This window comes from Hevea brasiliensis, chromosome 1, assembly GCF_030052815.1.
Source record: "Hevea brasiliensis isolate MT/VB/25A 57/8 chromosome 1, ASM3005281v1, whole genome shotgun sequence".
NCBI lineage: Eukaryota > Viridiplantae > Streptophyta > Magnoliopsida > Malpighiales > Euphorbiaceae > Hevea > Hevea brasiliensis.
The window spans coordinates 21,926,251-21,994,674 of NC_079493.1; the positions used below are offsets into that span (position 1 = coordinate 21,926,251).

The window sequence follows — 68,424 nt, forward strand, 5'->3', positions numbered from 1 at the left end:
AAAAATAAACCTAATTTCTTTGTTTCCCTCTCCTATCTCTCTATCTAGAATTCTTGACGTTAATGATGGGAAGTATAAGTTAGGGAGGAAATTGTATAGTTGCAACGTCAGCACATCTTGTTTGATGAATCCTCAATAAAGTTGCTTATTTGGATAAGGATAGATAAGAGATTATATATATCTATTGCTTAGCAAATTAGAGTACCCTTTCTGACTGTGGACCTGCTATTGATTTGATTAACAACTGCCAAGCTAAATTTTGCTTCCGTACTCCATCCTTCCGGCAAATTTTTTCGATAAGCAACTTCCAGGTATATTGACAAATAATTCACATTGTTTCCTTTGGGGTAAATAGCCAAACGCCTGCCAAACAACAAATAGAAACAATTTTTCACGAACACAAGTGAACACACCCAAAAATAAATAAACAAATAAATAAAAATATAGAATACCATTTACAACCACCAGCAGAGAAATCTTCTGAATACACTTTTTCTGTCTTTTTGGAAAACTCGTTAATTCTCCATGTGAATTTAAATGGAGCAGCATTGCACATCGCTTTGCCTTCTGCATAATGCAATTGATAATAATAATAATAATAATAATAATAATAATAATAATAATAATAATATCACACAATCAATAGTCTTAAGAAAAAAAAAATGAAAAAGTTCAAAGTTTTAAGTTTGAATTTTAAATGAACTGAAATTAATAAAAAAATATTATAATACCCTAGTAGAATCTAAAATTATGAAAAAAAGAAAAGCCCATATAAATAATCCAAATTGTTCTAATTGTATAAAATATTTCAGATAATATAAAATTTCTCTACTGTGTTTTCAGGATTAAAATAACAAATAAGGAAATTGTTTACGAAGCAATTTGATTTGATATGATCAAACTAAGAACAACATATATTCTGGAAAAAAAAAAAAAAAAAAGCTAAGAACAACATAAATACCTGCCATGACTTAATGACTATTGGCAAAATCCAAGTTCTTCAAAATAGTATGTTCATCAGCTTCGAAGCATATATACATATATACATATAGAAGCCTTAATTTCTTGATAATTTGTCTTCCATATTCTGACCCATTTCTTAATTTTCAATGTTCATGATTCCTTTCTTTTCCTTTGCATTGATATGAAGGAATTTCTTTTCCAATATTCCTTTCTTCCTTTTTGCTTCATTCGGTTCTTTTCTTTGTTATTGCCTAATAGAATTAAATTAAATTGAATATATGGGAATTTTTATAAAATAAAATCATATTTTTCATAATTTCCATTTCTTTTAAAATAATTTATTTTTTAACTCATAAAATTTGAATTATAGCAATAATTAATGTGCTCTTCAAAAAATGAAAACTAGCTAGCTAAATGGAACTCTATTAAAGTTTTTTTTTTTTTTTTTTTTTTTTTGCATTTTTTAGATTTTATTTGTAAATATATTTCCATATTAAGTATTTCATATATTAATTTTCAATAATATCCACATTTATTTCGTGATATTTTAATGGAAGTTAAATTATATATTAGCCTTATAAAAAAAATGAAAGGTTAAGAATTCTATACATATTATAGTTTTATGAAATATTTTGGAAACTTTTCTCTCTTTTTTATCAAATTTCTTTAAAATTTTATTAAAAAAACAAAAGGCAATTATAAAGAAGAAAGAGAATTAATATAAAGAAGAAGGGATAGTCAAGAGATAGTAAACAGTGAAGAATTAGTTATTGAAGACTTTGAAAAAGTAATAGATAATTGGGAACTTCCTAAAGTCCAGAAAGATCAGATCTATAAACAAAGCAAGTTTAACTTTCTTGCCAAAACTGATTATACCATCAAAACTGAGGAAAGAGATATTCCAATCACAAAACCTTTTGAGATCATCAAGCTTTTAACTTTAACAAACACAAAGCCAAAGGTCACAACTATGTCCATATAGGATTAGTTCATATAGGAATCAAGCACTTAACAAAAGAAGGTCTAAACACTTCCATCTTAGCTGTTCTTAGAGACTCTCACTTCTATGACTTCCAAGATTCTTTGCTTAGTTCTGTTGAGTCTAGTCTTTGTGTCACACCTTACCCCTCTGTAAGGCATAACATGATCCCGTAGAATACCTAATGAACTACCGAACTTCACCTACCGATAACTCATTAAGTACCCTACAAGGGATTTTAAAACAATTTTCTTACTTTTATAAGTGGTGAGCATTTTCTAATAGGTGTTAAAACATTTAATTAGAGTTTGAAAACTAGTTAAGATTTTTGTCCCATTTTATTTTTTCGTAAATTTTATAGAAATTTTGGCAGAGTGCTGTCTGTATTTTGATAAAACAGTTCTTCAAATACCTGTAAAAAGCACTTCCAAAGATTTATCTCAACAACTTCATCAATTCCACAACCATCCCAACCAATTTCAACATCATTTCTCAATTTCTAAAATTCAACAATCATCAAAATACTATTAATCAATTTCATTGAAATTAAAACAAAATACTTCCATTCATATTTCGTTAAAGATAAAACAATTTATATACTTCATTACAAAGATTTACATTAAGAAAAGCTTTATACAACTTTATGCAACTTTATACAACTGCTCACAACCAATTTTACATGTCCATACAGTTACAGACATTTACATATATCAAAATAGTTTTTACAATCTAGGTATAAAATATACCCGATAGAACTTCAGGGTAGGTTGCTCCACAATCCTCAGCAGCTCACTCTGCTGCTCCTCTAGTCTCTATATCTGCGACAGCAATAACAGCCATCACTGAGTACTAGGACTCAGTGATGCACAACATACTAAAATAATCTTTATGCAAAATTTAAATCATACTTATTCAAAAGTTAAACTGAATATGAGAAAAAAAATACAAAACATGATTTCTATGGATTTAATCCAAACAATTTCATTTCGAAAGTCTCAAAATACATTTCATAAAAATACACAGTTATATCATGCCATTCGAAACAAATATCATCTCAATAGTCATAGGCTAAGGAGAAATCACATCACAAGGCTAGCTAGCTCAAATATATGGGAACCCATTCTTTTTCTTCTTCTACTGGCACACACCTCAACACTTTAGCTAGAGAAGGAATCAAAATTCAAAACTGATTTCCCCCACTAGTCATGCTAGTGAGGTATTCAAATATATGGTCATGACACTGTAGTTTCAAAACTTATCTTAACAATTTACTAAACATTTGATGCCATTTCAAATATATACAATTAAACTTTCAACAATTTAAATTTAAAAGCATAATAAATATTTCAAGACAATGATATCACAATTCAATATTTCAATTCGTTCAAAACGATGTACAGAAGAAAATTTACAGAAATTCTATGTTGTGCACAAACCTTGTGCGAGTCGCCTCTTGGCCTTGACTCGATCCCTCGGGTTCTTTCCTGGTATTCTTTTCCACTGAAATACACAGTTTCACAGTGTTTCAATATCATAACTTAGCATAAATCCAAAAATAAATTCAAATTCACTTTTACCTAGGTTTAATATGCTAAACTTGACGTTCTTTAAAATTTGTATTTCGGGGTTACTATTTACGAAACTATTCAAGTCAATTTGTTGACTTTCTAAAGCTTAATAGGTATGAGAATTCCAACTTCACCCACATACCACATTTTGGTTCCCTAATTTGTTGGTTTTGGTTGTTTTCTCAAATTTTAAGTCTTTTAGGCAAAATTTCAAATTTTCAGTTTTGGTGTCCAATGTTGCACTGTTCCATTGGTCATGTTGCTATTAGAATTTGGCTAAGTTTTCTTCATAGAAATTGTTCCTTATTGTCTTAACATTATTATCCTTTTTGAATCACTCCATTTGGAGTTTTGTAGTTCAAGTTATAGCCATTTGAATCATGGCTGCCAGATTGGTCTAACCCAGATTTCTGGGCACCAAATTGGTTATGGCAGTTTTAGGTCACCAAATTTGGGTGGCTAAATGACTTAATTAAAGGCATAATTTGGATTTGTGTGCTTCATGAAAGTTTTAGGTCTATATCTCAGCTTTCTATTGGTAAAAGTTCAGGTTATTTGGACCTGCCTAGCCCAAGTTATGGCCAAATGAACACTGTTCATTTGGTCATTTTTGTACAGGGCAGAACACTCAATTCCGGATTTGGCCAATTTGTTCAATATGCTATGGTGACTTTTTGGGCATGATTCCTAAATGAAAAATGTGTCATTTTGTGTCTAGTTTCATTCCCAATTGGCCTCACACCAATTGGGCTTGTAAATTTTCAGTTTTGGTCCCTGAAAGGGACCTTGGTCCTGCTGCCTGTATACTGCCCACATCCAATCTGAATCTAAACCTAATTCTAACACTTCCAACATATCTCAATTGGTTACAAATGACCATTTCTCAACTCCAACAAGGTCAAACACATCATTTAGCAAATTCTCACATTTTTGTCTTCCAAACCCTAGGTGCCAAAACCCTAACTACACTAATTGTTACATTTAACTAATTCAAAGCATACCAACATCACTTCCACATTCATACAAACTTGCCTACACTTTTAATCCAATCAAATTCATGCATTACCATAGCACAGCTATAAATACTTTAATTAAACTAAAAATTTGAAGTGAACTTACTAACCTTGAATGCATAATTTTCTTCTTCCTTTCCTTCAAGTTTTCTTTTCTTTCTTTCCCTTGTACCTTCCTTTCTAGTTGCCCAAACAAGTTTTATCTATGGTAGGTTACTTTTCTATGGTGGAATTTTGTTATTTTCAAGCTCACAAAAAGAGCTTTAATAGAGGTTTATGGGTGAGGGAGAGAATGAGAGAGAGAGGGACGGCAAATGAAGAAGACTCTCCTTTTTTATTTTTCTTTTCTTTTCTTTTATGTTTTTTTATCATTATGGAAGACAACTAATTCTCCAAATTTTATCAAATTTTTTTTTTAATTAGTGTTTATTACATCATGCATGATGTCATGCATGATGTCACCAATTTTCACTTTTCCTTTTTCTTTTTTTTTTCTATTTATTTTCCATTAGTTCTTTAATTTAATTCCCGATTATGAAATTTTCTTTTCTCTGATTTTATTTGACAGTTAGGTCAGAAGTCAGCTCTCGGGGTCAATTGACCAAATTGCCCCTCACTGATTCGACCCGGTTTGTAAATAATTCAATATTTCTTCTGGATCACTGACCTAATTATTTGACCGGCTTAACAAATCTTTTTTGTGATTTTCTCTTTTCCACTGTGTTCACAATAGTCCTAAGGACCGCAGCGTCACATTTTATGATTCAAAATTTAAGTTTAAATCAACTTCGTAGTCCTTCCCGAGAAGGTCACCCATCGCTGTGACTCTCAACTCATTTAATTTCTTATGTTCTGTTTTTCTTATTTATACTTAACTAATTGATACTTACTAATTATTTATGTTTAGGGCTTATCTAGTTGTCTTAGATGTGGTTCTAATCCCCTTAATTGTCCGGACCGACACCGGTCACTAGAACAGTGAAATATACCAGGCTATACAAATAGGGGTATTACACTTTGCACTGGTCCAATTTCTTCTGAATGTTATCCAAACTTAATTGTTTCTTTAAATGATAGAAATTTGCTTGATAGTCTTATTTTGCAAATTGAAACTCATAATTATAAAATGCTTCCTGGATCTATTCTTGTTGCTTTGATTTTTAAAGTTCATTATAAAGCCATGATGACTGCCTTTGCTTCTAAAGTTCTAATTCACAGTCAGAAAGGAGAAACCCTCCTCCTTCAAACTGATCTTACCAGAGCCATTGCTGTTATTCCTAAAGCCATCAAACGTAATGAAGTCTCACTACCTGAAGACTGGATCCTAGAAGGAGCCACAAGACCACAACCACTGCCTCCACCTAGCCCAAATACCCAGCTTAAAGAAATCGCCCAATTCCCTGACGGAAAAGTTAAACTCTCTTTTGGTAGAAAACCCCCATCTTCCAGAAGATCTTTTGATGCTACCTCTTCCTCTGGAACTATAGACCTAGGAAGAATCTCACAACTACCTACTATCATTGATCTACCTCTAACCAGAACACCCTCTGTCATTAATTATCCAACAACTACAGAACACTTTACTCGAATCCCAGATCTACCTAGACACTCAACTTCTGACATACCAAGAACAACTTCAATGCAAACTGCTGATTTTTCAACTACCACACCACGACCTGTCTATTCCACTCCTGAAGAACAACCCAGACCTACATCTCCAACCTTCTCTTCTGTGACTGAGAATATAGAATCTGAACTGAATGTTCTTCAAAAAGATTTTCAGATTAACAAAGCTTATCTTCAAAAGGATTTTTATGCCCCTCATAATCATGAGAAAAAACTTTGGTTTTTCCAAAACTTCATGGATCAAAGGCAGGAAATCCAAGAGAAATTTTATGCATTCCTTCATGGGCATCAAACGCATATTTTCTTCTTTGATTGGTTTGAAAATTATGCTTCTGAAAATCATCTGGAATATCCTTTTGCTTCTAAAACCTTAAACCCACTTTCTGAAACAACTTCCTGGCAAACTTCAAAAGGTGAATGGATTCAATCTGTCCATCCACCTCTCCGAGAACTTCAAATCAAACACCTCAAAACCACCCTTACAGCTTCCCCTTTCAAACTTAAGAGTGAGAAAAACACTGAGAGAGATCTTGAAAATATCATCCAGCAGAGCAACTGGACCAATAGTCATCTTCATACTATTGGAAAACAGTTAAATGATCTCCAAAAGCAGATTCAGCACCCAACTACCATCATCTCCTCCACAGAAACAAAGATGAAAGCTCCAGCCTTTAAGCCTTTTGAAGTTTCAAAAAGCTCTCTGGCTAGCCTTCAACAAAAGAACAAAGAAGAATTTCTTCAAGCTATTCAGGATCGCCTGAACCAACTTCCATCAACTTCTACAAAGTCCAATGTCGTCATTCTAGACACTCCTGAAGCCTCTGTCAATGTAATGGAACAACCCTCTGACGAAGAGAATGCCTTCCAAGAAGAAGGTCTTCCAAGAATATATAAAGTTCATTGGCAGAATCCTCAATAGCTTTACTATCCACGAGCCACTGCTCCAGATATCAATATGGAAGATAAGCCGAGTGCCCTCTCCCAAAGCTGCTACAATGCTTATTCTATCTATGAATGGAACATAGATGGAATGTCAGAATACAATGTTCTCAACATTTTCCAACAAATGACGATGGCCGCAAATGCTTATCAAACCCAGACAGGCACCACTGATCAGGCTATTACAGAACTTCTCATAGTAGGATTCTCAGGTCAACTGAAAGGATGGTGAGATTATTATCTCACTGCCCAACAGAAACTTGAGATTCTAAAGTCTGTTGAACTCGATGAAGATCAAGATCCAATACTTGATAAAAATGGTAGACCAATTCAAAATTCTATTGCCACCCTCATCTTAGCTTTGACACTCCACTTTATCGGAGATGCTTCACATCTCAAAGACAAGAATGTCAAGCTTCTTTCAAATCTTCGGTGCAAAAAGCTTAGTGACTTCAAGTGGTATAAGGATACTTTCCTTACCAGGGTTATGCTTCGGGAAGACTCTAATATACCATTTTGGAAGGAGAAATTCCTTGCTGGCCTCCCTCCTCTCCTTGGTGAAAAGGTTCGAAATAAAATCAAGGAGCAGAACAATGAAAAAATTTCTTATGATCAGCTCACTTATGGAGAACTCATCAGCTTCACCCAGAAAGAAGGCTTGAAGATTTGCCAATATCTTAAGCTACAGAAACAACTCAAATGGGAGCTTCATAAAACCAAAAAAGCACTTGGAACCTTCTGCCAATAATTCGATATTTCCTACCAAAAGCCATCTTCCTCTTTAACTTTCAAACCATGCACAGACTGTCAAACCAGAAGACACCGCAAGCACAAAAAATACTTCTCCAAACATAAAACCACTTACTACCAAGACAGACCTTCCAAAGGAAAGTCTTACATTAGAAAGTACTAAAAACCTTCTCAAAAGCCCTATGATCCCAACTCTACTCCCAGAAAAGATGTTACTTGCTATAGATGTGGCAAGAAAGGCCAAATTGCAAAATATTTCAAGCTCAACAGGAGAATCCATGAGCTCCAACTTGAAGAAGAAACTTTGTATAAACTTGAAGCCCTTTTGCTTGAATCCTCTGATTCTGAAGAAACTGTTTCAATTTCTTCAGAAGATAATCAGGCCCTCCAGCTTGATGAAGTCCTCTCCGACTCTTTTACTTCTGATAAATCCGAAAAGCATCTGAATATGCTTACCAAAGATCAAAGGTTTATGCTTGATGTTATTCAACACATCCAAGACCCTCAACTTCAGAAAGAATATCTCACTAAGCTTCAACATTCTATTGAAGCATCATCTTCTGAAACCCCTTCTACCTCTGTGCCATCTAAAGCCAATAACCCATATGACCTCATAGCCATCTTACAAAAGGCCAAAACTTCCAAAGCAAAAACCCCTGCTTCCAAAATTCAAGAACTTCATACTGAAATCAAAACCATCAAGTCTGAACTCAAGCAACTCCAAACCAAATAGAAGGAAGACTTTGTTGTCATTCAACTTCTTCTTAAGAAATTTATTTTGAAGAAGAAGACGATCTTGAACCTGAAACTGAAACACCACAACTAGCCAATCTACAAGATGTTTTAGATAATTTTCTTTCAATTTTAAAACAAGTCACTTCCCAAAAATATTTGGTCAAAATAACTTTAAAAATTTCTGATGATTTTCGATTGGATACTATTGCTCTCTTTGATACAGGTGCTGACCTTAATTGTATCAAGGAAGAAATAATTCCAAAAGGATTTCGAGAAGCAACTACTGAAAAACTCAAGGCCGCCAACAACTCTTATCTCAAAATTGATTCAAAAACTAATGCATACGTTTTGAACAACGGTTTGCAAATCAAAACTTCATTTTTGCTTGTGCATAATATTCATCATACGGTCATACTTGGCACTCCATTCATAAATCTTATTACTCCTTATGCTGTTAATTATGATCATATTTCTGCTAAACTTAAAAGAAAAAAGATTGTTTTCCCTTTTATTGAAAAACCCCAAACTCGTAACTTGCATATTATTAAAGCCTGCTCTATTTATGAAAATCAACTTAACTTTCTGATTTTGTCAAAAGAAATAGAACTTCAAAACCTAAGAAAAACTGTTTCAATCCAAAGGATTCAAAATCAACTTCAACATCCTGTTTTAAAGAAAAGGATTTCTCTTCTTCTATAAGTTATAAAAGCATAAAAATATGGGCGGTAGAACCAGCCACAGATATAGATGTAAAGAACAAATAAAGATTGTAAGAAGATAGTTTTATTGAAGCTTTGATACCGAACACTTACAAGGAGATAGAATAGGGGAAAGGGAGAGGTATTCGAAAGAAAAACTTGAAAAATGAAGTGGAGAGCCTCTTCCTTTTATAGACGAAGGAAAGAGGTTTACAATAATTATAAGTTACTATTACACATGTGAAAGTTAAAAAGATATATAAGTGGAGTGGAAAATGCCGAAAGTTATTGCAAGTGGAGTTCCTATAGCCATGTGATGACCAAAGTTGTCTTGATAATAGCCAAAAAAAGTTAACTTTGAACTGTAGACATATGAAGAGTTATTGATGCTTTAAGGCAGATAATATTCCAAAGCAGTCATCCTCGTTATCATTACTGAGACTGACGACATCAGAAGATGAGCTAGCTTGGCTTGGAGTTTTCGAAGTGGAGGACCTGTTACTCAGCAATTATTGCATGATAGTAAAATATTCTTCTTCAGACTTAGCCTGAGCTAAGAGGGCTTGAGCATTTGATTTTTGGGCCAAAAAAGTCATAGGGTTTTGGGTAGAAGTTGAAGGAAGTTGTCTTTGTTCCTTAGGCTGTTTGAGTAGCCATTATTCCACAGCTTCTAAGGAGGCCTTTTGATGTTTTTGAAATTTGGACCACCATCTAATTTTGAACTTGCGAATTAGAACTGGCCCTTGGAGAAGTTGATCAGTTTTGTAACCATAGTCCCATGAAAGAACCCATGGCACAAAGAACTTTGAAGCAAATAGTATGAGGGGATGAAATATGTCTTCTTCAGTTGTAGGCTTATAGCGAGCTTTGAAAGTTGTATACCCTTGATTGATTTCAAAGGGCAATATTTTGGGGATGGCTCCCATCCAATTCCACCATTGGGCGAACCATTTGGGAAAGTGAAATTTGGAGACGGTCTGGAAGAAAAATAGCCAAGTGTGACAGTTGCTGGGGTTTTGGATCAGGAAAGCATTTATCCAAGCTTGGTGGTAATCCCAGTATGTGAAAGTTGTAGTAGAAGGGAGGCTTTGGCCAAATCTAGCTTGAAATTTCTTTGGGACAGATAGGTTTTGTCCCCAATTGGCAGGGTGGATAACTTTAAGTATAGTGCAGGTGGAATAGTTTGGGACAGGGGAGTTTTCTGGAAAGTATTTAATTTTGACCGACCTAGTTTCAATCAAGATACTTTGGTAATAAGCTGGATCTTTAGACTTATCCCACGGCTTGTAGTGCTAAGAACCTGTAACACCCCTATATTCGGTAGTGCGTTCTACTGTTTCGGTGACAGTGCCTGTCTGGACAGCTAGGATGCTTGGAATTATATGTAAATGTTAGTGAGGAGACATAAAATAATGAAATACAAGAAAGGAAAATACAAGAAAAATAAAGGAAAAATAATAGCAATGAAATGTAACCAAGTTAAACGAGCCAAAAACCGTAGCGATGGGTGACCGCACTGGGAAGTTGCGGCGTGGACCGTTGACTAGCCTTGGACCGCGGGGAACCCTAGAAAATATTTTTGGGACTTAAATAAACATCTATTGAAGTATAAATGACATTAGAAATGTCAAAGAAAAATTAATTAATTAGTATAAAGAAAAACAAAAAATCGAGAAACCGATAAAAATCGATGTTACCGAAAAATCGGGAATACAACCCTAACAGGAGCATTGCAGTCAGTTGACACTCCTAGTTGACTTTTGAGCTAAATGTCCATTAAAAATAAATGATATTAAAGTTTGAAAATGTCATGAAAATTAAAATTGTGGTGCATAATGTAAATGGTGAAAGAAATGGTGGTAAAACGTGAATTATAGAAACCTTGGATTATAATATAATTACCCTATGTTAGTGGAGCACTAAGTAAATTATTATATATCATATAATACCCTAAGTGGACAGAAATATCCACTAACATTCTGTAATTCATCTTCTTCACTTGAAAAATTCATTTGGAAGAATGAAAGCTCTCAAAACCTCTCCCATGGCCACCCACCTTTCAAGCCTAAATCTCCATGATCAAGCCATTATTTCCTACACTTGTCTTCAATAAAGTTTATCCCCACCTTGCAAGGAAGAAGTTGATCATAATTTTAAGAGTTTTTTATGAAGTTTGGGCAAGCTCACAAGAGGTAAATGTCAATTTCTTCTTCCTTTCTTTGTTAAAGTTTGTGTGGGTGTTGTGGTGAGTTGATTTTTGAAGAAACTTTGAGGTTTTAATGAGTTATTAAAGTGTACCATTTTGGGCAGCCATGGAAGTGAAAGGTAAGTGGTTTGTTCTTATATAAATTTGATGGGTAATGAAGTTAATTAGAGTGCTTATATGTATAGGAGTGATTTACCATGTATAAAGTGTGATTGTAAGTTGAAAAATGAAAATGAAAGTTTGATATGTATGTGTATTATTTTGGTAGCCTCATGATGAAGATTGAAGTGTTTAAATTCATGAAAAGGTTGTTGAATTATGGTACTAAAAGTGGCAGCTTATGTGTATGATTGTGTAGAGAAGAAATGTGTAATTTGATGATGGAAGTAATGTGTAATATTTAGGAGAGTTTATGCGTATATATTGTATGGTTTGGACCTTGTGAATTATGGTTGCATTTGGTGCATTGTGAAATTATTATATTCTGTCCAAGTTGACCTATAATGTAAAGAAATGAATGATTATGGTTAGTGCCAAATGCAGAATTGTTTGGAGAAGTGAGGATATAGTTGGTGAATGTGTATTTGGTTTGGTGTTTGAAAGGCATGTAGAGGGCAGTGTGCAAATGAGCCTATAACCCTAAGTGTGTGACTCCAATTGGTATGAGGCCAATTGGAGGTGAAACTATTCACAAAATGTGCCAACTTTCATAAAGAAAGCCTACCTAAATTCTGTCCAGAAAGTGACTTGAGAATTGACCAAATCCGGATTAGTGACTTGAAAACCTGAAAATTGACCATTTGGACAGTAGTTAGTGTTTTAGCTATAACTCACTCAAAACAGGTCCAATTGACCTGAAATTTTTACCATGAATAGTAGAGACATATATCTACAAGTCTTATGAAGACACCAAAGCCCAGAAATGACCATAAGCAAGTCAAATAGCTTGCACAAGTTCACGTCCAAAAACTAGCCGAACCTAAAATGACCTAAAGTGACTAATTTTGGTACATTCTGACCAGCAATAGTAAAATGACCATAACTTGGTCTAGTAAACTCAGAATGACCTGAAATTTTGCCCCACGTGCAATAAGACATAGATCTACAAGTTTGTAGTTTTGACCAAAACCCGAAAACCGGGAAAACTAGGTCATCCGGTTAGGTCAAATTAGTATACCAGAATCCAACAAATTGCAATAAAATGCAACATACATAAGAATGAATTGGGTAACATGTACCAACACTAAAAGGCTATCAAATGTGATATATTGGTAACATTAAGACCTAATTCACCTAGTCTGCATCGAGGGTCAACATCTTAGGTTGACTAAGGAAATAATAGTATTCAATAAATTAGTTATTAAGCATTATCGTTAGAGACAGTTTAAATGAGTACTGAAACACTTCAAATTGTGTTTCTCAGTTAGCAACGACTCAGGGAAAGGGAAGGAAACACTGAGTCAGAGCCAAGAGACAGTTATCAGAGGTTTGTGCACAATAGTTATTTCTTTTGAATTTTTCAATTGAAATAAATTATGATTATTTGTATGTTATTGTTTTAAATTATAATTCTGCACAATAATTTTGACATCTCATTTTTTACTTAAAAATTTAATTGAACATTATAGTTTTAAATTGTGTCTGTGCACAATACTTTTTATATTCACTGCTTTTACTAGAAAATTTATTTGGAGAAATTAGTTATGAATAATTTTTGATTGTTTTGGCTTTGAGAATCTTATTTGAAAATTATTATGTTGCCAACTTTGCAAATGGAAATTTTGAGATAAAATGTGATTTGTGGTTTGTATGAAATATTGTGATTTGAAATTATTTTGATTCACACTTGGCATGACACTGTTATTATATTCCTCCCTCTTTGACTTATTAGTCTGGGGTGAGTGTGATTATGTTCCTCCCTCTTTGACTTGCCAGTCTGAGGTGAGTGTGGATGAGTACTCATTATTCAGCTAGCTTCCTCCCTCATTGATTTCGATTATTGGGGTGAGTGTGTCTTGTCGTGGTGTACAACATGGCATGTGCGGAAAATTTGTGTCATGGCCTAAATTGTGTTATCAATTGGCAACATTGTGTTATTCAGTTATTTGATCAAATTGTGTTATTGATTGGCAAAACTGTATTATTCGATTATTTGATCAAATTGTGTTATTGATTGGCAACATTTGTATTATTCAGTTATTTGAAAAAATGGTTTATTGATTGGAAAAACTGTATTATTCAGTTATTTGATCAAATGGTGTTATTGATTGGCAAAACTGTATTATTCAGTTATTTGATCAAATGGTGTTATTGATTGGCAAAATTGTATTATTCAGTTATTTGATCAAATGGTGTTATATGAACTTTGTAAATTGTGAAATGGAATTGTGAATTATTTGATTTGTGAATTGTTAATAAAAGATTTATATATCGCATTTCAAATTGTTATTGTGCACCACTGAGTAAATTTTATTCAGCGATAGCTTTTCATTCTTTATCAGTAGACAGATGACAGGCAGAGAGAGTGCTAATGCTATATTGAGAGTTCATCGGGTATATTGAGTATACCATATTTTACATTTTATATTGTAATGTATGTTCACTGTATGTATATAGTATTCTTGGTTTTGAGCAGTTGTAAATTAAAATTGTACATTGAAGTTGTAAATTAAAATTGTACATTAAAGTTGTAAGATAATTTATGAATTATTTTGGCTTGTAAAATTTGTACTATATTTCTTTTATCTCAGCCTTTGGAAATATTGAAAAATTATTGTGGATTTGAGTTGAGAAACATATTGTGTTGATTAAATGTTAGAGTTTGAGATTAAGAAATATATTTGAAGTGCTTTTTAAAGGTTTTTGAAGAACTATTTTATTCAAAATACAGATGGCACTCATAAAATTTTCTGAAATTACTAATAATTCAAATGTATTAGCTGTTTCACTTCAGTTAAAAAAATTTTAACACCTGTAAATAGTGCTCACCACTGTAAAAAGAAGTAAGAAAAGTTTTAAAATCCCTTGTAGTGTATTTAATGGGTTATCAGTAGACGAAGTTGGTAATTCATTAAGTATACTACGGGATCATGTTATACCTTACAGAGGGGTAGGGTGTGACAGAACCAAAGAACTTAGCTGCACATAAATGAGGGTTAGAATCATAAAATCCATCCTCAATAGTTAAAATACTTTGATAAGAATCCTTTAAAATCCAGTTAAATGCTGAACCAGAGTTTTGAGAAAAGTTTTGTGAAACCACTAGTTCATTTGATTTTAAAGTCAAATCCGTTGAAGGAACAAGTTTAGGAGTTGAAACAGTTTGAGAAAGTTGTTTTTGAGAGAGAGTTTTTTTATTTTGAACAATAATCTCTCTCTCAGCTTCTTGAGAGCATACTTGAGTTAAAAGTTTTTTGGGTTGTCCTTCTGGGAGCGAATCTCTGAGGGACTGGCAAAGTTGCGGGTGATTAATGAGGCCTGCAAGCCAAACTTGCAAGTCATTTGGAGAAAGTTGTTCTGGAGGAGTTTGGGAAGTTGAAGGTTGGTCAAGTTGATCTATTTCTTTCTGGAATAAAGCATTCCATGAGACAATAGGGCTTTGGGAAGTCATCTTAGGTTGGCTTAGCGTAAGTTATTGAGAGGAAGCTTGGGGTTTGGGTGAAGTTTTCTTTGAGGTAGAAGCTGAAGCTTTTTCCTTTATTGATTCTTCAGTCTTCTTTCTTGGGATCATTGTGAGGAGTCTGCAAGAATTCACAAATTAGGAAGTCAGGGATAGAATTCATATCTCCTCTAATATATTCGATATCAAAGTCAAAAATACTTAAAATAGCTTGCCAATGAGCAAAGATTTGGTTGGAAGCAATGTTTTGAACATCTTTTTTCAAAACCTCTTTTGCAGATTTGCAATCAATTCGAAGCAAAATTTTTTTATTAAGCAAATCACTTTGAAATTTTTGAATGCAGATGACTATAGCAAAATTTCTTTTTTAATAGTGGAATAATTTTTTTGGGTTTCATCCCAATGTCCAGAAACATACTGAACTATTACTTCTTTGTTATTTTTAAGTTGTTTTAGAATTCCTCCATATCCAAGATCAGAGGCATCAGTTTCAATAATTTTAAAAGCAAATGGATCAGCAAGATGTAAGTAAGGAATCTACTTTATTTGGGTTTTGATTTTCTGAACAAGGGAAGTGTGTTCCTGTGTCTAGGGCTTAGGATTCTTTTTGAGTCTTTCATGAAGTGGTTAAAGCAATCTATTTAGGTTTGGAAATAAATTTAAGACATAGTTTAAACATCCTAGAAATCTTTGAAGTTGAGTTTTCTCAATAATTTTGTCAGGAAATTTATTAGTGAAAGCAAGTGACCTTTCTATTAGTGAGATTGTACCATTGGAGATGTAGTGTCCTAAGAACCTAATCCTAGTCTGGAAAAGACTAATTTTGGACTTAGAAACTACTAATCCATTTCTTTTGGCAATAAGGATAAAAGTTCTTAGATGCTTGAAATGTTGCTCAATAGAAGACGAAAAGATTAAGACATCATCAATGTAAACAATGCAAAATGCAGAGTATGGATTAAAAATGTCATTCATGATGCGTTGAAATTCAGATGGGGCATTTTTCAAACCAAATGGCATGACATTCCATTCATATTGGCTAAACAGGATGGTGAAAGCAGTTTTGTAACGATCTTTGGGAGCTATCTGTATTTGCCAAAAGCCAGATTTCATATCAAACTTTGAAAAGATTTTTGCAGCAAAAAGTTTTTGAAGAAGATCTCTTTTGCTTGGAATCAGGTAACGAATCCATTTCAAAGCTTTGTTAAGAGGCTTATAGTTAATAACAAGTCGAGGGACTCCTCTTTCAATTTCGGAAGATTTGTTAACATAAAAAGCAGCACAACTCCAGGGGGACCTGGAAGCAGAAATTAAATTTTTAGAAAGCAAATCTTTAATTTCGTTTCTACAGTGGTTCTCAAGTTCTTTATTCATTTGAATTGGTCGGGCTTTAGTAGGAATTTGAGATTCTTGAAAATCATTTTCATAGGGGAGATCAACAACATGTTGTTTTCTTTCCCAAAAAGCATTCGAAAGATCAGAACAAACAATATTTTCTATTTGTCGTTGAAGAAGAGAAATCCTTTTCTTTAAAACAGGATGTTGAAGTTGATTTTGAATCCTTTGGATTGAAACAGTTTTTCTTAGGTTTTGAAGTTCTATTTCTTTTGACAAAATCAGACAGTTGAGTTGATTTTCATAAACAAAGCAGGCTTTAATAATATGCAAGTTACGATTTTGGGATTTTTCAATAAAAGGGAAAACAATCTTTTTTTTTCCTTTAAGTTTAGCAGAAATATGACATAATTAATAGCATAAGGAGTAATAAGATTTATGAATGAAGTGCCAAGTATGACTGTATGATGAATATTATGCACAAGCAAAAATGAAATTTTGATTTGCAAACCGTTGTTAAAAATGTATACATTAGTTTTTGAATCAATTTTGAGATAAGAGTTGTTAGCGGCCTTGAGTTTTTCAGTAGTTGCTTCTCGAAATCCTTTTGGAATTATTTCTTCTTTGATACAATTAAGGTCAGCACCTGTATCAAAGAGAGCAATAGTATCCAATCAAAAATCATCAGAAATTTTTAAAGTTATCTTGACCAAATATTTTTGGGAAGTAATTTGTTTTAAAATTGAAAGAAAATTATCTAGAACATCTTGTAGATTGGCTAGTTGTGGTGTTTCAGTTTCAGGTTCTAGATCGTCTTCTTCTTCTTCAGAAAATTTCTTAAGAAGAAGTTGAATGACAACAGAGTCTTCATTCTGTTTGGTTTGGAGTTGCCTGAGTTTAGACTTGATGGTTTTGATTTTAGTCTGAAGCTCTTGAATGGTGGAAGCAGAGGTTTTTGTTTTAGAAGTTTTGGCCTTTTGTAAGATGGCTGTGAGGTCATATGGGTTATTGGCTTTAGATGGCATAGAGGTAGAAGGGGTTTCAGAAGATGATGCTTCAAAAGAGTGTTGAAGCTTAGTGAGATACTCTTTCTGAAGTTGAAGGTCTTAGATGTGTTAAATAACATCAAGCGTAAACCTTTGATCTTTGGTAAGCATATTCAGATGCTTTTCGGATTTATCAGAAGTAGAAGAGTCGGAGAGGACTTCATCAAGCTGGAGGGCCTAATTATCTTCTGAAGAAATTGAAACATTTTCTTCAGAATCAAAGGTTTCAAGCAAAAGGGCTTCAAGTTTATACAAAGTTTTTTCTTTAAGTTGGAGCTCATGGATTCTCCTGTTGAGCTTGCAATATTTTGCAATGTGACCTTTCTTGCCACATCTATAGCAAGTAACATCTTTTCTGGGAGTAGAGTTGGGATTATAGGGCTTTTGAGAAGGTTTTTGGTACTTTCTAATGTAAGACTTTCCTTTGGAAGGTCTATCTTGGTAGTAAGTGGTTTTAGGTTTGGAGAAGTGTTTTTTGTGCTTGTGGTGTCTTCTGGTTTGACAATCTGTGCATGGTTTGAAAGTTGAAGAGGAAGATGGCTTTTGGTAGGAAATATCGAATTGTTGGTAGAAGGTTCCAAGTTCTTTTTTGGTTTTATGGAGCTCCCATTTGAGTTGTTTTTGTAGCTTAAGATCTTGGCAAATCTTCAAGCCTTCTTTATGGGTGAAGCTGATGAGTTCTCCATAAGTGAGCTGATCATAAGAAATTTTTTCATTGTTTTGCTCCTTGATTTTATTTTGAACCTTTTCACCAAGGAGAGCGGGGAGGCCAGCAATGAATTTCTCCTTCCAAAATGGTAGATTAGAGTCTTCCCGAAGCATAACCCTAGTAAGGAAAGTATCCTTATACCACTTGAAGTCACTAAACTTTTTACACCAAAGATTTGAAAGAAGCTCGACATTCTTGTCTTTGAGATGCGAAGGATCTCCAACAAAGTGGAGTGTCAAAGCTAAGATGAGAGTGGCAATAGCATTTTGAATTGGTCTACCATTTTCATCAAGTATTGGATCTTGATCTTCATCGAGTTCAACAGACTTTAGAATCTCAAGTTTCTGTTGTGGAGTGAGATAATAATCTCACCATCCTTTCAGTTGACCTAAGAATCCTGCTATGAGAAGTTCTGCAATAGCCTGATCAGTGGTGCATGTCTGGGTTCGATAGGCATTTGTGGCCATTGTCATTTGTTGGAAAATGTTAAGAACATTGTATTCTGACATTCCATCTATGTTCCTTTCATAGACAGAAGAAGAATTATAGCGGCTTTAGGAGAGGGCATTCGGCTTATCTTCCATATTGATATCTGGAGCAGTGGCTCGTGGATAGTAAAGCTGTTGAGGATTCTGCCAATGAACTTTATATATTCTTGGAAGACCTTCTTCTTGGAAGGCATTCTCTTCATCAAAGGGTTATTCCATTACATTGACAGAGGCTTCAAGAGTGGTTAGAATGACGACATTGGACTTTGTAGAAGTTGATGGAAGTTGGTTCAGGTGATCCTGAATAGCTTGAACAAATTCTTCTTTGTTCTTTTGTTGAAGGCTAGCCAGAGAGCTTTTTGAAACTTCAAAAGTCTTAAAGGCTGGAGCTTTCATCTTTGTTTCTGTGGAGGAGATGATGGTAGTTGGGTGTTGAATCTGCTTATGGAGATCATTTAACTATTTTCCAATAGTATGAAGATGACTATTTGTCCAGTTGCTCTACTGGATGATATTTTCAAGATCTCTCTCAGTGTTTTTCTCACTCTTAAGTTTGAAAGGGGAAGCTATAAGGGTGGTTTTGAGGTGTTTGATTTGAAGTTCTCGGAGAGGTGGATGGACATATTGAATCCATTCACCTTTTGAAGTTTGCTAGGAAGTTATTTCAGAAAGTGGGTGTAAGGTTTTAGAAGCAAAAGGATATTCCAGATGATTTTCAGAAGCATAATTTTCAAACCAATCAAAGAAGAAAATATGCATTTGATGCCCATGAAGGAATGCATAAAATTTCTCTTGGATTTCCTGCCTTTGATCCATGAAGTTTTGGAAAAACCAAAGTTTTTTCTCATGATTATGAAGGGCATAAAAATCCTTTTGAAGATAAGCTTTACTAATCTGAAAATCTTTTTGAAGAACATTCAGTTCAGATTCTATATTCTTAGTCATATAAGAGAAGGTTGGAGATGTAGGTCTGGGTTGTTCTTCAGGAGTGGAATATACAGGTCGTGGTATGGTAGTTGAAAAATCAGTAGTTTGCATTGAAGTTGTTCTTGGTATGCTAGAAGTTTAGTGTCTAGGTAGATCTGGGATTCGAGTAAAGTGTTCTGTAGTTGTTAGATAATTAATGACAGAGGGTGTTCTGGTTAGAGGTAGATCAATGACAGTAGGTAGTTGTGAGATTCTTCCTAGGTCTATAGTTCCAGAGGAAGAGGTAGCACCAAAAGATCTTCTAGAAGTTGGGGGTTTTCTAGCAAAAGAGAGTTTTACTTTTCCGTCAAGGAACTGGGCGATTTCTTTAAGCTGGGTATTTGGGCTAGGTGTAGGCAGTGGTTGTGGTCTTGTGGCTCCTTCTAGGATCCAGTCTTCAGGTAGTGAGACTTCATTCCATTTGATGGCTTTGGGAATAACAACATTGGCTTTGGTAAGATTAGTTTGAAGGAGGAGGTTTCTCCTTTCTGACTATGAATTAAAACTTTAGAAGCAAAAGTAGTCATCATGGCTTTGTAATGAACTTTAAAAATCAAAGCAATAGGAATAGATCCAGAAAGCATTTTATAATTATGAGTTTTAATTTGCAAAATAAGACTATCAAGTAAATCTCTATCATTTAAAGAAACAGTTAAGTTTGGATAACATTCAAAAGAAATTGGACCAGTGCAAATACTAGACTCAACAGAACTTAGCAAAGAATCTTGGAAGTCATAGAAGCGAGCGTCTCTAAGAACAGCTAAGATGGAAGTGTTTAGACCTTCTTTTGTTAAGGGCTTGATTCCTACCTGAACTAATCCTATATGGACATAGTTGTAACCTTTGGCTTTGTGTTTGTTTAAAGAAGCAGAAGTTAAAAGCTTGATGATCTCAAAAGGCTTTGTGATTGGAATATCTCTTTCCTCAGTTTTGATGGTATAATCAGTTTTGGTAAGGAAGTTAAACTTGCTTTGTTTATAGATCTCATCTTTCTGGACTTTAGTAAGTTCTCAATTATCTATTGCTTTTTCAAAGTCTTCAATAACTAATTCTTCACTGTTGACTATCTTTTCTCCAGTTTCAGAGGCAGAAGAGCTGAAAATAGATTGATTTCTGCAAAATATATCCATGAGTTGAATAGTCTAATTAATACATTCCCTACCAGCGACCTCTAGGACTTACGACCAGCAACCTCAAAAGGACTCAGGAATGCACTAACCAAACAGTTAAAACTCACAAAGATATTAGGCAATATATCCTAAGGAATGTAAAGAAGGATATCCAATTATATCCAATTCTTTTTGTTTTAACAATTGTAGCTTAAATATAAAAGTTAATTGCAATTGTAACCCATAGCCAAAATTGAATTTAGGGACAGTTGACATGGAATCCAACTCAACAAAATTATTATTATTTTACTAGTAGGTCCAATGATATTTGCATCATAATGGTTAAAAAAAATCTAAACATTTCTTTTTTTTTTTTTAGTTTTAGTCTAATTTAAAGGTTTGTATTAACTATAGACAATTGATCAATTTTGATTTAAATTAATCAAAATTAAAAGTTAAAAATAATATTTTATTACTTGATAAATCAAAAGAATATGTAAATGTAAATTCTATATCATAATTATATTTATTTGCACATTAAAATAATTATATAGGGTTTACATGTATATTTTAATTCTGGGTTACTTAATAAGTATGCTATTATTGCTGAGAAAAGTACACTATGTACTATCACACTTTTATTATTAAGTCCTATATATATATATATATATATATATATATATATATATATAGCAATTCAAGACTAATGCTTCCATGTCGTTAGCACTTTGATGACAAAATGGTAATAACATTAAATATTGCTAACTAAGCGCTTAGCAAGAAAAAAATTAACATTGTGCTAAAGGTTATTTAATGTCAATGCCACGTCAAATATATGTAAGCACCACATCAACAATTTTAATGACATTGTTTATTTTGTCATCCAAGTACAAAAGGTTGAAAGTACACTTTTTGCATTGCAAAAAAAAAAAGAAGTTCAGGTTCAGGTCTTAAATTGTAAAATGGCAAAACTATATGGCACTTAAGTGTACTTTTCCTTTTTATTTATATATAAATCCTCAATTTTAATAGACAAGTTATTAAATATTATAATTATTTATAATATCTTTGCCCTTGTCTCTCCCTCTCTTTCTCTGTCTTTCTCACTTCATGTCTTTTGCTCTCTCTCTCTCTCTCTCTCTTTCTATTTGTATCTCTCTCTATCTCTCACTTCCTTTTTCCTTCTTTCCCTTTTGATGTGGCCCAACCGCAACTATACGAGTTGTTCAAGTAGTATTAAAAAGTTATCGTTCTCTCAAAGTGTTGTGTTATAAATTGAATTTTTGATATAAAAATATATTAATCTAAACTAAACAATTAATTAAATAAAGAGATTGGGGATTAAAATGCATATTTGCAAATTTAGCAAAGAAATTGCTTGAATAGAAATTTTCACTAAAGTTATAAGAAATAAATTGAGCTAAATGAAATATGGCAAGAACAAAGTAACAAGCAATTAAAAACAATTAACAATCAACAATGGTAAAGGTGATTTCAGAGTTATGGGGTTCGTATTTAAACTATTTTGGGATTTTGATTGGTTTGCCAAACATATAAAAATTATGTGTTTTAAGGAAATTAATTCTCAAATCTTTTGAAAACTCTTTTGAGTGAGACAAAGAGTGTCTTGATTAATTAAATCCTACTTTTGCGGAGTTTAAAATTAACCAAGACCCATTTGGTTCATTAATCAATCTATTAACCCTCTTAATACTTAGTCTATTTCTATATATAAGTTAATTAAGTTAGATTTCTTAATTATCTATCACTGAGTTTTCTCCTTTTGGTACTTTAACCAAGGATTAAGAACATAACTTAATAGGATCCTACACTAAACATGTCATTAGGCACATAAGAAATGGATAAAATTTCATAATAACTATAAAATCTAAACTAACCAACTCAAATCCATAAAATATCTTAAATATTACATACCCAACTCCAAAATCTTAAAATACTACTCACTATCCATGTTTAGTACAAGAGATTCTAAGCAAAAGAGCAAATAAATCATGAAAATAAACTAAAACTGAAGAGACCCTGTAGAAGAAGTGTAAAAAAGGGTGAAAAAAGAAGAAGAAGAATCCAATTTCGATCCAAAAATGGTAAGTGTCGCCTCCCTTTCTTTTTCTTTCTTCTTTCCTTTTTTTATTCTTTCTCTTTCTTGCAAAAAAGTGAGGTGAGAGTGGTTTTTATATCCCCTGATAAAAACCCTAGGATCACTTAAAAATTGTGTGTATGAGGTCACTACACGTGTGAGAATATTTCCTCTTTCAGCCAAGCAATGAGGAACTGCACAGGCTGTGCAGTGCCTATGCAAGATCTTATGCAAAGCCAAGTCTGGAGAGAAGAAGTAAAAATGAGTTTACATACCCATGCAGCTCTCTTTGCACATTTCTGGAAGCTCCAGAGGTTTTCTATGATGCTACAGAGGCGAGTTACATAGGCTGTGCAGGTTTCGGCATGTTCTTGTAATTTTTTGATTAACTGCATAAGCGAATGCATAGCCTGTGATGAAGCTGTGCAAGTTTTGGCAAGTTCAAATTGTCATCCATGAAGGTGGAGATGCTGATACATAAGCTGTGCGACATCCTGTGTAGGTCTTGGCAAGTTCATGCTTTCTCCGGTGAAAGTGCATTGGCTGTGTAGCATCCTATGCAACTTTCGGCAATTCTCAACTATTCTTCTAAGTTCTTGTATAGGTAGGTGCACCATCTTATGCAAATTTTGGTAGACTTCGAAACTTTAAATTTTTAAGCTTTATTTTTGACACTTTTGGGCTTGAAAATTACTCCTCACTTGCACAATTACCTTTTAGTCCGTCAAAAACACCATTTTATCTATAAAATAAAAAATAAAATTACAAATTAATCCAAAAGTTGATGATTATGAAATTTTAATTAAATAACTAGTAAAATTAACTAAAAATGACCAACAAATGACTATGAAATTTAACCTAAATGACTATACAAAATGCATATATCAAATACCCCCAAACTCAAGTCTTTGCTTGTCCTTAAGCAAACTTTAAAATACAATGTAATTTTAGGGGTGCCTTGTTCATGGAGTTATGAAAATCACCTACTAGAGTAACCTAACTCACCTCTAGCCATGCCAACAATCCATTTACCTATCCTTCAAGATGTAAAGATTCTATTCTTCACTCTAACTTTCACTGCTTAGCCATCAAGTCAATTATCATTCAGAATTCCCAAACCAACTAATCAAAAGTGAAAGTCATGCTCAAAAAGAACTCTAGAACAATCAATAGTCAAAGTGCCTTTATATAGAATGATGTGATTCAATGAATGGATAAATAAATTTCCAATCCCATAGGCAAACTTCCTATCCCTATCTCTACTAATGTAGCAAGTCCCATTAAGAGATCAAAGGTCTTCTTAGGGATGTAATGGGGCTATAGGGCTTAAAATGAGGCTAGCAAGAAAGGGTAGATGGGATTCAAAGCATGAGAATAATGTTTAATCCTTGAAGAAATTAGGTACACTCTTTTTTTTGGATAATAAAAAGGAAAAAGAAACACACACTAAAAATAATTATGTGCTAGTATATTTTACAAAGTACACAAAATAAAGGGACTACTTTGATACTTTAAATTTGTATCTTATATTTTCTTTTGATAGTTATCCCTAAAAATACCACACCCAAACTCATTTTCTTTAAATACCTTGGGTGGATTTCTTTCAATTTTGAATAACAATAAAGAAATGTATATATATACTAGCACTTTTACAAAATGATAAGCATTCTTTTTGTTTTTTAATTATATAATTCTTATATTTATTTTTTTCATTATTCTTTATTATTCTCATAAAAAGGGATAAAAGTGTTTGGCTTATTGGCTAGGTAATAATAAGGGTTCCAAGGAAAATTAGGAATAATATAGATTCAAAAGGGTTTGCAAAGGTTAACTTTAATTAATGGATGGTCAAAAGTTTAAAATGAGAGGGTTTTAATCAAAGAATATCCAATCATTTCTTTTTTCAAGTGCAAGTTGGTATTTAGTCTCGAAAGGTTTAGAAAATTTGTTCTAGAATTTGTGAGATATCTGCTTGACTACCTTTTATCCTATAGCTCTCTCTAAACACTCTAATCTCTACATGACTAGTTGGGTGACCTTTTGGCTAAAAAATATACCCAAAGGTAAACACTTTAAAACTTAACACCTTTTAGGAAATTTCAATCCTCAAACCAAACTAAAATTAGGCTAAATTACTCTACTAAGTAACTCTCATTACTCAATTAAGTAACTCTCATTACTTAAGGGACTTGGCAAAAAAAAAAAACTATTTCATGATTGCATGGTTCCTAAAATTGAGCAATTCGTTAACTAAATATGATAAACTATGTGTAGTATTTATATGGTATAATTTCTAAATGATGTGCAATGTATGTGTGTATGTGCAATATATTTACAATGTAAGTATGCAAATAAAATGAAATAAAATGCACCTATACTAAAATGTGAAAACTTTTTGCAAAAATCAAAATTAATGCACATACCCCCCAAACTCAAAATTGGACATTGTCCTCAATGTCTAAGGTAGTGCACAAAGAATCTCAAAAATTAGATTAATAATAAAGCACAGTTGAAAATAGTTAAAATTTAAAAAGAAAGGGTTAAAATTTAGCTGGTATAGGAGAGATAGGTAAACTGGGAAAAAGAATAGGATAAAATATACTTAGCAACTTAGTACGGTAAAGAGAATGCATGTTACATAAGCAAGCTGCATAGGCTATATAGGATTCATGTCATTTTAAACTAGCTACATAAGCAATTGCATAGCCTATGCAATTACTAAAAACCTACAACAATGTTGTGCAATGTAGAAACAACTGAAAATAGCTGCATTTTAAGAAGGTATATATACAACTATGCACAAATGGAAACTGGGATCATATAGAAACATTCAAAAACCCAAATTCAAAATCCATATAATTGTATCTCAAGAAAGAAGAAATTCAATATCCATGTAGGAAGATATCTTATAGAGCCTACTTTGATTGAATTTATCTTTAAAATGGTCAAAGTGGCCTATAAACAGGAACCATGAATCCTATCTGTAGCCAAAACTGGTCAAGTAAAAACTAGACAACAGATAGAAATTATAGCATAACTTGAGATCTAGACCTTGGAATGAGATGAATCTTGATTGAAATGAAAGGTAAGACACTAGGCTATAAATTGTATGAAGACCATATAAGCTAACTTTGCCTTTAGAGTACCCAAAGAATTAATAGAAAATAGGGTACCAAATGAGTGTTCCTCCCAAAATGATAACTTGTTTTTTTGAATAGTTTGTAAATGAAGGGTTATACATGAACTCCTACATGTCTAAATTAGATCAAACTAATTTTTAATGAAAGTTAAGACATAAATTGACATGTTTTATGAAAGGAATTGGTCTTGAAAATGTCTTTCTCTAGGTCTAATTGTGGTTGCAATATGAGTTGAGAAATCTGCCTTATTGGAAAGTTAAGACATAAATTGACATGTTTTATGAAAGGAATTGGTCTTGAAAATGTCTTTCTCTAGGTCTAATTGTGGTTGCAATATGAGTTGAGAAATCTGCCTTATTGGAAAGTGATTTGATTGATTCTAAATGCTATGTAATGGGGTGCTACCACTTTGTTAAATGAAATGATAAGTTATATAATTATGTTCTTGTTTGAAATATGCAAATGATTATGTGATGATAAGAATTGATGTTATGATAATGAGTGTCAATTATTTTATTGACATAAGAATGTTGAAAATATGCATGATCATGTTATAAGATTTTTAAGGCCCAAAATTCCATCTAGCTTGAAAATAGAAATCGGATAGTTTAGCATGCCAAATAGGGAAGTAAGTTAGCAGATATGCAAAATGAATTGAACCTATATCTTTGATGATTTAAAGACGGTATCTGAAAGACGATGTCACAATATACGTACTGATTCTAAAAAGGGCACGTAAGATGACATCTGAGAAAAGGTGTTACAGTGATAAAATGGACACGTAAGATAACATGCAAAAGAAGATGTTGCTGTAGTAAAGAGAAAATATAAGATGACATCTGAAAGCAAGTTTCACATTAAAATCTCAGTATCCGGTATAAGGAAAGTTATACTAGGAAGGAATTGGGCTATTAAATGGAAATAATAAAATGACCAATATTCATGTCAAATAAGTTGCTTATTTGTTTGTAAATTTGGATCTTACCTTGGTTAATGGATAACTTGTTTCTATAAGCATATTTCATGAGCAATATCAGTTGATTTCAATTAAATAGTTACAGTGAAATGTTTTATACATTTTTGTAAAGTTGTTATAAATTGTTACTTGCTTGAAATTATTTTAATTAGTTGTTAAATGCCTACAGCATGTATAGTTATAGATGACTATTAATTAGCCGTCTTAAGCTAGACATGCACCACTAAGCTATATGCTTAGCACGATGGGTTTTTACCTCATGCAAGTACTAAAGCTGAGGGTTCACAGAGAGTAGATCATTAAAGTCTAGATTAGAGGAGCAATATTTTGTCAAGAGTTTAATTAGAGTTGGCTTTCTTTACTTGTAAATGATTCTTTTTGTATAAGTTGTGTAAGTAATTAATGATGAAATGGTGTATCTAAGTGAATGACATGTTATGTAAAGTTTGTATTTTGCTTAAATCACTTTTGGTACAATTTTTATGTGATAAGTATGGAATATTCATATGAAATTAAGATATAGTTCTTATTACAAGTTGTGAAAATTACAAGTAATGCTCCCAGTTCAGCTGTTATGCCACCGGATCGGGGGTTGTTACAATATATATATATATATATATTAAATTCAAAATATAAATAATTATATTTTATATAACTTAATTATATAAAGATTTATAATATTTTTTAAAAAATAGTTATATTAATATATTATTATATGAAATAATCATAAACAAAATTAATATATGTACATTATTAGAAAATGCGCAACTAATATAAAGCCTATTGGATAGAAAAGATCAAACATTTTCGCTAATTAGCAATTATATCCAAACGTTTTAATTTTGGACTATATATCCCGACTTTTAAGAATGGAAGCATTAATAGCCAAAACCTTAAAATTAACTTGAGGGATTTTGAATTTTGTCCAACTAGAGCAGTAATTGATAACAAACAGAAGCCAAAAATTAATTAATAGTCAATGCATTTTGTTGCGGTTAATAAAATTAATCCTAAAATTGTGGGGTTAATTTGGATACAATTGCTCCCAAACTTAAAGGTTGATATATGTGGTCTAAAATTAGAACTTTTGGCTATAATTGCCAATTAGCAAAAGCGTTGGGCTTTTCCTATCTAGTTGGCCTTAATATAAATAAACTTATAGATGAGCCAGCTCACGGGCCTACTTATGAGCCTATGTACTGAGTTTGGTCGCAAATTTATTAAATGAGCCTTTTCGTGAGCTTTCAAACAGGCCAACTCACAAGCCTATTCATGGCTAGTTCATCAGCCTATTCACAATTCAACTTGCAATCCTGTTCATGGGCCAGCTCGCAAACTTGTTCACAAATCAATTTGTAAGCTTGCAAACAAGCTAGTTCAAGTGCCTTAACGAGCTAAATACTTGCAAGCTCAAGCTTGACTCATTTAGAACGAGCTAAAATGAGTTGAACTTTTATCAAATAAAATCTGGGGCAGCTTGACTCATTTACAGCCATAAATAACATGAACCATTTATTTGAAAATATATATTTAACATGTGAATTTCTATCCCCCAACTTTGGAGACAAATTATGGACATAAAAGTGATGCATGTCAACAAAATTGTGGCCTTAAAATTAAGTGATGAGAGCATAAGTAGTGGGATTTCACTTAGATTCAATCAAGATGAGCATTAAAATTAAAATAAAATTAAATAACACTTAATTACACCGCCAATTTGCGATGAATTTGGAGACCATTAATATAATATAAGAAATCCATGAAATTAACAACATGGAAGTTGTAATAACCCAATTTTTAAAATACAAATTTTATAATTTTTTTCCCTCATATATAGTATTTTAATATTGTTTTTAATATTATCTAACTTGATTATTATTATTATTATTATTATTATTATTATTATTATTATTATTATTATTATTATTATTATTATTATTATTATTATTATTATTATTATTATTATCTTGTTTTGCATATCAAGACTAAATTTGAAGGCTTTATTTATTATTAAATTAAATTAAATTTAGTTTAATTATTTCATTGAATTAAATATATTAATTCAATATTTTAATTGTATTTTAATATTAGTTATTGAGTTAATTTTATATTATATTATTTATATAAAAAAAAAGAAACCTAAAACGCAGTGCACAGCCTCCCCCTTGCTCTCCTTTCTCCTTGATCTCTCTCCTCCTCCCTCCCGTTTTTCTTCTTGTCGGTGAGAGATCCCCTGCCCGTGACCACCCTAGCAGCTTCAGCGTGAACGGGTGACCACCAGTGGACAGGAAACGGCGACAGACGAAGGAAGTGGAGATAAGAATTGAAGAGAGAGAGAGAGCAACGGCGAGGAATTCCAAGGCCATTTTCGGCCATTTTTGGTGGCCTATTGGCATGGGAAGGGTGGCGCTCAACTCCTGGGATCACGGGCTTCCCATCTCGACTGGCACTGCTCCGTTCCACGGAGGTTTCAGGCTAGTTTTGAAGAGAGAGAAAGAGGAGAGAGAAAATTAGGCAGTGGGCTTTCTGGCAAGTTTTCGATTGATCCGACTATCGAAGAGTAAATTCGACGCCACTGATGGACTCATGATGGTGAAATCTTCGAGATAGGACCTGTTTCGCTCCGATCGGACACCATTTGAAAAAGGTGATAATCAGACGGTCCAAATTGCTTGGTGAGATTTTCGAACTTTTTCTATTCCCAAAATTCAAAAATAATTTTATGATAATTATTAACAAAATTTGGACTTAATTTAGATGCAATTGGATCAAGGATAGGTTATTGACGCCGGGATCGCATTTTTAGCCAGATCCAACTGTCTGACGGCCCGTCTCGGAATGTGATCAATATTATAGTCAATCTTAGCGTTTTCAGACGTTTCGGACATGTTTCAGGTGTCAGATTTGGCATAGGTAAACCCAAACTTTACATTGCTCAATTTTTGCCTTGTACTTGGTTAGAGTAAAATTTATAAAATATTTGTGGATGATCAGAAAATTACGATTCCTTTTGCAATAACCTTATAATATTGCTAAGGACTGCAAGACAAAATTTTAGAATTTTTAGAGCTCGTTTGAGTGGTTTGTGCAAAAAGATTAATTTCAAGGATTAAAACATAATTTTTAATTTTGTGAGTTTTTGCTTGGATTGGAGGGCCTAGGAGGGGCCCTGTGTTGTTGATGAGATATGGGTTGAGATCTATGATTTTAGAAGTGTGATTTGAACCACTTTACAGGTTGGGTAGGTCTTATGTACAGGGAAGACTCTATCGGATTTTCGGCATAAATTAGGGTGTCCTTGTTTCTTTAAAATTTTTAATTTGGGTTAACGCTGATAAATTTATAACATAATTATCTAGGTGATCAGAGTCATTTCTCCTTCTTCCCTCAGCCACTGCAGCAGTTTCTAGTCAATCTATGAGTAAAATATTAATTTTAATTATAATTTCAATGTTATTATATGTTCAGGCATGCCCATGCATCACTTATAAATATGTATTTATGTAGTTAAACACTAAGCACGTTTTATATTGCATTCTTAATTGATGAAGTGTCATGGATATTGTTTATGATAATTTGGAGTAGTGTGCGTGCGTTGGCGTGCGTGTGGTGTATGGTATTGGATATAGATAGGACGGGTAGATGCAGCTTGAGAGACACTCGCTAGGACCCAGTCCTTTATGAATAAATCGGGATAGGCACGACTTAAGATTGTCACACCCCGACTTAGTGGGCCCCAGCTCAAGCCCCTCTATGGGTGGCCATCTTGCCGGCGTACCCCTCTAGAGGCCGGCGATGCAACTCAAATCGGTACTGTCCGCTTTGGTGGAGTTCAATCCCTTCGCCCTGCAGAGCTAGGATTCAAACCCATATCACCTCACGGATTTGCTTCGCCTCTTACCAATTGAGCTGCATAAATGTGACACCCCTTACCCATGTACAGTATACCCGAGTAAGTAATGCCACCTGGTGTACCGGCACACTCTAATATTCCTCAATTAATTTAGACAATGCTTTTGCATATAATTTATGAAATACAATTTATTTAAACCATTTATCAAAAGTATCATTCATTTAAGGTTCCGAAAATTTTAAGGAAAATCCGGCGGAGTACCGGCTAAAAATGGAGAAAACCGTTCTTCGGAACCTGTTAAAAAAACTTCCAATAAACAAATTCATTCATTCTCAACTTTAATATCATCACAAAACTCAATATCAAGATTTGAACAATTTTTCAGTTTCAGGTTTCAACAACCTTTTCATTTCTCAACATCCATTTCTCATATACAAGCAATAAATACATGCTCAAATCTTGCATTCATAGTCATAACTTTCATTATTTACATAAACATCAAAATATATTACATGAGTTCAAATACATATGAGAAAATACAAATCTGCTACAAAATATCAAAATGACAAAATGACACCTAGTGCCCTACCGATGCACTGCAGGTAGTGAGGTGACACGGACACTGAGCAGAACTGTCAGATGGACTCACCCAGTCTGTGGTCTACTGGGCTCACGGTCGGAATCTCCAGTACCTACGCGTGGCAAAAGCAACGCGCTAAGCAATAATGCTTAGTGGTGCAATAATATAATAGAAGAAAATAGCAAGAAAATAAATGTGTATACAATGTGTATGCTTTCTTTGTTTGATCTTGGTATATTCATTAATTCATTAACTTTGTTCACTTTTATTCATTTGGTTGCCCCAAGTAACCTACACTAGACGACTGGACTGGATAACGGGTAAACTGGCGCTGGGTACCTAGTACCTCGGGCCGTCACACCATCGGTCACATATGCATCTCCCGGTGTGCAGCAAGCGACTAACAAGTCAGAATAATATCAGGCACCAGGCCAAGTCTCAATACAAAGTCAGAATGGCTAAAAGCCATGAAATCACAAAATGGCATTTTTGCCATGTGCAGTACTGCTAACTGAACCCTATTGGCATGCCAAACTATCCAAACCAATCTTGTTAGGTATACTAGGGCATTTGAAACTTTTAAATTTTTCAATTTGTGAATTTCAACTTTTTTGGTGTCACTATTCATCATTGGTCAACAAAAATGTTGACTTTTTGAATAAAAAGGTGTACATTGACTTTGGCACTCCCAACATACCACATTTGGTGTTTAAAACTTGTTGGCATTAAGTGTTTTTACCATTTCTAAGCATTAAACCAAAGGAGCAGATTTTTCAGATTTTGTACCATAACTTCACTGTTCCATTGGACACTGTTACTGTTGGAATTTGAAAAAATGTAAAACATAAAAGTTGTTCCTTATTTTGTCTAGATGAATTTCCTTTTTTGAATCACTCCATTTGGAGTTTTGTAGCTCCAGATATGGCCCAAAAACCCAAGCTGTCCGGATATGCATTCTGCAGAATTTTACCATATCTACAGTGCATGAACAGTGACTTGAGTCACTTGGTTGAATGGGTTCTGGCCATAATTTGGGGTAGGTTCCTTCATGAAAGTTGTTTGTCTATGTCTTAACTTGTTGCTGTAAAAATTTCAGACCAATTGACCAAATCTACAGTGACTTATGGCCAAATGAACAGTTACTGTTCATTTGGCAAATTCTGCAGAATTCAGTGCAGGGCATCCGGATTGTGGCTGAGTTTTGACCCTTTTGCTTTGGTCTTTTGGGCATGGTTTCTTCAGCAAAAATGTGCCATTATAAGCCTAGTTTCATGTCCAATTGGCCAAACACCAATTGGACCAACACAGCCAAGGTTATGGCTGTGTAATTGGACTGAAATTTTAGTCCATTGCTGCACTCACAAGGCAGCCAACCATTTCAGTTTGTAACACTTTAATGTACCTCAAATTATGGTCAACATACCTCAAATGGTCACTAATTGACCATTAGAATGTTCTTTAATCATTCCATAAGCCAAATCAAATTTTTCACTCCCAAACCCTAGCTAAATTTCAAAGTTTTCACAATTACCCTTATTAACTCTTTCATTCTCTATATATATATAAGTATACACTTTAAACCTAAGCTCTAGTTCACTTTAAGTCCATCAAACACTCTATTTCTATTCCTTAACTAGGGCAGCCAAAATTCATATACTCATACACATGAGTTTTTGTTCAATTAAATTACAATTCTTACTAAGTTTCAAGTCACAAATCATGAAATTAAAGAGTTTTATGTATATAGTTGCACTAACCTCTTTAATGGCAGAATTTTCCAAGATTAAACTTCACTTTCTTTCCTTTTCTTGGCTGCCAAACACTCCTTCTTGGTGTGGGTATAATTTTTAGTGAAGAGAGGATAAGGTTTTGAGGTGAAATAAGGTGAGGTTTGGGAGCTTTAGTGAGCTTTCATGGTGGTTTGGGTGGAAGGGAAAATGGGTTACGGGAATATGGAAGAGAATTGCAGAAATGGTGTTTTGTTTTTACTTCATTTTAGTTATATTTATCTCATTTTAATTGGCTTGTCAATTTCTAATTGGTGGGAAGCTTTTAAATGACCTCATATGATGTCAAAATTGACATTTATTCTCATTTTTCTTTTCTTTTCTTCTCTACTCATTTTCACTTTAATTTTTAGTAATATTTATTCATATTTTATGTCATATTAATTATTTACTCAACTGGACAAGTCGGCCAAAAATCACCTCGGAAGGCGAAATGACCAAAATGCCCTCCGTTTGGCTTAACGGGTCAAAATCGTCTGTACCGATTGAAAAAATTTTCTAGGTATTTTCTTGGCATTCTAATGCCATGGGAACCTCAATAACCCTTCTCTGGAGTCCCAAAAATTATTTTATAATTTTTCCCCCGGGTCTAGGGCTCCTCGTTGCGAGAACCGCAACTTCCTCCTGATTACCCTCGCTTAGGCACCGGCTCGTTTGACTTGGTTGTATTTTATTTCTAAAATTTTTACTAAGTGTTTCTTATTAATATTTGAGTAAATTTTGGTCCCTCACTTAAGTTTAATTATTTTTCCGGACGTTCTAGCTGTCCGGACCGACACCGGTCACCGGAACAGTAGAATGTACGGAGTGGTTACCGGGAGGGTGTTACAACTCTTCCCCTCTAATTTAAATTTCGTCCTCGAAATTTACCTGATGCAAACAGTTGAGGGAATTGTTGCCTCATCGTCTCTTCACTTTCCCAAGTTGCCTCCTCGGTGTTGTGGTGCCTCCAAAGCACTTTCACCAATGGAATTTGCTTGTTCCTCAATTCTTTTACTTCCCGAGCCAGGATCCGTAGAGGTTCCTCTTCATATGTCAAATCCGGCTGTATTTCAATTTCTTCTCTGGAGATGACATGCGAAGGATCTGAGCGATATCTTCTGAGCATAGACACGTGGAACACATTGTGGATCTTGTCCAGCTCTGGTGGTAAAGCTAGCCTATAGGCCACTGGACCCACACGTTCAATGACTTCATATGGGCCAATGAACCTAGGGCTTAACTTACCTTTCCTTCCAAACCTCAATACCTTCTTCCATGGTGACACCTTGAGGAACACTTTGTCGCCAACCACATATTCTATTTCTTTTCTCTTCAGGTCGGCATAAGATTTCTGTCTGTCTGAGGCAACCTTCAAGTTGGCTTTGATTATTTTCACTTTTTCCTCAGCCTGTTTCACCAGGTCTGGCCCTACCAGTTTGTCTTCTCCCAATTCAGTCCAGCATACTGGAGTTCTACATTTTCTCCCATACAATTACTTCATACGGCCATTTGAATACTAGCTTGGTAGCTATTGTTGTATGCAAATTCTGCCAGTGGGAGGTATCTATCCCAGCTTCCCTCAAACTCAATGACACAACTCCTCAGCATATCCTCAAGGACCTGACAAGTATTTCACGTTATTGTTATCATTTCAATTCAATATTTGTATCAATTTCATGGGTTTCAATTGTTTACCCGGATTACTCTTTTCGATTGCCCATCCGTCGAGGATGGAAAGTCATCTTTGAAATGGAGTTGTGTACCCAAGGATTCATGCAACTTCTTCCAAAATCTCGATGTAAACCTTGGGTCTTGATCAAATATGATGGAAAGTGGGATTCCATGCAGTCTAACTATCTCACTGATATACAATTCTGCTAACCTCTCTAGTGAGTAGTCAGTCCTAACTGGCAGAAAGTGTGCTGACTTTGTCAATCTATCCACTATTACCCATGCTGCATCATGTTTCCTCTGGGTGAGAGGCAGACCACTTACAAAATCCATGGTGACCGATCCCATTTCCATTCGGTATGCGTATAGGTCAGTAGCAAACCCGATGGAACTTGATGTTCTGCCTTGACTTGCTGACATGTCAAGCATCTAGTCACATAGTCAGCTATGTCTTTCTTCATACTAGGCCACCAATACTGAAGCTTCAGGTCATGATACATCTTTGTACTTCCTGGGTGCATAGCATATACACTGGTGTGTGCCTCTTTCAGAATCGGCCTTCAATTCCCCATTATCCGTACACAGTCTTCCTTTGAAATACAGACACCCATCTGCCTTCGCCTCATAGTCAGTTGCTTTTCCCTCTGAGATCTTGCTCATAATAGCCATTAACTTCTCATCTGCCTTTTGCCCATCTAATATCTGCTGTAGCAGGTTTGGCCTCACTTGCAACTCGGCCAAAATAGCTCCATCTCGAACCAAGGATAGACGGGCATTCAATGATCTCAAAGGCGTGATGGACTTTTCGCTCAAAGCATCAAGAATTACATTTGCCTTCCTGTGATGGTATTCAATTACAGTCATAATCCTTCAGAACTCAATCCATCGCCTGTCTAAGGTTGAGCTCCTTCGGGTTGGCAAATATTTCGTGCTTTTGTGGTCGTGTAAATATAGCACTTTTCACCATACAAGTAATGCCTCCATATCTTCGATCATAAGATAATTGCCGCAAGCTCTAGGTCATGGGTAGGGTAGTTCTGTTCATGTGGCCTTAACTGCCTGGAAGCATAGGCGACCACCTTCCCCTCTTGCATCAATACACACCCTAGCCCATTATGTGAGGCATCACTATAGACCACAAAGTCCTTTCCGACAGGTTTGTGTTAACACCGGTGCCTCTATCAACATAGCCTTCAATTTCTCAAACTGGTCCGACACTTGTCATTCCAACAAATCGACATTATTGTGTAACACATTGGTCATTGGAGCAGCTATTAGGGAAAATCCTTCACAAATCTTACGTAATACCAGCTAGCCCCAAGAAGCTTGACCTCGATTGTGTTTCGGGAGGCTTCCATTCCATCATCGCTTCTATTGTCTTGGGATCCACCCTAATCCCATCAGCTGACACTATGTGTCCAAGGAATGCAATCTCATTCAGCCAAAAGTCACACTTGGACAACTTAGCATACAGCTTCTTTTCCGCAGGGTTTGCAGAACAATCCTCAAATGTTCATCATGTTCTTCCCTGGTCTTGGAGTACACCAGAATGTCATCAATAAAAACCACTACGAACCGATCTAGGTATGGATGGAAGATACGGTTCATAAGGTCCATGAACGCCGCTGGTGCATTTGTTAGGCCAAAGGGCATCACCAGAAACTCATAATGCCCATACCGGGTCCTGAATGCAGTCTTGGGCACATCTACATCTTTCACCCTCAGCTGATGATACCCTGATCTGAGATCAATCTTAGAAAATACTCCTGCTCCCTTCAGCTGATCAAACAGATCATCAATTCTAGGCAACGGATATTTGTTCTTCATCCACTTTATTCAATCGCAGAATCAATGCATAGCCTCAAAGTCCCATCCTTCTTTTTCACAAACAGCACTGGAGCTCCCCATGGTGACACACTGGGGCGTATGAACCCCTTATCCAGCAACTCTTGCAATTGAGTTTTCAACTCCCTCAATTCAGTGGGTGCCATCCTATAAGGAGCAATGGAAATGGGTGCTGTACCCGGCATTACCTCAATAGCAAACTCGACTTCCCTTTCTGGTGGCAAACCAGGCAATTCTTCAGGAAACACATCTGGGAAGTCTTTTACTGTGGGTATGTCACTCAGGTTTGGCTTAGCCTGCCTAGTATCCACCACATGTGCTAGGTAGGCTTCTGACCTTTTCTCATCATTCTTCTTGCAATCGTGGTGAGATGACATTGGACAGAAATCATCCCTTTCCCCACAACTGTGATCTCATTACCCTCTGAAGTTTTTAGAGAAATTCTCTTCAATTTGCAATCAACTATTGCCTGATGACGTGACAACCAATCCATTCCCAATATCACGTCAAACTCATGGAAGGGTAACTCAATCAAGTCTGCCAAGAATTCATACCCTTGAATCCTTAACGGGCAACCCTTGTATACTTTGTTCACTACCACACTGTGGCCCAATGGATTAGTGACCAGAATGTCTTGGTCACTCTCCCCTACCAATATCCCCCTTTCTACGGGTAGGTTGATGCAAATGTAAGAATGAGTGGATCCTGGATCCACCAATGCATGCACAGGAGTATTGTAGAGGAGAACGCACTCGATGACGCCCGGCATCTTGTTCCTCCTGAGCTCTCAAGGCATAATTTCTGGCAGGTGGTCTGTTATCTGGCCTCTCTGCTGGCTCAGATGTAGGCCTCTGAGATGGTCCCACAGCTTCGAATTTACCAGACCTTCTACCCCTTGGTGGTGCAGAGCAGTGTCTGCCTACTTGTGTCGGAGCAAATGTAGTAGTTCTGCGTTGGCGTTCCTCGATTGATGTTCCGCGACCCACATCTCAAGCAAGCACCGCCACTCTCCAACATTCCTTGTGCCATTTCGACGGTGTGGACACGCAGAAGATGCCGGGCTGGTCCCTGAACCCCATCCTGGAGAGCGCCCACCGATGGTGTGGGTGACCTCTCCTAGGGGTGAGCGTGGCTGGGCCCCGAGACCCACCTGCACTCGTGGCTGACCCGAACTCTGTGCAGGAGGACCCTTAAACTTCTTCCCAAATCCAGGGGTGGAACTAGACTGACCTGGTCCCCTATTCTGCTGTCTCTCCCTTTTGGTCTGCTCATTGATTCTCACTTTTTCAACCCTTATTGCAGCTTCCACTAGCTTGCTAAATTCTGTGATTCCCAAGGCAGTGAGCTGTATCTTGATATTGTCATTCAGTCCCTCTTCAAATCTCTTGCACCTTTCAGCTTCGTTAGGGACTATTTCCCTTCCATAGCGGCTTAACCGAACAAACTCCTTCTCATACTCGGCCACTGACAACTGTCTCTGCCTCAGGTTAATGAATTCCCTTCTTCTCTTCCGGTATACAAGACCCACGTATTTCTTCTTGAACTCGAGAGGAAGAAGTCCCAAGTTACACTCTTCTGCTGCACTTCATCGACACAGTGTCCCACCATCCGTAGGCATCGTCTTGTAACAAGGATATAGCAGCTTCTAAGTTCTGCTCTGGGGTGCAGTGGAGTTGTTTTAAGACTCTGCCCGTTCTGTTCAACCAATTCTCGGCTGCAACAGAGTCATCTTCTCTCTTGCCATAGAAGTCCACAGCTCCAAATTTTCTTAGTCTCTCCAAGTGTGATTTCTGCTGTGGAGCTGGTGGTGGTGGTGGTGCTGGTGCTGGCATTACCCCAGCCATCTGTCTAAAGAAGTCGGCCATTTGCTGAAACATGGCCTGTGGAGGCCGAAAGGTGCTCGCTTGAGCCGGGCGGAGCGCATTCTCTCATGCCCCAGCCTCACCGCCGCAGGTGGAGCATGACTCTCCACTTCCTCCTCAACGGCTCTCTGTGATGTAGGGTCCATATCCTATTCAAAATAAGAAAGATAAACAGATCTGCGTTAGTGTCACCTCGACTCTTACAAATGCAATGCATGGTATGGACTCAATCTAGGACCAGAAACGCCTAAACCGTGCTCTGATACCACTAAATGTGACACCCCTTACCCGTGTACAGTATACCCGAGTAAGTAATGCCACCTGGTGTACCGGCACACTCTAATATTCCTCAATTAATTTAGACAATGCTTTTGCATATAATTTATGAAATACAATTTATTTAAACCATTTATCAAAAGTATCATTCATTTAAGGTTCCGAAAATTTTAAGGAAAATCCGGCGGAGTACCGGCTAAAAATGGAGAAAACCGTTCTTCGGAACCTGTTAAAAACACTTCCAATAAACAAATTCATTCATTCTCAACTTTAATATCATCACAAAACTCAATATCAAGATTTGAACAATTTTTCGCCTGTGTTTCAACTACCTTTTCATTTCTCAACATCCATTTCTCATATACAAGCAATAAATACATGCTCAAATCTTGCATTCATAGTCATAACTTTCATTATTTACATAAACATCAAAATATATTACATGAGTTCAAATACATATGAGAAAATACAAATCTGCTACAAAATATCAAAATGACAAAATGACACCTAGTGCCCTACCGATGCACTGCAGGTAGTGAGGTGACACGGACACTGAGCAGAACTGTCAGATGGACTCACCTACCTGCGTGGTCTACCGGGCTCACGGTCGGAATCTCCAGACCTACGCGTGGCAAAGCAACGCGCTAAGCAATAATGCTTAGTGGTGCAATAATATAATAGAAGAAAATAGCAAGAAAATAAATGTGTATACAATGTGTATGCTTTCTTTGTTTGATCTTGGTATATTCATTAATTCATTAACTTTGTTCACATTTATTCATTTGGTTGCCCCAAGTAACCTACACTAGATGACTGGACTGGATAACGGGTAAACTGGCGCTGGGTACCTAGTACCTCGGGCCGTCACACCATCGATCACATATGCATCTCCGTGCAGCAATGCAGTAACTAACAAGTCAGAATAATATCAGGCACCAGGCCAAGTCTCAATACAAAGTCAGAATGGCTAAAAGCCATGAAATCACAAAACGGCATTTTTGCCATGTGCAGTACTGCTAACTGAACCCTATTGGCATGCCAAACTATCCAAACCAATCTTGTTAGGTATACTAGGGCATTTGAAACTTTTAAATTTTTCAATTTGTGAATTTCAACTTTTTTGGTGTCACTATTCATCATTGGTCAACAAAAATGTTGACTTTTGAATAAAAGGTGTACATTGACTTTGGCACTCCCAACATACCACATTTGGTGTTTAAAACTTGTTGGCATTAAGTGTTTTTACCATTTCTAAGCATTAAACCAAAGGAGCAGATTTTTCAGATTTTGTACCATAACTTCACTGTTCCATTGGACACTATTACTGTTGGAATTTGAAAAAATGTAAAACATAAAAGTTGTTCCTTATTTTGTCTAGATGAATTTCCTTTTTTGAATCACTCCATTTGGAGTTTTGTAGCTCAGATATGGCCAAAAACCCAAGCTGTCCGGATATGCATTCTGCAGAATTTTACCATATCTACAGTGCATGAACAGTGACTTGAGTCACTTGGTTGAATGGGTTCTGGCCATAATTTGGGGTAGGTTCCTTCATGAAAGTTGTTTGTCTATGTCTTAACTTGTTGCTGTAAAACTTTCAGACCAATTGACCAAATCTACAGTGACTTATGGCCAAATGAACAGTTACTGTTCATTTGGAAAATTCTGCAGAATTCAGTGCAGGGCATCCGGATTGTGGCTGAGTTTTGACCCTTTTGCTTTGGTCTTTTGGGCATGGTTTCTTCAGCAAAAATGTGCCATTATAAGCCTAGTTTCATGTCAATTGGCCAAACACCAATTGGACCAACACAGCCAAGGTTATGGCTGTGTAATTGGACTGAAATTTCAGTCCATTGCTGCACTCGCAAGGCAGCCAACCATTTCAGTTTGTAACACTTTAATGTACCTCAAATTATGGTCAACATACCTCAAATGGTCACTAATTGACCATTAGAATGTTCTTTAATCATTCCATAAGCCAAATCAAATTTTTCACTCCCAAACCCTAGCTAAATTTCAAAGTTTTCACAATTACCCTTATTAACTCTTTCATTCTCTATATATATATAAGTATACACTTTAAACCTAAGCTCTAGTTCACTTTAAGTCCATCAAACACTCTATTTCTATTCCTTAACTAGGGCAGCCAAAATTCATATACTCATACACATGAGTTTTTGTTCAATTAAATTACAATTCTTACTAAGTTTCAAGTCACAAATCATGAAATTAAAGAGTTTTATGTATATAGTTGCACTAACCTCTTTAATGGCAGAATTTTCCAAGATTAAACTTCACTTTCTTTCCTTTTCTTGGCTGCCAAACACTCCTCCTTGGTGTGGGTATAATTTTTAGTGAAGAGAGGATAAGGTTTTGAGGTGAAATAAGGTGAGGTTTGGGAGCTTTAGTGAGCTTTCATGGTGGTTTGGGTGGAAGGGAAAATGGGTTACGGAATATGGAAGAGAATTGCAGAAATGGTGTTTTGTTTTACTTCATTTTAGTTATATTTATCTCATTTTAATTGGCTTGTCAATTTCTAATTGGTGGGAAGCTTTTAAATGACCTCATATGATGTCAAAATTGACATTTATTCTCATTTTTCTTTTCTTTTCTTCTCTACTCATTTTCACTTTAATTTTTAGTAATATTTATTCATATTTTATGTCATATTAATTATTTACTCAACTGGACAAGTCGGCCAAAAATCACCTCGGAAGGCGAAATGACCAAAATGCCCTCCGTTTGGCTTAACGGGTCAAAATCGTCTGTACCGATTGAAAAATTTTTCTAGGTATTTTCTTGGCATTCTAATGCCATGGGAACCTCAATAACCCTTCTCTGGAGTCCCAAAAATTATTTTATAATTTTTTCCCCGGATCTAGGGCTCCTCGTTGCGAGAACCGCAACTTCCCTCCGGTTACCCCTCGCTTGGGCACCGGCTCGTTTGACTTGGTTGTATTTTATTTCTAAAATTTTTACTAAGTGTTTCTTATTAATATTTGAGTAAATTTTGGTCCCTCACTTAAGTTTAATTATTTTTCCGGACGTTCTAGCTGTCCGGACCGACACCGGTCACCGGAACAGTAGAATGTACGGAGTGGTTACCGGGAGGGTGTTACAAAGATGATCTCGTTGGCCCCTACATTTGGTTTATCAAGTGAAAGTCCGGCTTGAGAGACACTCGCTAGCAGAGGTTGGATTAAGAGAGCTGTATAGGGGATCAGCTCCCATATATGTACTGTTTGAATATTATATGGGTGCGTGAGTGCTCCAAATTTACCTTTTTGCTGTTATGATGTGATGTGTATGAAAATTTTGATGGTGTTGCATTCCACTCCTTAGGATGCATTAGCTCTAGGTAGCTATAAAAATTATAGTTAAAATTGTTATTTTACTCCTTGAGTCGAATGCTCACTCCTACTCACCTATTTTTCCAGGCTACAGGAGGAGTCTTTCACAGAGTAACCTGCTTTCTTCCTTGCAGGTTTAAAATCGGTTATTTAATTATTTTATTATTCTAAATTTGAAATCTAGAACTCCGCATTTATTAGTAGTAGTATGGACCTTGTTAGAAATTATGTTAATTTAAATTCTTGAGATTGATAAATGAAGAATAGTATGATATTTAAACAATTTGTAAGTGACGGTATCAGGGTTAAGTGGGGCTCCTCTGACATCAGTTTTTTTACGGTTATTGAGTTAGTTTGACTCGAATAAAAATATTATATTTTATTTTATTTACATGTTGGGCCTAAGTTTTTGGGCCTTGGTTATGGATTTGGGAATAGTAAGGCTTGCTACGGGTCTCGGGGGCTTTATGCTAGCCCAGGTCCTAGTGCTGGTCCGGCCCATGGGATCAGGTCATGACAAAGTTGGTATCAGAGCTTAGGCTCTAGTTCATGGGAAATAGTATACTTGGGAGTGTAAAAGGAGTCTTGCTAGGATGTTAAATGCAGAGTATAGGATCCTATTTTGTCTTCTTTTGTAATTCCTTGCTTATAGGTTCTGCATTATTCCTTGAGTAGTTTAAGAGTGCTTTAGTTTAGCACCTCAATTTTGTGAAGTACATGATGACGTGAAATAGATTTAGCAGATGTGTTGAGGTCTGCCATGGAAATACGTACTTCAAGAAATGCTATATTTCTATCAGTGTGGGTTTAAGTGGTGTACCTATCTGATGCTAGGCATGAGTACATAAAGGTGAGTTATAAGGGTGAGGATACCACTGCTGGCAGTCATCAATGGATGACCCAGTCAAAGTAAGTTTATGATGTCAGTAGATTTAAGAGAGATAAGAGATTGTGAGACCTAGTCTATCAGGACGTATCGTAGTAACTATACAATGTTCTCGATGTCTACTCTATAAGCTACAGATTACACTATCGATATGAGATTATTGTGTAGAGCTGTGTGTATCCTCGTGGTACTTCATAATAAGGGTGTTTGCGGATGGCCTTTGTTTCGGTATAGTTATGCCAGAACAGAGTTCTATATCTGCAGAGGAGTTGGGAACTCCTGGTTAGAGGTCTAGAGTTAGAATATTGAAAGGTCACAGTTGGGTGGTAACTAGAGTTAGTGACTCGGTTACCCTAGCATGAGCTAGAGTGACATCAAGAGTTGCCATCAGACCAGAAGTTGCAGATTATTTGCAAAGTAAATGTGACATCTATAGAGTGAGACTATCTGGTCTTCGGTATGGAATTTTGGATGGTTTTTACAGTACGACAGACATTTTGCTTAGAGCTTAGTGAGAATAGTATACCCTGTGGGTATCTGCAAGGTGTAAAGTACAACCCTACTACCTAGAGAAGGTCAGAATTGTGAATTGATGATTTACAGAGCTATGATATGATAAGAGAGTCATTAATTTGACATGATTTTGGCAAGGTGGTAAATGTAGTACCTTTGTTACAGTAAGTTAGGGTATAGTCCTATCTTTTCAAAAGGGATAGAAGGTTATTACTGATAATTATGACTTATGGAATAGTGTCTCAGATGGGACTGTTGCGTGAGATAGAGAGTTGTTAGCTCAGGTGTTCTGGAGAGGGTTTGAGTTCCATGTAGGAATCATAAGATGTAAGATCAAGATGTATGTAAGCCTTTAAATTGAATGACTGGTTTGGATACCTAGTATTTTAAGTTTCAGTTAATTAAATGGATATGAGAAATTAGAGTTGCTACAAATCCCCTCCCTAAGGTAGTAGGGGTTAGTAAGTAGTCCAAAAGGGTAAGAACAGAGATCACACAGGAGAAGTATTATTGTTATTCCCTAAGTTTATCCTCAGCTTCTTAATGCTTAAGACAAAAGTATACTCCAAATAAAGTAAAAGAAAAAGGACAAAAGTTAACATCGATAAATCATAGAATATGTATATATATATATATAGATGGAGTGCGGTTCAAATGCAGTAGGAGAGATAGCTTGAATGTATATATATATATATATATATATATGGAGTGCGGTTCAAATGCAGTAGGAGAGATAGCTTGAATGCCAGTAGAAGTCTAGCTAGGGTAGTTAGAGGATCAATTTTGAGTAACATTGAGGTATAGATGACGTGGTAGGGATAGTGAAAAGGTATAAGTTTCTGACATGACAATCAGGTTCAAAAAGAAAATAGAGCTAAATAATGAAAGAGTGAAAGTTTGGATTTGGGTAAGATAAAAAGAGTTGGCTAAAGAATAAACTGGAAAAAATATATTAGGATAAGATTAGGAAGAATAGAGCCAAGATACCGAGGAGGTGAATGTGGTTCTAGGAAGGGTAAACGAGATAAACAAAAAAGTAAGGATAGAGAGCATAGAAAAGGATGGCATTAGGAAGGACATTGTCAAGTTATGGAACCCAGAAGTATAGGACTTAGAGCAGGTCATATTTGATGTAGTGTTAAGAGCCTGAACCTAGAGCTTAGAGTTACAGGATCTGGATTAGACCTTATTTGTTTTCTACCCCCAAGGTAGGATAATGGGGCAATGACATAAGAACCCTTTTGGTTGTTGACAGTATAATGGAAATTAGGTGAGGTGTGCGACCAAAGTAGGTAGTAGCTGTTGAGCGTGCTGTGGTAACTTGAATTGTATTGTCAGATAAAAAAGCAAGATCATTAGGAGTAAGTCAATAAAAATCAACATAAGGGATTTAAATATGCAAGATGAGGGAAAAGAATGAGAGATAATGTCACAGAGGCTTAATGTTAAAATTTAGAATTGTTAAACCTAGAGTCTAAAATTAGAGTTAGACAGATATTTTCAAGGTAATCGATAAAATAATTATGTAAAAAAAGAGGAGAAATAATAAATAAATAAATAAATAATAGTATGATAATATGTAGCAGAACGCTAGTAAAGGTCAGAATAGGACAAGATAGGTATAAGGTAATTATAAGATATTGAGAAGTACATGGATTAAAGGAGTGATTGTTAGTAAGATTGGAGTAGATCTAAAAGAATCTGTGAGTGCTTTTATCTTCTAGAATATAACTAAGTATAAGGAGCATTGGACAAATAATTATAAGTATGGAAGATAAATGAAGAGTAAAAAGGAAATAGTAAATTCTAAGATGATATGTCAGGTAGGACAATAGTATAACAAATGATAGATACAACTGATATCTTGTAATAAAGCATAATAATTACAAAGAAATAATGAAACTAAAAAGGGAGACGAAGGAGTATGAGCTAAACCTTGTTTATTAAACAATGGTATACCATCAATGGTGGGAGAACATTTCTCCTTCTTTCCAAATTAGCTCGTGTTTCGATTATAAGAGAATATGTTGAGAAGAGAAATCATGTCAAAGTGACCCAATTAATTGAAAATTTGATGGGCGTTAGTACATATCCAATCTTTTGAGGTGAAAATGACGATAAGGGTGTACCTAATGTTAACTATGAAAGAATGATCAAAGAGGTGACATGAGTGAAATCGAGCTAGTTACCAGGACTTACAACCCTTTTGAACTATAAGCTGGAGGAAGTGCTATTTGCTAATGAGTTACAGTGAATGAAATTGTTGCTAATGGGAAAAGTTGAGGCTAAAGTTTGGAAAGCTATGGGCGGTATATGTGATTATATTAAGGAGAATAAACACGTGAAGTATCTTGTTTGGAATTAAGGCATGGCACACATTTCCCACAACCGTGTTAGTTCATATGGAACTTATAGTTTCTGGGGGCTCCTATCCATCCAAGATGAGCAATTTCCTAATAAGGCTAGTAGGGAATGATAATGTTCTGATAGTTAAGTTGGGAAAGGGGATACAAAAAGAATTTTCTATGGTCAATTACATGTGTTACATAATATAAAGAATGTGCTGGTAGAAGCCAATTGTAAGGTTAGAATTCCAGGAGTAATGGAACTAGTCATTAAGATAGGACTACGAAATAAAAAGAAGGATAAAGTTGATGATGGGATGGACATCCTTGAAGGAAAAAGTATAAGAATGAGAGAGGACAGAGGTTAAAGAATAAGTACAGTAGGTAAAAAGGATATCAAAAATAGCTGAAACAGAAAAAGGAAGTGGATAAGATCCAAAGGACAGGAGAAGAGCTCAATAGATTTAGTTACAATCATGAGAATAAGAAGGAATAAGCTTATAAAATATTTATGGATGATCAAAAAATTATGATTCATTTTGCAATAGCCTTATAATATTATTAAGGACAATGAGACAAAATTTTAAAATTTTTAGAGCTCGTTTGAGTGGTTTGTGCAAAAGGTTAATTTCAAGGATTAAAATGTAATTTTTAATTTTGTGAGTTTTTGCTTGGATTGGAAGGCCCAGGAGGGGCCCTGTGTTGTTGATGAGATATAGGTTGAGATATGTGCTTTTATAACGGTGATTTGAACTACTTTACAGGTTGGGTAGGTCTTAGGTACATGAGAGACTCTACCGATTTTTGGCATAAATTAGGTGTCCTTGTTTCTTTAAAATTTTTAATTTGGGTTAACATTGATAAATTTATAACATAATTATCTAGGTGATCGAGTCATTCCTCCTCCTCAGCCACTACAAAGAGTTTCTAGTTAATCTGTGAGTAAAATATTAATTTTAATTATAATTTCAATATTATTATATGTTCAGGCATGTACATGCATTACTTATAAATATGTATCTATGTAGTTAAACACTAGACATATTTTATATTGCATTCTTAATTAATGAAGTGCCATGGATATTGTTTATGATAAATTGGAGCAGTGTGCGTGCATTGGCGTGATCATGGTGTGTGGTAGTGGGTATGGATAGGATGGGTAAATGTGGCTTGAGAGACACTCGCTGGGACCCGGTCCTTTATGGATAAGTCGGAGTAGGCATGGCTCGAGATGATCTCGCTGGCTCCTGCATTTGGTTTATCAAGCGAAAGTCCGGCTTGAGAGACACTCGCTGGCAGAGGTTGGATTAAGAGAGCTGTATAGGGGATCAGCTCCCATATATGTACTGTTTGAATATTATATGGGTGCGTGAGTGCTCCAAATTTACCTTTTTGCTGTTATGATGTAATGTGTATGAAAATTTTGATGGTATTACATTCCACTCCTTAGGATATATTAGCTCTAGGTAGCTATAGAAATTGTAGTTAAAATTGGTATTTTACTCTCTGAGTCGAACGCTCACTTCTGTTCACCTATTTTTCCAGGCTACAGGAGGAGTTCTTTTATAGAGCAATCTGCCTTCTTCCTTGCAGGTTTAACATCGGTTATTTAATTATTTTATTATTCTAAATTTGAAATCTAGAACTTCGCATGTGTTAGTAGTAGTATGGATCTTATTAGAAATCGTGTTAATTTAAATTTTTGAGATTAATAAATGAAGATTAGTATGATATTTAAACAATTTGTAAGTGATGGTATCAGGGTTGAGAGAGGCTCATCTGACTTCAGTTTTTTATGGTTATCGGGTTGGGTTGACCCGAATAAAAATATTTTATTTTATTTAATTTTATTTACATGTTGGGCCTAAGTTTTTTGGCCTTGGTTATGGATCTAGGAACAGTAAGACTTACTACGGGCCTCGGGGGCTTTATACTGGCCCAAGTCCTAGTGCCGGTCTAGCCTATGGGATCGAGCCGTGACAGAAGTAATTACAGAATGTTAAGCTTTCCAAGACCCAAATCCTCCTTGAAGAGTTTCCAACGGACACTTAATTCACCTGCTTGATTTCACTTTCCAGATTTCGCCATTCTTCCAAATCTTTTAAAGCTTCATCATTTGTTTTCTCCAAGTCAGCTAAAACATACTTCTTATTAGCAAGAATTTTCTCCTTCTGGGTAATTAAGAATTGAAATCGAGCCTCTACTTTTTCTTCTTCTTTGGAAAGTCTAGAGAATTCAGTCTCCAAGAAACTTAGTTTCTTTTCTCTTTGTGCCAATCTTGCTTCAAGATCAGTGGTTTTCCCCGAAAGAGATGTTCTGTGAGCTTGAGCAGTTTTTGCAATAGTTGCAGCCACAGGAATACTCTCTTTTAATTCTGCCAAGTGAGACAGAACCTACAATATATAAAATGTTAACAAAATCAGCAACAAATAATAGTTCATGCATAAAAACCTATAAACAAATGTCTATAAAACCATTACAAAACAGGTGGTAACTTGCTGTTGCTATTGAACATTACTCTTAATATCAAGTATTTATGATGTTAAAACTTGTGCTTTGTTTAGGAAATCATACAAGGAATGAAAGAAAATTACCTTTGGAAGAATCTTTGTCTCAGCAGCAATTGAAGGAGGCGGTGATGATGACTTGATAAGTTCTTGATCACTGGTGGGAGCAGTAGTTTGAATGGGTTCTTTAGTCTGGTTCAAAGGTTTAGTTGTAAAGGAGTTTCAGTAAAGACTGAAAAAATGGAGTAATTTTTTAGAAATTTAACGCAACATATTAAGAGTTCGGGGGAGAGTTCTTACCCGAACTCAGTTTAAATTTTAACACAACCCATTAAGAGCTCGGGGGAGAGTTCTTACCCGAACTCAGTCTAATCTTTAACGGAATACATTAAGAGATTGGGGGAGAGTTCTTACCCGAGTTATCAACTTAAAATTCTTAATACACTAAGAGATTGGGGGGAGAATTCTTACCCGAGTTCTCGGACAAAATATTAATAAAATATGTGGAGATCGGGAGAGAGTTCTTACCCGAAATCCTCTGCCTAAATTTTAAACATAATACATTAAGAGATCGGGAGAGTGTTCTTACCTGAATTCTCTTAGTTCAAATCCAAACTAAAATATCACAACTTCAATGTTCGAATTAACCCCCAACAAAAACCCATTATACAACACTTATTCACTGACAGGTTATCTCATGTACTCGTGTTCTTAGGCAACCCAAAATAGTGAAACATCAAATATCCCTTTTATCGGCACAAAGGATTAACATTATCTTTCCACCCCTTAATTATCAATTTTAATTTATAAAGAGCACAACATTAAATCTGCTTACCCTCATTGAGGGATGAGGTGGGGTGCCTAACACCTTCCCCACCTGTATACGGACCTCGAACCTATAATCTCTGTTTTCAAAGTGGTTCTAATCTTTACAAATGGTTTTCTTTAATTTCCCTCAAAATTAAAGTGGCGACTCCTCACTTTTCCCACTTCAGTGAGAATTCGTCCGGCGACCGCAAAACCCTTGTGACAATATAAAATGTTTAGAAAATCAGCAACAAATAATAGTTCATGCATAAAACGTATAAACAAACGTCTATAACACCATTACAAAACAGGTGGTAACTTGCTGTTGCTATTGAACATTACTCTTAATATCAAATATTTATGATGTTAAAACTTGTGCTTTGTTTAGGAAATCATACAAGGAAGGAAAGAAAATTACCTTTGGAAGAATCTTTGTCTCAGCAGCAGTTGAAGGAGGCGGTGATGATGACTTGATAAGTTCTTGATCACTGGTGGGACCAGTAGTTTGAATGGGTTCTTTAGTCTGGTTCAAAGGTTTAGTTGTAAAGGAGTTTCAGTAACGACTGAAAAAATGGAGTAATTTTTTAGAAATTTTTTTACGAAAACTGAAATCTAAAATTTGAAAAACAATTTTAAATTTGGAACACAGTGTTCCTTCATAACAAAAGGAAATGTCCATTGAATATTAAAATATCGAGTTTTAGGTTGATCCGACCAAAAATTCTAGAGTTTAAAACTTGAGCAATATTATAGAACGTGGAGGTATCAAAGCCTCTTCTATATAAATGGACGGAATTACCTTTGGAAGAATCATTGTCTCAGCAGTCATTGAAGGAGGTGGCGATGACTTGATGACTTCTTGATCACTGGTGGCAGTAGTGGTTTGAATGGGTTCTTTAGTCTTCTTTAATGGTTTAGTTGTTAAAGGAGTTTCAATAACAGTTGGTGGTACAGCCACTGGCTCAGATAGTTTTGTACTAGCTACTTCTTTTTTAGGGTCACGGCTTAAGTGAGTCTAAAACACCATTACAAAACAGATGGTAACACTATTGAACATTATTCTTAACGTCAGGTATTTATGATGTTAAAACTTGTGCCTTGTTTAGGAAATCATACAAGGAAGGAAAGAAAATAGCTTGTTATTTTTCATCCCTTTTGTTTGGATGGGAGAAAAATGAATGTAATGAAATGAAAATTTTTTTCCTCATTCGAAAAGAAAAGAAAATAAAGAGGAGAAAGAAAATACATAAAAAATTTACAATTTTTTCCTCTATATTTCTACAAAGAAATTAATAATTGTGTCATAAATATCTATCATATTCCTTATAACAATGAATTAAAAATAGTAATAACCAATTATTATTCATTTTAATTGAATATTTTTTATGCAATATATTAATTTAATACTAATTTAATAAATAGACTCCATTTCTATGTAAGCAATGTACAAAGCGACGTAATTACCTTTGGAAGAATCTTTGTCTCGAGTAATTGAAGGAGGCAGTGATGATGACTTGATGAGTTCTTGATCACTGGTGGGAGCAGTAGCTTGAATGGGTTCTTTAGTCTGGTTCAAAGGATTTGTTGTAAAGGAGTTTCAGTAACGACTGAAAAAATGGAGTAATTTTTGGACATTTTTTACTTAAAACTGAAATCTAAAATTTGAAAAACAATTTTAAATTTGGAAAACAGTTTTCCTTCATAACAAAAGGAAATGTCTATTCAATATTAAAATATCAAGTTTTAGGTTGATCCGACCAAAAATTCCAGAGTTTGAATCTTGAGCAATATTATAGAACGTGGAGGTATCAAAGCCTCTTCTATATAAATGGACAGAATTACCTTTGGAAGAATCATTGTCTTAGCAATCATTGAAGGAGGTGGCGATGACTTGATGACTTGATCACCGTGGCGTGAGTAGTTTGAATGGGCTCTTTAGTCTCCTTCAATGGTTTAGTTGTTAAAGGAGTTTCAATAACAGTTGGTGGTACAGCCACTGCTCGGATAGTTTTGTACTAGCTATTTCCTTTTAGGGTCACCGCTTGAGTAAGTCTAAAACACCATTGCTAAACAGTGATAACATCATGTTGCTATTGAACAGTGTTCTTAACATCAAGTATTTATGATGTTAAAACTTGTGCTTTATTTAGGAAATCATATGAGGAAGGAGTTTTAGTAACAATGGAAGAAGAATTGGAGTAATTTTCCAGAAAATATTTTAAGAAAACTGAAAACTAAAATTTAGAAAACAGTTTTAAGTTATTTTTCATTGTTTTCTTTTATAACAAAAGATGTATTTTCCATTGTTTTTAATGAATGCAAAATAATATTTTCTATCATCAAAACTATATTATAATTTTTATTATGCTCAAAATTAAATGATTATTTAAGAAAACATTTACTTATAATTATAAAAAATTTAACCATATTATTACAACACATATTAAAGATTTCAAAAATAAAATTAATTTTTAAATATAATTTAGAATAATATATTTTTTAATCATGAAAACGTTATTTTTTAATTTTTATTAAATAATTATTTTCTATTAGTGACAAATGAACTCGTTTTTCATGTTTTTCTTTTTATATTTCATAAAACAATGAAAATTAAAACTTCTTTAAAAAATAAAAAATAAAAATATGTTTTTCACAAACAAACAAGCTCTACTGATAATAGGGTTAAAAATGTAATAAAAACCTTTGCTTCAGTATCCTTTTGTGATAAAGGTGATGCAGTTGCAGCCGCTGGCTCAGATTCATTTCTAGCAACTTCCTCCTCAGTGTAAACCCATGAGCTGTATTGCTGGCCATTATAAACAAGAACCTCAGCTTCAACCATAAGGCTATCTCCCACAAGATATCCTTCCGAAGGATTTTTTAATTTGCTAAGAGGAATGAAAGATGCGAAACCCCAACTCCAATTCATTCCCGATGCGTTGAATACAATTTGTTTTTGTGTATCTGCAAAACAGATATATATATAAAGGGAAAAAAATGTTTATAGGCATTATGATTTATTTTATTTTTAAGTTAAAAAAAAATTGAATTCTTTCATTTAAGATACGAAAATTGACTAAACGAAAACAATTGAATTGAATCTTTGTAAAAGTCTAATTTCTAAATAGGAAAGGTATGATTTGGAGAGAATATTTTTCTAATTTGGGTGAAAGATATTTTTCACAATTAGATGAAAGATTTTTTTTTATATATATTTAAAACTTCTATTTTAGTTCTTCTTTTATTGAGTGGAATGCCTGTTAGGATTAGATTTAGAGGATTAACACTATAAATAAAAAGTATTATACCGGTGCAACTCATAGACGGAGAAAAAGCATGGAGTCCAATCGGAAGACACCCATGTTACTGTTGTCAATATTGTGAAGGTACCCTTATAGTGTACTATATATGATGTATAAGTAGTGAATATATTGGTTATGTAAAGAGGGAAATGACACGAACAATCTATCATATTTACTATAAGTAGCATATGTGCATTGACTGTGTCATCTTTTGGGTGCATTTGGCTGAGGGGTAGTGATGAAAGTTTTGAGCTTATTGATGTGTTTTTATTATTTTAATAAGGGTATTTTATAAAAAAAAAAAAATCCCTGAGCTTAGGCAAAATTCACTAGTTCTTCCCACTATTTCAATACCTAATAATTTAATCCTCAAATTTAAGTTTATTAACAAATTAGTCTTTTTATTCAAAATCAATAATTTCAGTAATTAAATTAGATAGAAAAGACATATTTACACACTTTGCTTGTATAATAAAAAATGAAAAAGAGAAACCATCTATATATTTAAAATAGAGAAATTATATAATATCATTGTGATTCCATGTAATTTCTTACAAGGAAGAACGTCAAGAGAGAGAGAGAGAGAGAGAGAGGAGAGAGATAAAGAGAGAGAGAAATGAAAAACATAATTTTAATATTTAAATTTATCATTAGAGTTTGACTTGATTTTAGCTATTGACTATAATGTAAACTCAGCTTCAATACACACCAAATGACTAATGTAACACTCCAAATTTTTATTATTTCTATGTATTTGATTTTTTATAAATTATTGGAATTTTTTAATTTTTTTAAAGTGTTTGAAATTATTTCATTTTATTTATTTTATACATGATTTAGGTCCAATTGATAATTTTAGTATTTGATTTTCAAGTCTTAAATGATTTATTGGTGTTATATATATATATATATATATATATATATATATATATATATATATATATATATATATATATATATATATATATAACACCAATAAATCATATATATAATTTTTAATAAGTTAAAAGTATTTTATTTTTGCCTATTTAACTCTCCCGAATGAAAAAGAAAGAGAAAAAGAGAGATTGGGTAGTTAAGAGAGAGAGAGAGAGAGAGAGAGAGAGAAAGAGAGAGTCAATGGGTAGATTAAACATTCCACCTGCAATCCGCAACTCCCCCATTCTCTCTTCCCAATTTCACTTCCCACTCCACCTCCAATCATGGTTTTCGACTAGTGACACCACCATTAGCACCAACTCCTGCCAATGAATCCATGGCACACAAAAAAAAGTGACAGTCAACAACGGAAATGGCAAGAATAGGAGGAGAGAAAATAATAATAATAATAATAATACCACTAGAACGTTTTTCACATTTTCTCAATATTCCTGACATCGAACGTACACATCACTACCAACAAAAGCTCCTCACTCTCTAGTTAACATTTTTTGGCCAACCCGGCCCCTAGACATCACTCAGAATGGCAGAATTAATGAGAGAAAATTGCGCTGTTATGATTTTTCTAGCACAATTCTGGCCAACAACTAATCAAACAAGTGACCCGAGACCATCATCGGGATCCTTATGGCTCAAATGCCCCATTTTTGGCAAATGGTTAAGAATATCAAAAAGTAGAGTTTAGATTTGGCATTAGAGGCTCTTGGGCATTAGAAAGGTACCCTTGGATCAACGAAACCCTGTTGGCGACCGAACAACAAATAAATCTAACTTTGCTTTATTTCTTTATGATTATATGCTTGTATGGTCAGAACAAAATACACTCAAAATATTATTTAATTAACATATGTATAAAAAAATTATTACTCAAACAAATTGCTAGAACCATTATGAGGCCATTAAACTTGTAAAGCTTTGTCCATTTAGCTCATATCTTTTAATTGAGGTTGATTGAGGTCTTCATCTATTATTTTTTTTATCACATTGTCCTTTTTTAATTGCGGGTAAAAAATTGTTGTATACGTGTTGTGAATAGCAAATAACTATTGCTAAATAGCAGAAATGAGGATGCTCTATATTGTAGCTTTCTAGTGAGGGGCTCTCTTATGTTGGTTTTATTTGGCATGGAGATTTTATGAGGGTGGGGTTTGTTGATCCTATAGGTCTTCTCTGTTCTCTTTTTCCTTCAATAAATTTTATTTTTGCCTATCAAAAAAAATTATAAAAAAATGATAAAAAAATTAGTAGATAAAAAAAAAAAATAGTAGGTTGTCAAGATCTTTCTATAACTAGCTACTGCATCACTAAGAGACAGCATTTGGCTTGTTCAGTTTCGAACCGAATCGAAATTGAAAAATCAAAAAATCAATTTCATGTAAAATACCAACTGAAAGTAAACTAAATTTGGAGAAGAACCTAATCAAACTAAATTTGATTCAGTTCAATCAGTTTGAACAAAATGCTATAGCGAGCAAACAATGTTGTTTTCAGTTTTTAGCAAGCAAAAACAATTCCCAATACCAGCTACACCACTATATCCAACTGTATACTCAATTATTGATCCACAAATCATAATAAAAATTAACAAAATTTCAAGAAATTACATACAAAACATCTATCCCAAAAATTAAAAAAAAAAAAAAAAAACAATCTGAAAGAAAATCTAACAAGTTAAACCTAAGAAGTAAATCCCAAAAAAAAAACCCATAAAATAATCCCCATTATTCTTTCAATTGCAGTACCCATGAAGAGATCAATCACAACACAATTAAAAAACCAAGAAGAATCGCAGATCTGACGCAACCCACGAAGCAACACAACAACAATGAGTAGAGGATATCTAGCGATATGAAGATATTTGGTGCAACCATGAACAACATAGCAACAATGAAGCTTGAATCTGAGCCTCTACAAAGAAGAAGCCAGGGTAACCAGAGAAAAAGAAGCACTGAAGAACATAGCACACAGAAGCACAGTACGAAGAACAAGAAGAAGAAGAAAAGGAGCTAAGGAGGGGGAGACGAAGGAGGGAGGAGAAACTGCAAGGAGAATTACAGAAAAGGAAGCATGTGGAGGAGGGAGGGTGTCTTCGAGTGTGTATAAGAATTAAGAAGAAGAAGAAGAAGAAGAAGAAAGATATGAAAAAAAAAATGCTAGAGGGCGCAAGAAAGGAGCGATGGAAATTTGTAAATGGCACTTGTATACATGGCCAAAACAATTTAGTATTTAGACAATGGAGAAAATCGGTTTGGTTATTGCTTTTTTTTTTTTTAATAGAATTAACTTAATCGAATAAAAAAAATTAATTTTTCAAAAATCTATAATTGAACCAAACCGATTGGATTGAAAAATTGTATCGAATAAATCGAAGATCTTTCATATTAAATCGAAAACCACACAACCCTATCCATCACTGTCTCCACGTTTCCTTTGAAACAAAAGAATGGCTTCTCAAAACCCTAATCCTACATTCACTATATCCATAAATGCTCCTACCAAATTATGATTCCCTTTTGTATCTCTGCTCAAACCTGAACCTCAATCCTCATCTTCCAACCTCTTCCTATCATTGACATGCTTGACCTTAGTGAAAATCTCTTCCCTAACCCTCGAGAATACAATCGCTATGACCTTTCTACCCTGCCCAAGGCCACCGAGAAAGTATTGATCAAAATCCCTCCATGCCATTCTCAATCTCATCAACAAAAATTACAATGTTGAGCTCATTTGTGGTGTTCATTTCCATTCTTCACCTGTTTTAGATTGATAACATCGTCATTGTTATTCTCGCTCAAGTTACAGATGAGATCTGTTTTTTGTTTGTTTGAGGATGAGGCCGCAATAATACTGGATGATTCAAATCTCTTATTCATTGAAGGTATTGACGGGTTTGATCTAGCATCCAGTAAATATATATAAGGATGATTTGGATAAGATTAAGGTTCTTATGTTTAATTGTTCTTCTTGTTGAAGTCTTCAAGATAGGTTTTTTTTTGTGTGAAAATTTCTATATTTTTATTAGAGTTGCCTTAACTAGAATTAAGGTTTTGAGATATGGAATCAAAAGAAAGAAAAACATGAAGTGGAACCTTGGGCTTGGATGGGGAAGTTAGAGATTTAATTGGCCTATTGGCCAAATAAATTCAAACACTTACGTTGATTGCTGATTATACCCAAAACTTTTAAATTTGGATAATTTAATAATAACTTTCAAAATAAAAGAATTTTTATTCAAAATTCAAAAACTAATTTTGGGGATTTTGACTTTTAAATCTAAATTGCCATGAGGTATGTCATGTCACATTTTCTATTTTTTTATTTGATTCGTATCTGTCTCTCTCCAAACAAAAGAGTAGAATACTAAGTAAGCTTAATTGTTTAGAATAGAGAGATAGATGAATCAAATAATAAAAAAAAAATTAGAAAATGTGATATGGCATGCCATATGGCAATCTAGATGTAAAAAGTCAAAATCTCTACATTAGTTTTTGAATTTTGGATAAAAATTTTTTAATTTTGAAAGTTATTATTAAATTATCCAAAATTAAAAGTTTTTACATAATCTGCAACCAAGGTCTTGTTTTGGATTTATTTAGCCAAAAGGCCTAAATTTTAAAGAAGCTTCTAGTAGGTAGATTTTGTTTGCACTCGTAAGAAAGAAATTATACTATGAATCGGTTATTTCACATAAATAAGTATACATGGAATAGCAAACTAATCATGATCTAACAATTAAGTTGTTTTGGGTCCTACTAAATTCAATTTTGTCTATGTGTTGAAAACAATTTTTTTTTTTTTAAATATAACTACCTCTTTATACTTAATTATCCTTTCATGATTCGTTTGTTATTCTATGTTAAATATTGGCATGGAATTACAAATATACTATATAATTTCTCCTTATAAGAGGACTATTAGAAACTAGTAGAATAAATAAATAATTATTATTTTATTATTTTTTAATATTGTTAACTTATTTAATTATTTTTTATTCTCACCCTCTAAAAAGGATTAACGTGACAAAAAATACAAATAAAAGGGCTGAATAGACCTCAATTGAAAAATAAATCTTCTAGTTCAAGGGTTCCAAATGGGTTGAACCTAAAAAAAAATTAAAAAAATAAACCTAATTTCTTTGTTTCCCTCTCCTATCTCTCTATCTAGAATTCTTGACGTTAATGATGGGAAGTATAAGTTAGGGAGGAAATTGTATAGTTGCAACGTCAGCACATCTTGTTTGATGAATCCTCAATAAAGTTGCTTATTTGGATAAGGATAGATAAGAGATTATATATATCTATTGCTTAGCAAATTAGAGTACCCTTTCTGACTGTGGACCTGCTATTGATTTGATTAACAACTGCCAAGCTAAATTTTGCTTCCGTACTCCATCCTTCCGGCAAATTTTTTCGATAAGCAACTTCCAGGTATATTGACAAATAATTCACATTGTTTCCTTTGGGGTAAATAGCCAAACGCCTGCCAAACAACAAATAGAAACAATTTTTCACGAACACAAGTGAACACACCCAAAAATAAATAAACAAATAAATAAAAATAAAGAATACCATTTACAACCACCAGCAGAGAAATCTTCTGAATACACTTTTTCTGTCTTTTTGGAAAACTCGTTAATTCTCCATGTGAATTTAAATGGAGCAGCATTGCACATCGCTTTGCCTTCTGCATAATGCAATTGATAATAATAATAATAATAATAATAATAATAATAATAATAATATCACACAATCAATAGTCTTAAGAAAAAAAAAATGAAAAAGTTCAAAGTTTTAAGTTTGAATTTTAAATGAACTGAAATTAATAAAAAAATATTATAATACCCTAGTAGAATCTAAAATTATGAAAAAAAGAAAAGCCCATATAAATAATCCAAATTGTTCTAATTGTATAAAATATTTCAGATAATATAAAATTTCTCTACTGTGTTTTCAGGATTAAAATAACAAATAAGGAAATTGTTTACGAAGCAATTTGATTTGATATGATCAAACTAAGAACAACATATATTCTGGAAAAAAAAAAAAAAAAAAAAAGCTAAGAACAACATAAATACCTGCCATGACTTAATGACTATTGGCAAAATCCAAGTTCTTCAAAATAGTATGTTCATCAGCTTCGAAGCATATATACATATATACATATAGAAGCCTTAATTTCTTGATAATTTGTCTTCCATATTCTGACCCATTTCTTAATTTTCAATGTTCATGATTCCTTTCTTTTCCTTTGCATTGATATGAAGGAATTTCTTTTCCAATATTCCTTTCTTCCTTTTTGCTTCATTCGGTTCTTTTCTTTGTTATTGCCTAATAGAATTAAATTAAATTGAATATATGGGAATTTTTATAAAATAAAATCATATTTTTCATAATTTCCATTTCTTTTAAAATAATTTATTTTTTAACTCATAAAATTTGAATTATAGCAATAATTAATGTGCTCTTCAAAAAATGAAAACTAGCTAGCTAAATGGAACTCTATTAAAGTTTTTTTTTTTTTTGCATTTTTTAGATTTTATTTGTAAATATATTTCCATATTAAGTATTTCATATATTAATTTTCAATAATATCCACATTTATTTCGTGATATTTTAATGGAAGTTAAATTATATATTAGCTTTATAAAAAAAATGAAAGGTTAAGAATTCTATACGTATTATAGTTTTGTGAAATATTTTGGAAACTTTTCTCTCTTTTTTATCAAATTTCTTTAAAATTTTATTAAAAAAATAAAAGGCAATTATATATATATATATATCCAATTATATCCAATTCTTTTTGTTTTAACAATTGTAGCTTAAATATAAAAGTTAATTGCAATTGTAACCCATAGCCAAAATTGAATTTAGGGACAGTTGACATGGAATCCAACTCAGCAAAAATATTATTATTTTACTAGTAGGTCTAATGATATTTGCATCATAATGGTTAAAAAGAAAATCTAAACATTTCTTTTTTTTTTTTTTTAGTTTTAGTCTAATTTAAAGGTTTGTATTAACTATAGACAATTGATCAATTTTGATTTAAATTAATCAAAATTAAAAGTTAGAAATAATATTTTATTAGTTGATAAATCAAAAGAATATGTAAATGTAAATTCTATATCATAATTATATTTATTTGCACATTAAAATAATTATATAGGGTTTACATGTGTATTTTAATTCTGGGTTGATTAATAAGTATGCTATTATTGCTGAGAAAAGTACACTATGTACTATCACGCTTTTATTATTAAGTCCTATACATATATATATATATATATATATATATATATATATATATATATATTGTTGCAATTCAAGACTAATGCTTCCATGTCGTTAGCACTTTGATGACAAAATGGTAATAACATTAAATATTGCTGACTAAGCGCTTAGCAAGAAAAAAATTGACGTTGTGCTAAAGGTTATTTAATGTTAATGCCACGTCAAATATATGTAAGCACCACATCAACAATTTTAATGACATTGTTTATTTTGTCATTTAAGTACAAAAGGTTGAAAGTACACTTTTGCTTTGAAAAAAAAAAAAGTTCAGGTTCAAGTCTTAAATTGTAAAATGGCAAAACTATATGGTACTTAAGTGTACTTTTCCTTTTTATTTATATATAAATCCTTAATTTTAATAGACTAGTTATTAAATATTATAATTATTTAAAATATCTTTGCTCATGTCTCTCCCTCTCTTTCTCTGTCTTCCTAACTTCATGTCTTTCTCTCTCTCTCTCTCTTTCTCTCTCTATTTGTATCTCTCTCTATCTCTCACTTCCTTTTTCCTTCTTTCCCTTTTGATGTGGCCCAACCGCAACTATACGAATTGTTCAAGTAGTATTAAAAAGTTATTGTTTCCTAGAAGAGTTATGTTATAAATTGAATTTTTGATATAAAAATATATTAATCTAAACTAAACAATTAATTAAATAAAGAGATTGGGGATTAAAATGTATATTTGCAAATTTAGCAAAGAAATTGCTTGAACAGAAATTTTCACTAAAGTTATAAGAAATAAATTGAGCTAAATGAAATATGGCAAGAACAAAGAAACGAGCAATTAAAAACAATTAACAATCAACAATGGTAAAGGTGATTTCAGAGTTATGGGGTTCGTATTTAAACTATTTTGAGATTTTGATTGGTTTGTCAAACATATAAAAATTATGTGTTTTAAGGAAATTAATTCTTAAATCTTTTGAAAACTCTTTTGAGTGAGACAAATAGTGTCTTAATTAATTAAATCCTACTTTCGTGGAGTTTAAAATTAACCAAAACCCATTAGGTTCCTTAATCAATCTATTAACCCTCTTAATACTTAGTCTATTTCTAGATATAAGTTAATTAAGTCAGATTTTTTAATTATCTATCATTGAGTTTTCTCCTTTCGGTACTTCAACTAAGGATTAAGAACATAACTTAATAGGATCCTACACTAAACATGTCATTAGGCACATAAGAAATGGTTAAAATTTCATAATAACCATAAAATCTAAACTAACTAGCTCAAATTCGCAAAATATCTTAAATATTACATACCCAATTCCAGAATCTTAAAATACTACTCACTATCTATGTTTAGTATAAGAGATTCTAAGCCAAAGAGGAAATAAATTATGAAAATAAACTAAAACTGAAGAAACCCAGTAGAAGAAGTGTAAAAAAGGGTGAAAAAAGAAGAAGAAGAATCCAATTTCGATCCAAAAATGGTAAGTGTGTCACACCTTACCCCTCCGTAAGGCATAATATGTTCCCGTAGTATACATAATGAATTATCGAATTTCGCCTACTGATAACCCATTAAATACACTACAAGGGATTTTAAATAATTTTTTATGTCATTTTACAGTAGTGAGCACTTTTGATAGGTTTTAAAACCTTTTACTCAAAGTTAAATTACATAACAAATCTGCAATATTAATAGATTCTATAAAAATTTCGGCAGAGTGCCGTCTGTATTTTGAATAAAACAGTTCTTCAAAAACATATAAAAAGCACTTCTAATATATTTGTTTCAATTCCGAAGTCCAATAATAGTTCAACTCAAATCAATTTTCACAACCCAATTCAACTCAATTTTAGCAATTTCAACAAAAATAAAATACAACTAACTAAGTAATTTAAAAGCTGAGATAAGAGGATTATAATACAATATTTTTACAGGCCAAAATAATTTACAACTTTAGTTTACAAGTGCTCAAGACCAAGTACAATATATATATACAGTTCACATACATTACAATAAAATTATAAGAAAGTGGTATACTCAATATACCCGGCAAAATCTCAAAAGTGTAGTACAAGCAGCCTATTCTGCTGCTTTATCTGTCTGTCTACCTGCGATATTAATGAAAAAGCTATCGCTGAGCCAATGTCTCAGTGGTGCACAACATTAAGAAAATGCAATTTAAAATCATAAACCATAAATCACATAAACTGTGGATACATAGTTAATTTCAAAAGATAGAGAATGTCATAAAGAATTAAATTCCATTTCACATTGTCTCAATAAATACTAATAAATCACACACACAGCTTAATCATGATTCCAAAGTCCAATTCGTCCCAAAAGCCAATGGCTAATGTGGAATAACATAGCTAGCTAGCAATTATATGAGTACTCATCCTATTCGTCCTCAACTGGCACACACCTCAACACTTCAGCCAAAGAGGGGATTCAAAGCCAATTCGTCCCACTAGACAAGCTAGCGAGGAATTTAATCAAATATACATGATAGCTGTGGTTTCAAATCATTTGCAAAATTTTTCAAGTAATAAGTATCCATCAAATTTCATTCAAACAAATTTTCTACAATTTAAGCAATAACATACAAATTGTCATAATTTATTTCAAGTGAAAATTCAAAAGAAATAACTGTTGTACACAAACCTCTGATGAGTAGCCTCTTGGCCTTGACTCTGTGGTTCTTTCCCCTTCCCCGAGTCTTTGTTTACTGAAACACACAATTTAAAGTGTTTCAATACTCATTTAAATTGTTTCTAATAATAAGGTTCAATAATTAAATTTTATTAATACTATTACTTTCATTAGTCAACCTATAATGTTGACCTTTAATGCACTCTAAGGGAGTCAATTTTAATGTTTCCAATTTGTCACATTTTATAGTATCTAAGTGTTGGTAATATATTACAAATTTCATTTTAAAGCCTATTGCATTTTATTGCCATTTTTCAGATTTTATATGCTAGATTGCTCTAGCTAAATGTCTTGTTTTCCTTGGTTTTTAGGTTCTGGTCAAAAGAGCAAAATTGTAGATTTATGTCTTAGTGAAAATTTGGGACTAATTTCATGTCATTTAGAGTTTTCTGGACCAAGTTATGGTCATTTTACTATTGTTGGTCAAATTGCCTTTTTATTGTGAACTTAGGTCATTTCCAATTCTGGCAGGTTTTATACCCGAGCTTGTGCAAGCATTTTGACTTGCTTATGGTCATTTCTAGGTTTGGTGGTCCTAACCAAAATTGTAGCCCTATGTCTAAGCTTTCCAACGATATAAATTTTAGGTCATTTGGACCTGTGTACAAGGAGTTATGGTCATTTTCATAAATACTGTTCAATTAGTCAAATTTCAGGTTTGCAATGTTACCAATCTGGATTAGGTCAGTTTTCATGTCACTTTTCGGACAGAATTTAGGTCTGCTTTCTTTATGAAAGTTGGCCTATTTTGTGTCCAGTTTTGCTTTCAATTGGCCTCATACCAATTTGGGTCACAATTTCACACTTACAGCTCAATTTAGCTACTGCCCTTGTATACTTCCCTCAAGACCAATCACATACATTTTTACTTGGTAAATCTCATACCAATTCTGATTTGGTATGGTACCAAATCCATTCCTCACGTCACATTATAGTTAATTTGGGTAGTATATAACCAATTGGCAATACACCAATTACACTTCCAATTCACAAAATCCAATTCTAACAATATATACACATAATCACTACTGACCATTACATATAAATTCACTACTAAATTACATACACATTTAGCAATCTTTAAGATCACAATTCATCAAATAACTTCATGAATTCAAGCATTCATCAAAAGTCTCAAGGCTGCCGAATTGCTCCAAAATGCAAAAGTTTCCCATAATTGCTTCAACACTAATTTTTCACTTGCTCAATCATTACTTACACAAGAAGTTAACTTGCTAACACCTTAAATCACATTAATCAACATTAATTCTCCATAATACATGCAAGAATAGTTCATTAAATATACAATTCCATGGTTGTCCACTTAAGCAATTACACAGAAATTTTCAAATTCAAAATCAATTTCCAATTCAAGTACTCAACTTCAACATACACCTATAATTAACCTACTAGAACTTTTATTTACTTCAAACATCATCAATTCCCATCAAATTCATGTGAAAACAATTCAAAGCCCTTTAATCACCATGGCTGCCAAAAATGGAGCACCTCCATAACTCATCCAAACCTTCAATTCCTTCCATAAATCCACTCACCACAACACCAACACAAACTTTAACAAAGAAAGGAAGAAAAATGGGACATGTACCTCAAATTGAACTTGTTAAACTTCTTCAAATCTCTCCCTTTTTGCTCCTAAAATGCTGCCCAAGGTGTGTACTCCAACTTTAATGAAGAAAACTTGATGTTTGGATGGCTTGATCTTGAGTGGATGAAGCTCCACACATGGGACAGCAATGGAGTTTCTTTGGAATGAAATGGGTTCGGTAATTTGTAGATGAAATGAGGAAGAAGAAGTGAAGTGGACAGCTTTGTCTTTATGTGCTTTTTATACTTCACTTAGTGGAGCACTAAGTCTAATTAAGCATTTAATTAATCTAAGTTTCCATAATTATAATTAATACACTAATTTTTCACTATTTACATTTCATTTCTAATTTTCATTTTTCATAGGGTTTTCAAACTTTAATTTCATTTATTTTTCATGGACATTTAGGTCAAAAGCCAACTTGGGGTGTCAATTGACCAAAATGCCCATATTCGGTTTGTATTCCCAATTTTTCGGTAACACCGATTTTTGTTAGTTTCTCGATTTTTCATTTTTTTTTTGTACTAATTAATTAAATTTTCTTCGACATTTTCTAAGTCAATTATACCACAATAGATGTTTGTTTAAGTCTCAAAATATTTCCCAGGGTTCCCCGCGGTCCAGACTAGTCAACGGTCCTCGCCGCAACTTTCCAGTGTGGTTACCCATCGTTAGGGTTTTTGGCTCGTTTAACTTAATCACATTTCATTGCTCTTATTTTTTCTTTGTTTTTCTTGTATTTTCCTCTATTGTATTTCATTATCTTATTTCTCTTCACTAACATTTAAGTATAATTCTAGGCATTCTAACTATCCGGACAGACATCGATCACCAAAACAGTAGAATGCACTACCGAATATAGGGGTGTTATAATTCTCTCCCCCTTAAAATAAATTTTGTCTCAAAATTTTACCTGGTATCAGTCTCTGAACAACTGTGGGTGCTGTCTCCTCATGTCCTCTTCACGTTCCCAAGTAGCTTCCTGGCCTGAATGATGGTTCCATAGCACTTTCACTAGTGGTATCTGCTTGTTCCTCAACTGTTTCACCTCATATGCCAGAATCTCTATGGGTTCTTCCTCATATGAGAGGTCTGGATTTACCTCAATCTCTTCTACTGGTAGAACATGAGATAGGTCAGATCTGTACCTCCTTAACATGGACACATGGAAGACACTGTGTATTCTTTTTAACTCTGGAAGTAATGCCAACCGATATGCCAAAGGACCCACTCTCTCCAGAACCTCATATGGTCCGATAAAGCGAGGACTTAGTTTTCCCTTTCTGCCAAATCTCATAATCCTCTTCCAAGGGGAGACTTTGAGGAATACCTTATCACCCACTGCATATTCAATATCCCTTCTCTTCATATCAATATAGGACTTTTGACGGTCTGATGCAGCCTTGAGTCGATTTCTAATCAATATGATCTTTTCCTCTATTTGCTGAACAATTTCTAGCCCAATCATCTTTCTTTCACCTACTTCATCCCAACATAGGGGAGTTTTGCACTTTTTGCCATACAAAGCTTCATATGGAGGCATCCCAATGCTTGATTGGTAGCTGTTGTTATAAGCAAACTCAATCAAAGGCAAGTGTGTATCCCAACTACCTTCAAACTCAATAACACAAGCTCGTAGCATATCCTCGAAGATCTAAATTATCCTCTCAGACTGGCCATCTGTCTGTGAGTGGAATGCCGTGCTGAAGTTCAATCTAGTTCCTAGGGCTCTCTGAAGACTACCCTAGAATCTAGAAGTGAACCTAGGATCTCTGTCTGATACAATCGATACTGGCACCCCATGCAGTCTCACTCTCTCATCAAGGTACAGTTTGGCCAATCTCTCCAAACTATAATCCATTTGGACTGGCAGAAAGTGAGCAGACTTGGTCAGTCTGTCAACTATGACCCATACTGCATCATGGCTCTTCTGTGTCCTTGAAAGTCTCATCACAAAATTCATAGTTATTCGTTCCCATTTCCACTCAGGTACTGGCAATGGATGTAATAAACTAGCTGGTACTTGATGTTCTGCCTTCACTTGCTGACAAGTTAGGCATTTGGAGACAAAATCAGCTACATCTCTTTTCATACCCATCCACCAGTAATGCTCTTTCATCCCTCTGTACATTTTAGCTCCACTGGGGTGCATAGCAAAAGGAGACTCATGTGCTTCCTTCATAATGATCTGTCTCAATTCCACATCATTTGAAATGCACATTCTGCCCTGATGTAGTAGCAAACCATCATCTCTCATAGAAAATTCAAGTTTCTTGCCCTGCCGGACTTCTTCTAGTAGCTTCTGATATTTCTCATCATTCTGAGCAGTCATTTTAATTTGATCTATCAGTACTGGTTTCATTTGCCATGCAATCGCATGCTCCCTCATCACCAACCTCCAAACTGGCATACAATACTTTGAACTCATGTACCATGGACAAAGGAGAAACTTTGAGACTTGCCATAATCTTACGACTTAAGGCGTCAGCCACTACATTAGCTTTCCCTGGCTGATAGTCTATTAAACAATCATACTCTTTAATCAGTTCTAACCATCTCCTTTGTCTCAAATTCAATTCCTTCTGGGTGCCCAAGTACTTCAAGCTCTTGTGATCTGTGTAGATATAACACTTCTCACCATATAAGTAGTGTCTCCAGATCTTCAGAGCAAATACAATAGCTGCTAGCTCCAAGTCATGTGTCGGATAGTTCCTCTCATACGGTTTTAGCTAGCGTGATGCATAAGCAATGACATTCCGATCTTGCATCAGTACACAGCCTAACCCATTGTGAGAAGCATCACTATAAACTGTGTATTCTTTACCCGGGGTAGATAAAGTAAGGACTGGAGCTTCAGTCAAACACTTCTTCAACTCATTAAAACTCTGCTGGCATTTATCCGTCCACTAAAATTTCACATCTTTCCGAAGTAGCTTGGTCAGTGGAGAAGCCAACATAGAAAACCCTTTCACAAATCGACGGTAGTATCCAGCTAAACTCAGAAAACTACGGACTTTTGTAATATTCCTGGGCGGCTTCCAATTAAAGATAGCTTCTATTTTACTGGAATCTACCTTGATCGCTTCAGCTGACACAATATGTCCTAAGAAAGAGATTTCCTTTAGCCAAAATTCACATTTCGATAATTTGGTATAAATGCTTTCTCCTCAAAGTCAGAGTATAATGCACAAATGTCCGTCATGTTCCTCTGTATTTCTAATATATCAAAATGTCATCAATAAACACCACCACAAACCGGTCGAGATATGGTCCAAGATAGTGTTCATCGATCTATAAAACAAATTTGGAGCATTAGTTAACTAATGGCATTACTAGAAACTCATAATGGCCATATCGAAGTTACGAAAGCAATTTTTGGAATACTCTGCTCTTGCACTTTCAACTGATAATAACCAGATCGCAAATCAATTTTGGAGAACACAGCTGCACCCTTCAACTGATTAAACAGGTCATCAATGCGAGGCAATAGATATCCGTTTCTTTATTATCACCTTATTCAATCGCCAGAGTCAATAAATAAGTGGAGAGTGCCATCTTTCTTCTTAACAAATAATATTGGCACTCCCTGGTGACACACTAGGCGATGAAGCCCTTTTCAAGTAGTTCTTGCAACTGTACCTTCAACTCCTTCAATTCTGCTGGTGCCATTTTATATGGTGTTATGGAAATTGGATCCACACCAGGCATAACATCAATCTCAAACTGCACTTCTCTTTCGGGAGGTAATCTTGGCAACTCATCAGGAAACACATCTGGAAAGTTACATACTGTAGGGATGTCCATCAATGCCGGCTCCCACTTGAGTGTCTACCATATGTGCCAAGTATGCTTCACACCCCTTTTTGATCATTTTTCTAGCTTATATAGCCGAAATGATGTTTGATGGCAATAGCTGCCTCTCCCCGTATATTACCACATCACTGTACTGAGGGAGACCAAAAGCAACTGTCTTCAGTCTACAGTCAATCATGGCGTGATGCCTGGCTAACCAATCCATGCCCAAGATGATATCCTAATCTCTGAAGGGCATTTCAATGAGATCAGACAGAAAAGTATGTCCTTGGATCACCAAAGGACAATCCCTATACATTCTATTGACTCGACCTTTGTCCTAGTGGACTTGTTACTAGCACCTCAAAGTCCATTTTTGTACACGGAACAGCAATGCAATCAATGATGCTAGCACTCATATAGGAGTGGGTAGAACCCGGATCAAATAACACAAACACATCTTGATTAAAAGTTAAGAAGGTACCAGCCACAATATCAGATGTCTCAGCCTCTTCTCTCCGCTCTCATTGTGTAGACTCGGTTTGGAGCACTACCTTCCTGATCGATTCACTATGCCTTCGCTGCCTGATGGACTACCTCACC

General features: G+C 34.3%; 1 protein-coding gene across 1 annotated transcript; it reads right to left on the minus strand.

The window, feature by feature from the left end:
- Positions 1-47,697: 47,697 nt before the first annotated feature.
- On the minus strand, positions 47,698-58,656 carry LOC110669208 (MATH domain and coiled-coil domain-containing protein At3g58410). The gene is made up of 8 exons (XM_058138886.1): positions 58,543-58,656; positions 58,037-58,151; positions 57,790-57,947; positions 52,032-52,191; positions 50,027-50,240; positions 49,646-49,750; positions 48,508-48,612; positions 47,698-48,306 (listed from the first exon to the last, which is right to left on the minus strand). The coding sequence occupies exons 1-8, from the start codon at positions 58,547-58,549 to the stop codon at positions 47,962-47,964; spliced, it is 1,209 nt and encodes a 402-aa protein (XP_057994869.1). The 5' UTR covers positions 58,550-58,656; the 3' UTR covers positions 47,698-47,961.
- Positions 58,657-68,424: the final 9,768 nt, after the last annotated feature.

Coding starts and splice junctions, on each gene's coding strand:
- LOC110669208 (XM_058138886.1), bottom strand. Junction 49,751..50,026: donor AGACAATGATTCTTCCAAAG/GTAATTCCGTCC, acceptor CCTTTGAACCAG/ACTAAAGAACCCATTCAAAC. Junction 48,613..49,645: donor AGACAAAGATTCTTCCAAAG/GTAATTTTCTTT, acceptor CCTTTGAACCAG/ACTAAAGAACCCATTCAAAC.